This window comes from Mobula birostris, chromosome 2 (assembly GCF_030028105.1).
Source record: "Mobula birostris isolate sMobBir1 chromosome 2, sMobBir1.hap1, whole genome shotgun sequence".
NCBI lineage: Eukaryota > Metazoa > Chordata > Chondrichthyes > Myliobatiformes > Myliobatidae > Mobula > Mobula birostris.
In genome coordinates, this window is record NC_092371.1 from 118,072,377 (window position 1) to 118,144,465 (window position 72,089).

General features: G+C 44.0%; 1 protein-coding gene across 1 annotated transcript; it reads right to left on the reverse strand.

The window, feature by feature from the left end:
- Nucleotides 1-12,630: 12,630 nt before the first annotated feature.
- On the reverse strand, nucleotides 12,631-42,757 carry LOC140209082 (myelin and lymphocyte protein-like). Its single transcript, XM_072277622.1, has 4 exons — nucleotides 42,491-42,757; nucleotides 24,386-24,553; nucleotides 19,223-19,348; nucleotides 12,631-14,068 (listed from the first exon to the last, which is right to left on the reverse strand). Exons 1-4 carry the CDS (start codon nucleotides 42,578-42,580, stop codon nucleotides 13,991-13,993), a joined length of 462 nt encoding a protein of 153 aa, XP_072133723.1. The 5' UTR covers nucleotides 42,581-42,757; the 3' UTR covers nucleotides 12,631-13,990.
- Nucleotides 42,758-72,089: the final 29,332 nt, after the last annotated feature.

Genomic DNA, 72,089 nt, shown 5'->3' on the forward strand with positions numbered 1-72,089 from the left:
CCTCACGCGCGAAAACTCTGGCCTACTGCCTAGCCTCAAGCCCGAAGACTCCAGCCTTCTGCCTAGCCTCAAGCTCGAAGACTCCAGCCTCCTGCCTAGCCGCAATCCCAAAGACTCCAGCCTCCTGCCTAGCCTCAAGCCCGAAGACTGCAGCATCCTGCCTAGCCTCAAGCCCGAAGACTGCAGCCTCCTGCCTAGCCTCAAGCCCGAAGACTCCAGCCTTCTGCCTAGCCTCAAGCCCGAAGACTGCAGCCTCCTGCCTAGCCTCAAGCCTGAAGACTCCAGCCTCCTGCCTAGCCTCAAGCCTGAAGAGTCCAGCCTCCTGCCTAGCCTCAAGCCTGAATACTCCAGCCTCCTGCCTAGCCTCAAGCCCGAAGACTCCAGCCTCCTGCCTAGCCTCAAGCCCGAAGTCTCCAGCCTCCTGTCAAGCCTAAAGCCTGAAGACTCCAGCCTCCTGCCTAGCCTCAAGTATCCAGCCTCCTGCCTGGCCTCAAGCCCGAAGACTCCAGCCTCCTACCTAGTCTCAAGCCTGAAGACTCCAGCCTCCTGCCTAGCCTCAAGCGCGAAGACTCCAGCCTCCTGCCTAGCCTCAAGCCCGAAGACTCCAGCCTTCTGCCTAGCGTCAAGCTCGAAGTCCCCAGCCTCCTGCCTAGCCTCAAGCCCGAAGACTCCAGCCTACTGCCTAGCCTCAAGCCCGAAGACTCCAGCCTCCTGCCTTCCCTCAAGCCCGAAGACTCCAGCCTCCTGCCCAGCCTGAAGCTTGAAGACTCTAGACTCCTGCCAAGCCTGAGGCCCGAAGACTCCAGCCTCCTGCCTAGCCTCAAGCCTGAAGTCTCCAGCCTCCTGCCTGGCCTCTAGCCCGAAGTCTCCAGCCTCCTGCCTGGCCTCAAGCCCGAAGACTCCAGCCTCCTACCTAGTCTCAAGCCTGAAGACTCCAGCCTCCTGCCTAGCCTCAAGCGCGAAGACTCCAGCCTCCTGCCTGGCCTCAAGCCCGAAGACTCCAGCCTCCTACCTAGTCTCAAGCCTGAAGGTTCCAGCTTCCTCCCTAGCCTCAAGCCTGAAAACTCTAGCCTCCTGCCTAGCTTCAAGACTCCAGCCTCCTGCCTAGCCTCAAAACCGAAGACTCCAGCCTCCTGCCTAGCCTCAAGCCCGAAGACTCCAGCCTCCTGCCTAGCGTCAAGCTCGAAGACTCCAGCCTCCTGCCTGGCCTCAAGCCCGAAGACTCCCGCCTCCTACCTAGTCTCAATCCCGAAGACCCCAGCCTCCTACCTAGCCTCAATCCCGAAGACCCCAGCCTCCTGCCTAGCCTCAAGTCCGAAGACTCCAGCCTCCTGCCTAACCTCAAGCCCGAAGACTCCAGCCTCCTGCCAAGCCTTAAGCCCGAAGACTCCAGCCTCCTGCCAAGCCTCAAGCCTGAAGACTCCAGCCTCCTGCCTAGCCTCAAGCCTGAAGACTCCAGCCTCCTGCCTAGCCTCAAGCCTGAAGACTCCAGCCTCCTGCCTAGCCTCAAGCCCGAAGACTCCAGCCTCCTGCCTGGCCTCAAGCCCGAAGACTCCAGCCTCCTGCCTAGCCTCAAGCCCGAAGACTCCAGCCTCCTGCCAGGCCTCAAGCCCGAAGACTCCAGCCTCCTGCCTGGCCTCAAGCCCGAAGACTCCAGCCTCCTGCCTGGCCTCAAGCCCGAAGACTCCAGCCTCCTGCCTGGCCTCAAGCCCGAAGATTCCAGCCTCCTGCCTAGCGTCAAGCCTGAAGACTCCAGACTCCTGCCTAGCCTCAAGCCTGGACTCCAGCCTCCTGCCTAGCCTCAAGCCTGAAGATTCCAGCTTCCTGCCTAGCCTCAAGCCTGAAAACTCTAGCCTCCTGCCTAGCTTCAAGACTCCAGCCTCCTGCCTAGCCTCAAAACCGAAGACTCCAGCCTCCTGCCTAGCCTCAAGCCCGAAGACTCTAGCCTCCTGCCTAGCGTCAAGCTCGAAGACTCCAGCCTCCTGCCTAGCCTCATGCCCGAAGATTCCAGCCTCCTGCCTAGCCTCAAGCCCGAAGACTCCAGCCTCCTGCCTTCCCTCAAGCCCGAGGACTCCAGCCTCCTACCTAGCCTCAAGCCCGAAGACTCCAGCCTCCTGCCTAGCCTCAAGGCCGAAGACTCCAGCCCCCTGCCTAGCCTGAAGCTTGAAGACTCCTGACTCCTGCCAAGCCTCAGGCCCGAAGACTCCAGCCTCCTGCCTAGCCTCAAGCCCGAAGTCTCCAGCCTCCTGCCTAGCCTAAAGCCCGAAGACTCCAGCCTCCTGCCAAGCCTCAAGCCTGAAGACTCCAGCCTCCTGCCTGGCCTCAAGCCCGAAGACTCCAGCCTCCTGCCTGGCTTCAAGCTCGAAGACTCCAGCCTCCTGCCTGGCCTCATGCCTGAAGACTCCAGCCTCCTGCTTAACCTCAAGCCCGAAGACTCCAGCCTCCTGCCTAGCCTCAAGCCCGAAGACTGCAGCCTCCTGCCTAGCCTCAAGCCCGAAGCCTCCAGCCTCCTCCCTAGCCTCAAGCCCGAAGACTCCAGCCTCCTGCCAAGCCTCAAGCCCGAAGACTCCAGCCTTCTGCCAAACCTCAAGCCCGAAGTCTCCATCCTCCTGCCTAGCCTCAAGCCCGAGGACTCCAGCCTCCTGCCAAGCCTCAAGCCCGAAGACTCCAGCCTCCTACCAAGCCTCAAGCCCGAAGACTCCAGCCTCCTGCCAAGCCTCAAGCCCAAAGACTCCAGCCTCCTGCCATGCTTCGCCTCAAGTCTCTAGCCTCCTGCCTCCTGCCAACCCTCGCCTCAAGTCTCTAGCCTCCAACCTCCTACCAACCCTCGCCTCAAGTCTCTAGCCTCTAGCCTCAAGCCTGAAGACTCCAGCCTCCTGCCTCCTGCCAAGCCTCGCCTCTAGCCTCAAGCCTGAAGACTCCAGCCTCCTGCCTCCTGCCAAGCCTCGCCTCTGGCCTCAAGCCTGAAGACTCCAGCCTCCTGCCTCCTGCCAAACCTCACCTCAAGTCTCTAGCCTCCAACCTCCTACCAACCCTCGCCTCAAGTCTCTAGCCTCTAGCCTCAAGCCTGAAGACTCCAGCCTCCTGCCTCCTGCCAAGCCTCACCTCTAGCCTCAAGCCTGAAGACTCCAGCCTCGTCCTGCCTGCCTGCCTGCCAAGCCTCGTTCTTGCCTATTTCTTGGGTCCAAGCCAGAGGCAAGACCTAGATACTGGGTCCTTGTCCAGTCTCTGGCTCGAAGTCCAAGCCCGGGCTCCTAGCTCTCTTGTCCAGTCCTGTTCCAGGTTCCCAGTTTTCATGTCCATGTCCTTGCCCTCAGCCTGTATCCTAGTCCTGTCTCTAGTACTTCAGTGTCTGTGTCTGGCACTTGGGTCCGTTACTAGTCACTGCCGTATGACACTTTGGTATGTATACTGTATAACCTGTACGTTCTGAATTGCTTCCAGAAATTCCAGACTTTGCCGCTTTGCCATCATCCCTGCCAGTGTCTTTTTCCATTCAATTCTGGCCAACTCCTCCCTCAATTTCCATTACTCCACTGAAATACTGATACATCTGACCTTAGTTTCTCCTTCTCAAAATCCAGGGTGAACTCGATCATATTACGATCACCTTCCCCTTAGGGTTCTTTATCCTTAAGTTCTCTAATCAATTCTGGTTCATTGCATAACACCTAACACACAGAATAGCTAATGCTCTCATGGGATCAACCACGAAGTGCTCTAAAAAGCCATCTTGCAGGCATTCTAGAACACCCCCCCCCCCGCCCCCCGGGTTCAGCACCAACTTTATTTTCCCAGTCTACCTGCATATTAAAATTCCCCAGGACATTATCCTTCTGGCAAGCATTTTCTATCTCCTGTTTGTGGGTCAGTATGTCACCTCTTTTTAATGATTTGATTTCATTTTATACCAACAGAGCATCATGAGCCCTTCTGGCTTCCTGCCTGTCCTTTCGATACAATGTGTATCCTTGGACATTAAGCTCCCTGCTATAATCTTCTTTCAGCCATGATTCAGTGAAGCCTACAAGTGGATAAATGTGAGGTTATCCACTTTGGTGGTAAGAACGGGAAGGCAGATTACTATCTAAATGGAGTCAAGTTAGGGAAAGGGGAAGCACAACGAGATCTAGGTGTTCTTGTGCATCAGTCACTGAAAGCAAGCATGCAAGTACAGCAGGCAGTGAATAAAGCTAATGGCATGCTGGCCTTCATAACAAGGGGAATTGAGTATAAGAGCAAAGAGGTCCTTCTGCAGCTGTACAGGGTCCTGGTGAGACCACACCTGGAGTACTGTGTACAGTTTTGGTCTCCAAATTTGAGGAAGAACATTCTTGCTATTGAAGGAGTGCAGCGTAGGTTCACAAGGTTAATTCTCAGGATGGCGGGACTGTCATATGTCGAAAGATTGGAGCGACTGGGCTTGTATACAGTACTCTGGAATTTAGAAGGCTGAGAGGGGATCTTATTGAAACATATAAGATTATTAAGGGATTGGACATGCTGGAGGCAGGAAGCATGTTCCCACTGATGGGTGAGTCCAGAACCAGAGGTCACAGTTTAAGAATAAGGGGTAGGCCATTTAGAACGGAGTTGAGGAAAAACTTTTTTACCCAGAGAGTGGTGGATATATGGAATGCTCTGCCCCAGAAGGCTGTGGAGGCCAAGTCTCTGGATGCTTTCAAGAAAGAGATGGATAGAGCTCTTAAAGATAGCAGAATCAAAGGTTATGGGGATAAGGCAGGAACTGGATATTGATTGTGGATGATCGGCCATGATCACAGTGAATGGCGGTGCTGGCTTGAAGGGCCAAAGGGCCTACTCCTGCACCTATTCTCTATTGTCTATCATACATGCCAATCTGTAACTGTGCTGCAAGTTCATCTACTTTAGTCCGTATATTGCATGCATACAAATATAACACCTTCAGTTCTACGTTTGCCCTTTGTCCGATTTTAATGTTGCGACCCTACCAGTTGACTGTAATTTTGCCCTATCATCAGCCTCTCTTTGCTAGGAGGCTCACTACACATTTTTGTAAACGAACTACCTCACGTCCAGCACTATCACTCCAGTTCCCAGTTTCATACCAAGTTAGCATAAACCTGTCCGAACAACTCTAGCCAACCTCCCCGGAAGGATATTGGACCCCTTTGGGTTCAGATGTAACCTGTCCCTTTGTACAGGTTGTAACTTCCCCAAAACAGATTCCAATGATCCATAAATATGAACCTCTGCCCCCTGAACCAGTTCCTCAGCCACACATTCACCTAGCAAATTATCCTACTTTTACCCTCACTAGCTCTAGGCACAGACAGCAATCCACATTACTACCTTGGAGCTCCTGTTTCTTAACATTCTACATAGCTCCCTAAAATCTCTCTTCAGGACCTCCTCATCTTGTCTACCTAAGTAATTGGTGCCAATATGTACCAAGACTTCTGGCTGCTCACCCTGGGCCTTGAGAATGCCATGGACCCGATTCGAGATATCCCTTATCCTGACACCAAGGAGGCAACATACCATCTGGGTGTCTCTATTGCACCCACAGAACTTGTCTCTGTTCCTTTGACCAAGGAATCTCCTATCAACACTGCAGTTCTCTTCACCTCTCTGCTCTTCTGAGTCACAGCACCAGACTCAGTACAGAGACCCAGTCACTGTGACTCCCCCCGATAGGTCATCCTCTTCAACAGTATCTGAAGTTTGTATAATTATTATTGAGGGGAATGGCCAGAGGTGTACTCTGCACTGGCTGTGCATTTCCCCTCTTCTCCTGACAGTCACCCAGTTACCTGTCTCCTGCAATCAAGGGGTAACTACCTCCCGTCTATCACCTCCTCATTCTCCCGTAAGTTGGAGGTCATCGAGTTGCAGCTCCAGCTCCTTAATAAGTTCTCTCAGGAGTTACAACCTTGCACCTGATACAGGTGCATTTATCTGGGAGACTGGAGGTGTCCCGGACTTCCCACATCCACACAGAGTACAAAACATTGCCCCTGGAGCCATTCTCTCTAAACTACTATGCCCTAACAGATGAGGAATGAACAAGTAAGAACAGAGAGAAAGTAACTTACAAAATACTTTACTTTCCCCAAGCCTGATGAGCCAAAGCCACTCTGAAGACTGGAGCACTCAAAAGAATGGCCACTCTGCTTGCACCTGCATGGCCTGTATTCCTTGTACCTAGGTACATATTGGCACCAGTTACGTAGGTAATATTCATTACATAATTGCTGATTGGTCACTCCTCAACTCAGAAACAGCTGCAAAGTTCGGCCTTTACCATCTTGATCGCCGTCCTGATTAAAAGGCAGCTCTTTTTACACAGCCCTCACGCTGATTGTCCAACTCAGGGCAAACTGCTGCAAAGTTCTGCTTTTTAAATTTCAATCGCTTTCCTGATTAGAAGGTATCTCATTTTACGCAGACCTGACATGGATTGTCCAACAACTCAGTCCAACGACACAATTTGTGGATCATTGAGATGTCTTCTAGGGAAGATATGACCTGTACAAAAAGGCCAGAATGCACATGAACTTGAGGGAGACCAATACCTTATGGGCAGATTTGCGAGAGCTGTTGTGAAGGGTTTAAACTAGCTTGGCAGGAGGATGCAAGCCAGAGTAATAGGTCAGGAGATGGGGCAGTTGGTATTTTGGGCATGAAGAGAGACTGTAACAAATCTATTACAGATTGTCAGGTATAATTGTCAGGTGTCAGGCCATCACTGAATTATGGCTGAAGATTGGTTGTAGTTGGGAGCTGAATATCCAAGGTTACATGCTGTATTGGAGGGATAGGAAGGTAGGCCTTTACTGGTTTTTCACCTGGCACCTACCAGCCTTCTCCTTCCCACCCTCCCCCGACCTTCTTTATAGGGCCCCTGCCCCCTCCCTCTTCAGTCCTGACAAAGGGTCTCTGCCCGAAACGTTGACTGCTCGTCTCCACGGATGCTGCCCGACCTGCTGAGGATCGGATGATCACCTGCCTCCAGACTATGACCCCTGCCATCTCCAACTCGGACTTTGACCTTGGCCTCCTGCAAGCTGCGAATCCAGCTGCCTCCATCTCCAGTTCTAGCCTTGGCCCCAGTTGCTTCAAGTCCATGGATACCGCTGTCTCGGTCTCTGATTTAGCTCTGAGTCGGCTGCCACCACCTCCAGGCCAAGACCTCTCTCATCGCTGCTGGGTCCATTGGCTGCGCTTTGTTGTGTATTTAATGTTTCAGTAATATTTGAGTGATCTCATGAGTGTATATATAACCTCCTTTAAGTAATACATTATGGGTTAAATGTATAAATAAATGAATTGCACACATCATCACTCTACCATGTGTGCCACACTTAAAATAAACATGAAGTTCGACCTACATTTCAAACTCCCATATCTTCCTTTAAATCAGTTTAATATTTTGAAATTTAAAATATAATATTCTTCTTCCACCTTACTCCACACCAAGACCAGATTTCTTAGGGTCTTTCCTCATTTCCCTGAGACCCCATCTTCCTCCCACCCGAAACCCTCTCCTTTATCTGATCCCTCCAACCTGCTATCCTCCCTGACCCAAGCCCTAACCCCTGCTGTATCTTCACCGTCCCTTCCAACCTTCCTCTCTCTGAGGCAGAACATCTTGATCTCAGTAGGGGCCTTATTTTTGGCCTCCTGAGCCTGCGCCTCAGTGCTGCTGCGCTCTCCCTCCATCGTCTCCATCACCGAAGCTACAGCTTTGGCGAGGATCCCCCACCAATGACTCCTTGTCACTCCTTCAACCGTACTCCTCTTCTTGGACAGCCCGCTTTGGTCTTCTGCCTGCTCTGGATCCTTTCATCTCTAACTGCCAACAAGATAACAACCATCTCAAGTTCAGCACTCCTCTCTCCTATTTGAACCTTACCCCCCCTGAATTCATTGACCTCCACTCTCTCCACACCAATCCCAACTTCACCATCAAACCTGCAGAGAAGGGAGATACTGTGGTAGATAAATAGATAGATACTTTATTGATCCCAAAGGAATTACAGTGTCACAATAACATTACAGATGCACAGATAGACAAATATTAGAAGAGAAGTAGAAAGAATAAAAAAAGTTACCTCAAACAGTCTAACAGGAGGAGGTCGTCACTTCCCCAGCTATAGGTTGACTCACTATAATGGCCAAAGGAAAGATTGACCTTATATAGCGCTCTTTGGAGCAGCACAGTTGTCTTAGTCTATAACTAGGAGTGTTCCTCTGTTCAGCCAAAGTGACATGCAGAAGGTGAGAAACATTATCCAGAATTGCCAGGATTTTCCCTAGGGTCCTTTGTTCTACCACAGCCTCCAGCGTGCCCACTTTGACCTAGCCCAGAGCTAGCCATTCAGATCAATTTATTGAGCCTGTTGGCATCACCTGTCCTATTTCGACACCTTGGTTCGGTTTCTTCCTACCTACATCCATGAAAGTTCGCAGGCTCTTGATCACTTAAATCACTTTAAGTTTATATAATCCTGATCACTTTCACTGTGGATGTCCAGTCCCTGTACACTTCTATACCCCATCAGGAAAGTCCTAAAGTGCTCCAGTATTTTTCTGGACAACAGACCTAACCAGTTCTCCTGCACCACTACCCTCCTCTACTGATCCTCAGCCTCAACAAATCCTCTTTTCTTTTTGGCTCCTCTCCACTTACTCTAACCCCAAGGTGTAGCAAAGAATACCCACATGGGTCCTAGCTCTGCCTGCCCTTTCATCCATGTTCCAAACCTTCTCTGGGACTGCTCCCAAACTCTTTCTCCGATACACTGATGGCTGCATTACTGCTGCTTCCTGCCCTCATAATGAGCTCATTAATTTCATCAACTTTGCCTGCAACATCCACCTTGCCTTCAGATTGACTTGGTCCATCTCTGTTACCTCCGTCTCCTTTTTTGTTCTCTCTGCCTCCATCTCTGGAGACAGACTATCCAACCATATTGTGCTTTTTCAAGATTTCCAACACCTGCAGGTTTCTGCTTTTCATTTTCTCATCCATTCTTGCCTGTTGAAAAGTTTCATCTTTTATTAACTTACTGACACTACTTATACCTCTTCCCACCATGTCACTTATAAAAACACTCTTCCCTTTTCTCAGTTCCTCCATCCCCATCGCATCTGTTCTCAGAATGAGGGTTTCCATTCCAGAACATGTGAAATCTTCCCCTTCTTCAAAGAACTGGGGTTCCTTTCAACCACCATTGATGCTGCTCTCACCCATATCATCTCCATTTCCTGTACATCTGTACCCACCACACTCTCCTGCTCCTATAACAAGGATAGAGTTTCACTTGCCTTTACCAACCACCCCATGGATCTCCATATCCAGCAGGCCGCTCTCCATTACCTCCGCCTGACACTATGGGATCCCACCACTAAGCACATCTTTTCCTCAGCCCCACTCTCCACTTTCCAAAGGGAAAACTATTTCTAACTCCCCTCCCACTGTTCTCCCTCCTGGCATTTATCCCTGCAAGTAGGACAAGTGCTGCAGCCACCTCTACACCTTCTGCCTCACCAATATTCAGGGCCCAAAACTATCCATCCAGGCGAGGAACCTGTTGGGATCATCTACTGCATCCAGTGCTCCTAGTGCAGCTTTCTCTACCTCGGTGAATCACGATGTAGACCTGGGGACCACTCCGCTGAGCACTTCCACTTTGTCCACCAGAAAAGGCAGGATTTCCCGGTAGCTACCCGTTTCAGCTGGACCTCCCATTTCCATTCCAACATTTCGGTCCACAGTATTCTGTACTGGAACAATGAGGTCACACTCAGGATGGAGGAGCAACACCTCATAGTCCTTCTGGGCAGCCTTCAAATTGAAGTCACGAACATTGATTACTCAAAATTCTCCACCCTCCCCCTTCCCTATCTTTCCATTCCCCATTCTTAATCCCCTCTTACCCTTTCTCCTCACCTCACCTGCTCATCACCTCCTTCTGGCACCCCTTCACCTTGCCTTTCTTCCACGGTCCACTGTTCTTTCCTATCAGATTCCTTCTTCTTCAGCCTGTTGCCTCTTCCACCTATCATCCCTCCTCTCCCACCCACCCATCTACCCCTCACTTGGTTTCACCCATCACCTGATAGCTTATGCCCTTTCTCCCCCACCCCACCTACATATTCTAGATTCTTCCCCCTTCCTTTCCAGTGCTGATGAAGGCTCTTGGCCCAGAATTTTGACTGGTTATTCCCCTCCATAGTTGCTTCCTGACTTGCTGAATTCATCCAGCCCTTTGTGTGTGTTGCTCAAGATTTCCAGCATTTGCAGAACCTCTTCTATTTATAAGGTAGGCAATGTCAGCACTGCAGTTGGAACTCCCTCGCAAATTTGTGCTAATATTTCCTCCACCTAAACATTGTAAAGTTTTTGGAACTTCAAACATTCAGTAAACTTATAAATACAAATCCCTTCTTATCAATCATCTATAGACAGTCACGGACATTCATATCACAGAAGGAGGCTATTCAGCCCACAATGTCCATGACTGGCTCAAAAAAAAGCCGTATGCAGCTCAGTAGAATCCAGCTTTTCAGGTGCTGCTCAAGATATTGTTAAATATCATGAGAGTTTCTGTCTCTACTAACCTTTCTATCAGTGAACTCCAGAATATACTGAGGAATCTTAAGGTAAAAAGTAAATTCTCAGCTCCCATTGAATCGCTTTACCAATTATTTTAAAATTTATATCACCTACATTTGACCTTTCAGCAAAAGGAGTTTGGCATATCCTATTCACCTTACTCAGGTCTCTCATAATTTTGTGTAGCTCGCTGAAATCTTCTTGTCTGTTCTGCTCCAAAAAAACCCAATCTGCTCAGTCCTACCTTGTAACTGTTAATGGCCACCTCAGCAATATCCTCATGAAGTCCTTCCACACCCTTTCTAGTACTGTCACACATCTTTCAGTAACGTGGTGACCAGTCTCTTTTTGTGCCCTAAATAATGTCCTACACAGTGTGGCATGAAATCCTGCTCTTATGTTCAACACCTAAGCCGACGAGGGAAGAATTGATTATTCATCCTGAAATGCTTGATCTACCAATTATCCCACCTTGAGGGATCTGCAGACACGTATTCCAGTTCATTATTTTCTTCTACTTCACTTAGTATTCTTCCAGCTTTTGTATAATATCTTGTCTTTCTGTGCCTTCTTACTCAAAATTCTTTCAATTGGATTTCATTTGCCATTTTATTACTCTCAACTAACATTCCCATCAATATCTTGAGGCTGCGTAAAACTTTCTTCCTAACTATTAACCACACTACCAGTTTTGGTATCACCTGCAGACACCTTTATGATCAACCTTGCATTTAAGTCCAAGTCAATGATTTTTACCACAGGAAGCTCATCCACACCAACATCAATTTAAACATTATCATTTCTGTAAAATCAGCTTTCAATGGCTTCATTCGGAAGCGAGCACTGCAGAAACCCCACCTCAGTCACCATCTGACTTCATGATTGCTCCTCTATAGCACAGAATTTATTTTAGGTTCCATAAGACCAGACAACATGGGAGCAGAATTAGTCCATTTGGCCCATCGAGTTTGCTCTTCCATTTCATCATGGCTGATCCATTTTCCTCTCAGTTCCATTCTCCTGCCATCTCCCGTAAACTTTCATGCCCTGACTAATCAAGAACCAATCAATTTCCACCTTAAATACACCCAATGACCTGGCCTCGACAGATACCTGTGGCAGTGAATTCCACAGATTCACCACTCTCTGGCTAAAGAAATTCCTCCGGATCTACATTTTAAATCGACTTCCCTCTATTCTGAGGCTGTGCCCTCTGGTCCTAGACTCCCCACCAAAGGAAACATCCTCTCCACATCCACTCTATCTAGGTCTTTCAACATTCAATAGTTTTCAGTGAGGGTCCCCCTCCTCATATGATAAACCTTTCATTCCCAGAATCATTTTCATAAACCTCCTCAGAACCCTCTCCAACGTCAGCACATCCTTTCTTAAATAAGGGGCCCAAAGCTGCTCACAATACTCCAAGCTGGGCCTCACCAGTGCCTGATAAAGCCTTAGCATTACATCCTTCAATTTCACAATAATTAATCAGAATTTACTTTCATTATGTATAAAGGTTGTAATTGCACTTACAATCACAAGTTATCAAAAATTATATTAATGGGGGAAAAAACAGCCAGCTGTTTTGGAATCGAGGTTGAAAACCTCCTGATTGTTGCTCGTCTTAATGTTCTTGAAGTGTGTTTTCAATATTGTGTTATTTTCATTAATGATTTATGTATAAAAAATACACTGCATAAATAGTAAGAGGCATCCGTTAGTCTCATGAGACCATGGATTTGTGCCTTGGAAGGTTTCCAGGGCACAGGCCTGGGCAAGGTTGTATGGAAGACCGGCAGTTGCCCATGCTGCAAGTCTCCCCTCTCCACGCCACCGATGTTGTCATTAGGACCCATACAGCTTGGCACCGGTGTCATCGCAGAGCAATGTGTGGTTAAGTGCCTTGCTCAAGGACAGAACATGCTGCTCAGCCAAGGCTCAAACTAGCGGCCTTCAGATCACTAGGCGAATGCCTTAACCACTTGGCCACGCGCTAACACACTGGATAAATACAACAAACAAATCAATATGTTGGTAACAATATTTATTTGTTTTGTTAACGAGAAGTAGAAACCAAAAATAACAGAGGGCTATTCTTTCCAGCAAGAATATTACATGCAGGTTAACTAACCTTACAACCAAGACATCAATGTCACAATATAACAAATTCAATGTAAATCAGTTGAACAATATGAATAGTGATCAGGTCATAGAAAAACAAAATTAACAAAATAAGATTACTGTAAATGCAGCCATTAGGTTCTATAATGTAAAGACAGATTTGTCTCTTTTACTGTCTGGTCACAGAAAATTCAGAATGGACATCACTTCAGCTAATAAGCAGATCAGACAAGCCCCATTCCAGATTTGTGAATTATCTGCCTAATTTTCTCCAGTTGGACCTTATTCCAAAAACTTGGCCTTTCTGGGTTTCAGGAATGATCATGTGTGGAATTACTCAGGAGAAGCTCGTCCACACCAATATCATCTTAAACATCGTCATTTCTGTAAAATCAGCTTTCAAAGGCTTCATTCGGAAGCGTACATTGAACACGATCTAACCTATCGATAGGACATGCAATGTAGGAGTGAAAGGAATAAGTGACATGTAGTCAGCACTGTTGTCTCACAGCTCCAAAGACCCAGGTTCGATCATGAACTTAATTGCTGTCTGTGCGGGGTTTGCATGCTCCCCTGTGAACGCACAGGGCTTTTTTCCCCCACATGCTAAACACATTGGTTAATTAATTTTCTGCTGTAAATTGCCCCAGTGAGGCTGGGTAGCAGGAGAATTAGCATAATGGGAGAAGCTGATGTAGATGCAAGAAGGTAAATGCAATTAACATTGTTGGGTGTTTAATGCTTGGTGTAATTGGGTGCTTGATACATCAAGCTTCAAGTACCAAATTGCATTGATCCTATTTACATTAAGGCTCTGTACTGTATGATTGGGAGCCACTACCATTGAACTACATTTTGAATAATGTAAATTGTTTTCAGATTTTCAGTATCTGCAGTATTTTTTCATGAGTAATCAATATTGTGTTTCTGAACTCAACAATTTTGGTCCCATAACCTTTAATCTAACAATTTCAGTACTTACATTTGAAATTGCCTCAACTTTCTGGAGGAAAAAGATCCAGATTTCCCATACTCCATGGAAACCATAACACTCACAGCTTTCAACTGCTAGATATTCCTCATATCCAATTAGCTCCATTAGTAACATACAAGTCATAGAGTATAAATGATAGGATATAAATGCTGTAATTACGGTTGCAAACAAAAGTAATATAAAATAGTATTCAGAAAAGATCAAGCAACAGCTTTGGGAAGAAGGTAAATATCTTCTGGTATGAGTTTTGCATTTTCTTCTTCACTTGATGTTCATGAGGAGGATTTCCATCTCACTATAGACAGTATTGCGTGTATTGTGTACATTAAGGTGGCCACATATGCAAACACCTGAAAGAGCAAGATACAATAATGTTTCACAAAAAAATGTGCTAATAATCTCCCTCCAGTTCCCTTCATGACATCCTTCCCTTTATTTTATGGTCCACTGTCCTCTCTTATTAGATTCCATCTCCTTCAGCCTATCACTTCCACATTTCATCTCCCAGTTTTTACATCATTCCCACGATAATATCCCTTACTGGTCCACCATTTCCTCACCTGCATCCACCTATCATCTGCCAGCTCTTGCTCCACTCCTATTCCCCACCCTTTTATACTGTCTGTCTCGGGTATTTCCTTCCAGTCCTGATGAAGGATCTTGATTCAAACCATTGACTGACTATTTCCCTCAATAGATGCTGCTTGACCCACTGAGTTTTTCGAGCATTTTCCATCTTGCTCCAGACTACCAGCATCAGTAGTTATTCTTGCATCACAATAAAAAAGCTTTAGCCAGACAAATATGTACCACAGATTTGGTGTTACAGGAATGATTCTAGCATGGATAAAGCAGTGGATGATTAGCAGGAGGCAAAGAGCGGGAATAAAGGGAGTCTTTTCCGGTTGGCTGCTGGTGACTAGTGATGTTCCACAAGAGTCTGTGTTGGAACCCATTCTTATAACGCTATATGTCAATGATTTGGAAGATGGAATTGTTAGCTTTGTTTCAAAGTTTACAGACATACGAAGATAGGTGGAGGGACAAGTAGATTTGAAGAAATAGGGAGGCTAGAGAAGGACTTAGACAGATTAGGAGAATAAGCAAAGAAGTGGCAGATGGAATACAGTGTTGGGAAGTGGATGGTCATGCACTTTGATAGAATAAATTAAAGGGTTGACTATTTCCTAAATAGAGAAAAAATACAAAAATCTGAGGTGCAAAGGGACTTGGGAGACCTTACGGAGGATTCCCTAAAGGTTAATTTGCAGGTTGAGTCTGTGGTGTGAAAGGCAAATGCAATGTTAGCATTCATTTCAAGACTCGAATATAAAAGCTAGGGTGAAGTTTGGTGATATTAGGAGTTTGAAGCGTGAAGTTTGGTGATATTGATGATATTAAGTGTCTGAAAAGATTTGGCATGTCAACAAATACACCCAAAAACTTCTATAGTTGTACCATGGAGAGTATTCTGACAGGCTGCATCACTGTCTGGTATGGAGGGGCTACTGCACAGGACCGAAAGAAGCTGCAGAGGGTTATAAGTCTAGTCAGCTCCATCTTGGGCACTAGCCTACAAAGTACCCAGGACATCTTTAGGGAGCGGTGTATCAGAAAGGCAGTGTCCATTATTAAGGACCTCCAGCACCCAGGGCATGCCCTTTTCTCACTGTTACAATCAGGTAGAAGGTACAGAAGCCTGAAGGCACACACTCAGCAATTCAAGAACAGCTTCTTCCCCTCTGCCATCCAATTCCTAAATGGACATTGAGACTTTGGGCACTACCTCACTTTTTTTAATATACAGTATTTCTGTTTTTGCACATTTTTAAAAATCTATTCAATATATGTAATTTATTTACTTGTTTATTTATTACTGTTTTATTTTATTTATTATTATTATTATTATTATTTTTATTAGTTTTCTCTCTCTGCTAGATTATGTATTACATTGAACTGCTAATGCTAAATTAAAAAATTTCACCTCACATGCCGGTGATAATAAACCGGATTCTGATTCTGAAATGTTGCATGCAGTTCTGTGCCCTTATCTTAGAAAGGATGTGCTGAAACTGCAGAGAATTCAAAGGAGGCTCATGAAAATGATTCCAAGATTGAACAACTTGTCATATGAAGAGCATTTGATGGCTCTGGGCCTGTATTCACTGGAATCCAGAAGAATGAGGGGTGATCTCATTGAAAGCTATCAATAATGAAAGGCATTGATAGAGTGGATGTGGAGAGGATCTTTCCTATGGTGGGAATATCAAAGACAAAAGGACACAGCCTCAGAATAGAGGGGCGTCCTTTTAGAATGGAGATGAGGAGGAATTTCTTTAACCGGAGAGTGGTGAATCTGTGGAATTCATTGCCACATGCAGCTGTAGAGGCCAAGTCTTTATGTATATTTAAGGGAGATGTTGATAAATTCTTGATTGGTCAGGGCATGAAGGGATATGGGGGGAGAGAAGCGGGGGATTGGGTCGGAGAGGAAAATTGGATCAGCCATGATGAAATGGCGGAGCAGACTGGATGGGCCAAATAGCTTAATTCTGCTCCTATATCTTATGATTACACGCTGGAAATGAATGACAAATTCTTGAAGTGTAACCCAGGTAGTTCTTTGAGAAGCAGCCACACCTCATAAAACTCCCTGTACCAGCTGTGACCTGTACTCATTTATCTCACTTTATTTAGAATGACAATCGGCCTGAGGTAATAGTTCACCAAAGAGGATGAGCTTCAGTGCTCAATAACTCCGCTTCCACCACCCCAGCAACATCAGTAGATGTCAGGGAGATTCTCTCAGCACCATAATTACCTTTACTGTCTGCGCTAGGACTTCTAGCCACAGAAAAGGAAAAGAAGGGAGATATTTTCACCTGTTATTTTACAGAAAGGGAAATGAGTGCATATACATGTAATGGTGAACTACATTTGCTGTAATTTTAAAGAAGACATTTCTGCCACAGACATCGTGCATCACCTAATGCACTGCCAGGTTATTTACAGCACAGTCAGATGCAGAGTATAGGTCTCTCCGTTGGAGGATTTGCCTTGATCCAATCAGTTAAACACTTTTATACACGATTTCCACTTCTCAACATAAAAGGATCTGTTGTGGACCCAGCACGTAAGTGCCATTATGAAGAAAGCACGACAGCACCTCTACTTCCTTAGAAACTTGTGAACGTTTGGCATGACATCTAAAACTTTGACAAACTTCTATGAATGTGCCATGGACAGTATATTGAAAGGTTGCATCGTGACATGATATTGAAACACCAATGCCATCGAATGGAAAAACCTATAAAAAAAGTAGCGGATACCCAGTCCATCTTGAGTAAAGTTCTCCCCACTATTGAGTACATCTACACTGAGCCCTCTTGCAGAAAAACAGCATCCATTATCAAGACCCCATCACCCAGGTCAGGCTCTTCTTGGCTTGTATTGATAGTAAGGTATGGTTTCTTTTATGAGTTTGTATTTAAAGCAAGATTTTGGTGAATGATAATTGCCACTGTGTAAGTAATCAGATTGAGTTAAACTGCTGCAGCATTCAACTGTGTTGACTTGTTCCTGGTTTCTTTTGGTATTTTCTGCATTTTTCATCTTGAATTTGGTGGTTTTTTATTATGTGTCTTTTATCTGTGGTGGCCAGTGTGATCATGTTTGCTGTTGTGTGCTGCGGCAGCAGGCTGAGGGTAGCAGACACCACCAGAATCAACAAACTCATTCGTAAGGCCAGTGATGTTGTGGGGATGGAACTGGACTCTCTGACGGCGGTGTCTGAAAAGTGGATGCTGACTAAGTTGCATGCCATCTTGGACAATGTCTCCCATCCACTACATAATGTACTGGTTGGGCACAGGAGTACATTCAGCCAGAGACTCATTCCACCGAGATGCAACACAGAGCGTCATAGGAAGTCATTCCTGCCTGTGGCCATCAAACTTTACAACTCCTCCCTTGGCGGGTCAGACACCCTGAGCCAATAGGCTGGTCCTGGACTTATTTCCTGGCATAATTTACATATTACTATCTAATTATTTATGGTGCAACTGTAACAAAAACCAATTTCCCTCGGGTTCAATAAAGTATGACTATGACTATGACTATGTATTTTTGATCTTTTTTGCGTCAACTAACTGGTCCTGTATTGTCACAAGGAACCCTTCTGTTTCTGGGAAGAGGTCTCCAAATCCGAGCTAGATGTTCAACGCTTCCTTGTCGACATCTAGTCTGCTCAGATCGTGGGGGTGTCTTCCATGGAGAGTCATGCTCTTCCATTGGTTAACTTTCTCTTCAATAGTGATAATAACTTCATTTTTCTGGGCTGCACTCTCATATAAGTTCAGTGGTGTGTACTTCTTATCAAAATTGCATATGCTTGTGTGGAGTGCTGAATCCTGTTTTCGTTAATGAAAATATATCCTTCAAAGTTTTATCTGACTGTTGTGTAGATTTTTAAAGTCTGTTATTCCTCTTCCCCCTTCTGCCCTAGTTAGAGTTAATCTACACGCATTCAAATGTACATAATGTTTTCTGAAATTTGTCATTTCAGTTCATATTTTCTTTGTAAGTTTTCATCATTATTATTATTATTGTTTCTTCTCTCTTGTATTTGGACAGTGCATTGTCCTTTGCACATTGGTCATTTGTCTGTCCTGTTGGGTGTGGTCTTTCATTGATTCTATCATGTTTCTTGTATTTACAGAGTTTGCCCATGTGAAGACAAATCTCAGGGTTGTATATGGTGATATCTATTGTATGTACTTTGATAATAAATTTGGTTTGAACTTCAGATATTTCAGAATGAGACTGAGTCCATTAAAATAATCGGGTCAAACTTGTTTCCCATTGCTGGTTATATGTAGAAATTACATGCACAACTTTTGCAGCCCTTCACAGTGTCAATATACTGATCTGCTGGGTTTTGACCTAAAGTGACAAGATCCTGTGCGTAGAGTTACAGTGACATCAGCAGGAAGATTGAACCATTTTGTCCATCACATCCTTGCCAATCAGAGGGCACCCATCTGAACTGAACCCATCTTCCAACACCTGGCCCGCAGCCTTCTGTGCTGTAGCAGGGTCATTCCCAGCCTTACCTGCTGCTCATCCAGTTCCAAGATATTGAAAGAATGTGGAGTGGTAGAGACATTACAGTACTAAAGTGGTCATTCCAAACAATTCCTCAATATTTCAAATATTTATCTACTTCCACCTTAAATGTTTCTGATGAAGTGACTACCACCACCCCCTGGGAGGGAGAATTTCAGGGATTCACTGAAATTCTACAGATTTCAGTTTCAGTGAGTCCCTTATTTTGTATCTATGCCTTTTGGTTCAAGAATCTGTCATAAGTGAAAACATTTCAACATTCACTGTCAAGTCCTATTGTATTATATGTCTGATAAGGTCTTTCCTCATTCTTCTACAGTTCAAGAGATATAGACTAAAATTCTAGCCTTCTTTGACGTTACAAATGTACAAAGACTTACTGTGGCAGCAATGTTCAGATTATGAATCTTATTTTCTAAAAGTACTGTAATAAACCTTGTGTCACTGGTCTCCAAAATGGCAACACTTAAATAAAACATTGCTGATATGAAGTGGTAGAAAACATCCTGGAAGGGAAGAAGAAACAGACAATGAGAAACCAATCTACACAATCATTTTACAAACGGCTTCTTTGCTGAATTAATGTTCCACCTATTGAGAAAAATGAAGTGATTTCAGGAGTGAAAGACCCCGCCCCCCCCCAAAAAAAGCTGTAATTACCAAAAATACTTAGCAGGTCAGGCAGCATCTGTAGAAAAATAGAAGCAAGTTAGTGATTCATATTCACATTGGGTAGACTGGGAAAAGTTCGGGAAGCAGTGTGATTTGTATTGCGGAGGGGGAGAGGTGGAGAGAACAAGGCGATATCAATGGTTGAGTGAAATTAAATGGTAATGTAGCCTAGTTAATTGCAGCTGCTGTCTAGAAGAAGCTAGCACCAGTGAACATCCTCAGACAGTTCACAAAACTACTTCTTTTGTGTCTTCCTCTTCTTTTTCGGATGTGGCTCTGCTACTTTTGGAACCTGTGATCGATATTTTGGTGGTGTGTTTTCAGGCTGAATGAATGATCTGGTGCTTTGCTCTCTCCAAGGGCGTTCGAAGAGGTTTCAAGTGAATCGTGTGGTCTCAAGGCCAAGAAGCCTGGAGACGGGTGCCAGCCCATGATTGACTCTACTTCTTGCCGACCTTGCCGATTAAAGCGTTGAGGATGATTGAAATCATCGAGGTGAGAGTGGTAGGCAGGCAGGTGTTTAGCACCGTCTACCAGCCTTTCTCCCTCGCTGCTGCCAGAGGAAGGCACCTGCATGTGACGGTCTCTCGCCCTCTCACCCACTGCTCCCAGAGGAAGGTCTCTGTGTTCGAATGGTCTCTCTCTCTCTCTCTCTCTCTCCCCCTTGCTCAACACTGCCAGAGGATGGTGCCTGCATGCAGGGCCTTGGGTAAGGTTTAATCAAACAGTTTGTGGATTGGCCTCTGTAGATCACATTATGATGTGTTTGTGGTTTCTGGTCCCTCCTTTTACTTCTTGCTATTTTCTGCAATTTTGTTCAGGATGACCTGCAGATAACGCATGGCATAGTTTGAACTCAACTGAGCTGTGCTCCATATGCCTGGGCCCGTTTGATGACTCTGTGGGCCCACATTTTACATTCTGTGTTTCTGTGTTTTTCACTCTTTTTCTGCCATTTACGTGATGGGGATTTGATGTTTTTCTTTGAATGGGTTTCATGGTTTTCATTGTTTTGTGGCTGTCAATGGGAAGACGAACCTCAGGGTTGTATACTGAATACATACTTTGAGATATGTCAGGGATTGCTGAGCAGTTTTGCAATAACAACCCACACAAAATGCTGGGGGATCTCAGCAGGCCAGGCAGCATCTATGAAAACAAATAAACAGTTGACTTTTCAGGCCGAGACCCTTCATCAGGATTGGAAAAGGAGGGGGAAGATGCCAGAATAAGGTGGGGGGTGGATGTTAGAAGATGATAGATGAAGCTAGGCGAGTGGGGGAGGCAGGATGCAGTAAGAAGCCGGGAGATGTTAAGCGGAAAAAGCATAGGGCTGGAGAAGAAGGAATCTGATAAGAGATGAGATCCACTGGAAAAAGAGAAGGGGGGGCACCAGGGAGAAGTGAGGAGAAGGAGCAAGAGGCTAGAATGAGGAAATAAAGAATAGGGAAGAAGGAGGGGGAAATGTTACCGGCAGTTGGAGAAATCAATGTTCATGCCATCAGGTTGGAGGCTGCCTAGACAGAATATGAGGTGTTGATCCTCCAAGCAGAGAGGAGGCTACACTAGAATCAGAAGCAAAATGCAAGATGCTGAGAGAACTCAGCAAGTCAGGCAGCATCTTTAGATGTTTTGGGTCTGGACTCAATGGATTTCTTACATCAGTATTTACTCAGTAGATGGACACAGAGTCTACAGAAGTGAGGCAAAGGAGCAGTGAAGTCATGAGGTCATGGGCCCTACACAGATTACAGAGGAGGAGGTGTTTCCTGTCTTGAGGCAAATTAGAATGGATAAATCCTCAGGGCCTGACAAGGTACTCCTTTGAACCCTGTGGGAGGCTAGAATAGAAATTGCAGGGGCTCTAGCAGAGATATTTAAATCAATGGGAGGTACATGTGAAGGAGGATAGCTAATGTCATTCTGCTGTTTAACAAAGAACTTGGAAATTATAAGCTGGCCAGCCTGACATCAGAAGTGGGAAGGTTTTTGAAAGTTATTCTGAAGGACAGGATATATCAATATTTGGATAGACATGCACTGATTAAGGATTGTCAGCATGGCTTTGTGCGTGGTAGGTCATGTCTAATCAATCTTATAGAGTTTTTCAATGAAGTTGCTGGGAAAGTTCACGAAGGCAAGGCAGTGGATGTTGTCCATATGAACTTTAGCAAGGCCTTTGGCAAAGTCCCTCATGCAAAGCTGGTCAAGAAGGTTCAGTCGCTCAGCATTCAAAATGAGGTAGTTAATTGGATTAAACATCGGGTTTGTGGGAGAAGCCAGAGAGTGGTGGTAGATGGTTGCCTCTCTGACCAGAGGCCCACGAGTAGAGCAGTGCCACAAGGATCGGTACTGTGTCCATTGTTGTTTGTCATCTAGATCAATGATCTGAATGATACTGGTTAACTGTATCAGCACATTTGAGGATGACAGCAAGATTGGGTGTGTAGCACACAGCGAGGAAGACCGTCAAAGCTTGCCGTGGTATCCGGACCAGCTGGAAAAATGGCAGGTGGAAGTTAATGCGGACAACTGCGAGGTGTTGCACTTCGATAGGACCATCCTGGCTAGGTCTCACACAGTGAACAGTAAAGCACTGAAGAGTGTGATTGAACAAACGATCTGGGAATACAGGTCCATAAGTCATTTAAAGTGGCGTCACAGGTAGATAGGGTCGTACTTGGAGTATCGTTTGCAGTTTTGGTCACCTACCTACAGGAAAGATGTAAATAAGGTTGAAAGAGTACAGAGACAATTTACAAGGATGTTGCTGGGACTGAAGGACCTGAGTTATAGGGAAAGATTGAATAGGTTGTGACTGTATTCCTTGGATTGTAGAATATTGAGGGGAGATTTGATAGATTAGATGCAAAATTCTGAGGCATACAGACAGGCTAAATGCAAGTAGGCGTTTTCAATTCAATTTGGGTGGGACTACAACTAGAGATCATAGGTTAAGGGTGAAAGGTGAAAAGTTCAAGGGGAACACAAAGGGAAACTTCTCACTCAGGGCGTTGTGAGATTGTGGAGCAAGTTGCCAGCACAAGCGTGTGAGCTTGATTTCAACGTTTAAGAGAAATTTGGATAAGTACATGGTTGGTAAGAGTATGGAGGACTTTGGTCCACGTGCAGGTCAATGGAAGTATTCAGTTTAACTGGTTCAGCACAGACTAGATGGACTGAAGGGCCTGTTTCTGTGCTGTATTTTTCTATGACTTTATGACTCAGTGACTGGTCTGGACCCCAGATATCAACTCACAAAGAACAAGTTTTCTCACAATGTAGATATAGTTTGCAAACTGATAAGACAATCTCTTCTACTTGAAAGATTGTTTGTTAAATAATGTAAAATATACAAGCAGTGACACCAGCGTTTCAGGTATCTCCCTGAGTTTTCCCTATTGTAAACCGCACAGAGGAAGCAGTAGATAATTGCTTAAGGAGGCACACGTGATTGTGGATGCTGAAAATGTGAAGCAACATACAAAAGAGTTGGAGGAAATCGGTGAGTCAGGTGTTATGTTCGTTGCTGAGGGATGGTACAGAGCGCACACCAGCACGTCAGCTTGCAGGCTATTGAACTGAACCTTACTGATACTCTGCTAGTACAATATGTGAACTCCTCCTATGTGGGAGTGGCCAACTGAGTGAAATAGGAATAACTCTATTATCTAATACATCTCCCTTTCTTCAAAAAAAAAGAAAAACTATGTATGTACTTCTTGTCTATAGAACAGCACTGAAATTGTGGTCACTGAAATTGAACGATTCAGTTCACTTTACCCATAGCATGAAACTTATGCTCCTTACATAAGAAAAAAAAGAATTGCCAACACTATAACTGCCTTTCTCTTTGTTTTTAATGGTGTCTCATTCTCTTTATTTTCCTCTTTTTTACCAATTCCTTATTTTTAAGAACAGTCTCACTTTGTGAAATGTTTTCAACATTAAAACTCTTTTTAAAAAACACTGAATCTATTGGAGGTCAGGGTAGACTACCTGAACACTCTGGCAAAGTGAGAGGGTTATTCTGCCTCTTTGGTCACCTGCCCGAAGCTACCGGACTTGTTGTGCTCGAGATTGAGGGTGAATGCAGAGCACACACCAGCACGACAGCACACAGGCTGTTCAACTGAACTTTATTGATACTCTCCTTACACAATCTGTCAACTCCTCCCCTGTGGGAGCGGCTAACTGAGTGACATAGGGAATAACACTATTACCTACCACGAAGGTGGATAAGCGACATTTGGTGCTAAGACCCTTTGCTTGGACTGGAAAGAAGGTCGGGAGATAGCCAGTGATATGGGGGGGGGGGGGGGGAGAGAGCTGGAGCAAGAGCCGGTGGTGAGGAGATGACAGGCAGATGAGGAAGGGAGGAAAGTGGGAGTGAAGTTAGAAAGTGAAGAAGATTGAATCTGATAGGAGAAGATGGTGGATCACGGAATGAAGTGGGAAAGGAACCAGTGGGAGGAATGTGATGGGCAGATAGAGAAGGTGGGGAAGGGGTTGGAAACAGGATGATAGGGGCTCGGAGAAGTATAGGGATAGATCAGGAGAGGAAAGAAAAGAGACACAGGTGTGGGGCAGCTTTCCAGAAAAGGATAGGCATCAGTTGGATCAGGAGGAAAATAAAGGCTGGATGAAACAGGCAGCAGCAGTTACTAGAAATTAGCAAGTTCAAAGTTCACACTATCAGTTTGGATAATACCCATGTGGAATATGAGGCACTATTCCTCTAATTTGCACTTAGCTTTGGCCATTCTGCTCCGATGTCTTATGATCTTAGGTTCCAGGAGTTAGAATATTACAGCACATTTGCAATGGGAACAATGTGATAATACAGAGCCAATCAACAGACATAGACTTACCACCACAATCAATGCAGAGGACCTCTTCTGAACTCCAGCCAAGTACATTATGAGCAGCAATGTAGTTACAACAAAGCAGAAGACTGAGACAAACATCAGCCAGCCTTGATTTGAAGCGAAAGGAACTCGAGACGAAGCCACAAGGATCCAAACAAGGCCACCAAAAACCTAGAAACACAAGGCAAAAAAAAAGTTAGTGAATAAAATAGTCACTCTTTTTACTTGTAGTATGAAATGAAGAGAAATTTGGAACACAGAACACAGGGCAGTACAGCACAGGAACATGTTCTTCAGCCCATTATGCCCTGCTGAACTAATTAAGCCAATAACACCTAAACTATTCCCTTCTTGCCTGAACATGAAACGTATCTCTCCATTCTCTGTATGTGCTTAATGCAGATCCTCTTGATACCACTTTAATGCCTGCCTCCATCACCACCCCAATTAGTGCATTCCAGGCACCCAGCACACTGTGTAATAAACTTGTCTTGCAAGTTTTGAACTTCCTCCCTTTTGCCTTAAATACATTTCATCTAGTATTAGGTATTTCAAACCAGGAAAAGAAGATACTGGCTGTATATTCTATGTCTGTCATGATTTTATAAACTTCTATCAGGTCTCCTTTCAGCACTCATTGATGAGATAGAAAACTAGTCTTTAACTTGTTGAATGCCAGAGCAGGCTTAAGGGGCCAAATGACCTATTCTTGCTCCTTATTTTTATGTTCTTGCAGACATTTTGGTTTATTCATAATTCCTTTGGCATTGCCCAAAATACTTGTCAAAATCCCTTAAATTGGAGCACCAAAATACTTGTCAAAATTCCTTAAATTGGAAGACCCTTAACTTGGTGTTCCATCCAGCAGCACATTCACTTGGCCCACCACAGCCTGCACTTGAAAGGCAGGATTATTCAGTAACAAAAACAGCAACAATGATCACTCTGTGGAATGGACTCCTTTGGGAAATAGTGGAGGGAACTAATACCGATTCATTTCGGGATAATATACAGAGTAATTGTGAACTGACATATAGTAAGTGCAGCACATTGGGAGGGAACTGATGATAACGGTGGACCTGTGATGCCCAAATCTTTCACCTTTGAGGCTTGTGTCTTTTTTGGTGTCTGTATGGACTATCCAGAAGCTGTTGTTATAATTTGACAATATCTGTGCAAAATGAAGGAGTTGGAGAGGTGAATGAGGCAGAATTCCTCCTGCATTAATGACTACAGATCTGTGCAAAATGTCTCAAGACTGTACCTGACAGGAATACTATACCTTCTAGACAGATTGGCCCTCCGAGGGTGACAGTTGTAGTTTTCAATGAATAGCTGAGGTGACTAGAACCAATGAATACGTGTCCCTCAGAGTCCCAGAATTCATCAGTGCGGAACCAAGTGCTTTGGCCTGCCAAGTCTGCGCTGACCATCAAACACCCTTTGATATAAATCTGATCATTCTCATCCAGATTCTAATACTCATCCAAAAACTGGGGGAATAAAACCAGAGAACCTGATGTACTGGAGACCAGGATTGAACCTTGGTCACTAGTGCTGTGAGGCCGTAGCTCTACCAGCTGTGCTGAGAAGTAGAGAGGGGATCATTATAGTGAAGAGTCTTCAGCCTTGAATTTGTTTCACAAGTTAACCATGAACATGGTTCATTCCTAGTGTCTGCTTCACATTAGTTTTAGCTATTATCCATTGTTATATCTGACCTTAGCTTTCAGTACGACCTCTGCGTCATCTTTAGGTTTCAGGCCTAGTTTCCACCTCACTTTTACTTCTGTCCTTCCTTCATTTTAACTCCACTCTGAACGAGAACCTTGAATTCCTCCTTAGCTCCAGCTGTCCGGAGAAGGGTTGGAACCCTGAGCATTTTACCAACCACCTGCTACACGAACAGACAGGGAATAGAGGGATATGGACCATAGGCAGGCAGATGGGATTAATTAGACTGGGACCAGGGTCAGGCATGGTAGGCACTGTTCTATATCCTATATTTCTTCGAGGCAGGTAGGGAAGCAAAATCCATCAACAGGGACCCCCACCACCCAGGCCATGCTCTCTTCTCACTGCTGCCATCAGGAAGAAGGCACACGAGCCTCAGGGCTCACTCCAAACAGCTCCAGGAATTGTTATCACCCCTCAACCATCAGGCTCTTGAGCCAAAGGGGATAACTTCACTTAATTTCACTTGCCTCATCATTGAAATATTCCCACAACCAATGGACTCACTTTCAAGGACTCATCTTCTCATTGTATCAATATTTATTACTTATTTATTTATTATTATTGTTTTATTATATTTGCTCAGTTTATTGTGCACTCTGGTTAAATGCCTTAGTTGGGCAATCTTTCATTGATTCTGTTATAGTTATTATTCTATAGATTTGCTGAGTATGCCCACAAGAAAATGAATCTCAGGGTTGTATATGATGATATATATGTACTTTGATAATAACCTTACTTTGAACTTTGAATTGAACAAAGTAAGATTCTTTATCCATCCTTCTTACATTTTCTTCTTCAGCAGTCTTTTAGGATTGAGGATGACTATATTCTACTCCAGATTTGTGGATCCTGAGGTGGCAAGTGAGGTCAATGTAGACTCTCCCACCAAGACAGCAGGATGCTTCTCATGGGACTGCATATTTTGTAAGGTGATGCACTCATTTTCTGACACTTATCCATGGTCTCTAGGTTCTCTCAATGCTGGAACTAGATACGTTCAATGCCACTCAATAAGCCCTGCTTTGATTCAACTTTAACTTGGAGACAGAGGCAAGTTGTAGATAGTTGTTTTTTCTGACCAGAATCCTGTGACCAGTGATGCTTTGCAAGAATCAGTGATACACTTAAGTTATTCCGATGAGATTGAGAGCCTAGTGACATGGTGTCAAGACAACAACCTTTCCCTCAATATCAGCAAAACAAAAGAGCTGGTCTTTGACTTTAGGAAGTGGTGCAGAGTGGATGCCCTTGAATGCATCAATGATGCTGAGGTGGAGATTGTTCAGAATTTCAAGTTCCCATGTGTAAACATCACCAATTGTTTGTCCTGGTCCAGCCACAGAGATGCTATGGCCAATAAAGTACACCAGCATCTCTGCTTCCTCAGAAGCCTAATAAAATCCAGCATGGCCTAATGGACCCTCATCAATGTTTACAAATGCACCATGGAAAGCACCCAATCCGGATACGTCACAGCTTGGTATGGCAACTGCTCAGTCAGGACTGCAAGAAACTACAGAGAGTTACAGACAGAGCTCAGGACATCATGGGAACCAGCCTTGCCTCCACTGACCCCATCTACACTTTTGGCTGCCTCAGGAAACCAGCCAACAAAATAAGACTCTCCCACATGGGGCGTTCTCCCTTCTCCCGTCTTCCATAGGGTGCAGGAGTCAAAAGTTTGTAAACACACGCCATCAGGCTCAAGGACAACTTCTATCCCGTTGATCTAAGACTCTTGAATAGACCTCTCAAAAGATGAACTCTTGATTTCTCTTAATGTACCTCCTGGTTTTTGCCCCTTCCTTTCTACCTGCACTACCCTTGCTCACTAAGTATAACTCTAACACAATATTTTGCTTCCTGGTATTGCTTTTCACTGTTTATCAACTTGACATACTTATGTTTTGGGATTCTATGAACAGATGACATATAAGACTATTTTTTTCACTATATCTTGGTACATGTGGCAATAAGAAATCAAGGTCAAAATGTCGGTGGTCTGATTAGTAACCCTGCAGATGACACAAAAATTGGCAAAGTTGTGAAGCCTGTCAAAGGATTCAGTGGGATATAGGCCAGTTAGAAATGTGTGCAGCGAAATGGCAGATGGAGGTTAATCTGGAGAAATGTGAGATGTAATATTTTGGAAGGTCAAGTGCAAGAGGATTGTATACAGTAAATGGCAGGGCATTTAGGAGCAAGTCTGCAGATCCCTGAAAGTGGAAACGCAAGTAGATAGGATTGCCTTCATTGATTAGGGAATTGATTATAAATATAGGTCTTTATATTTATAAATATAGAACAAGTTAGGTCTTTATTCTTTATTCTTTGGAGCATAGAAGGTTGAGGGGGGACTTGATAGAGGTGTTTAAAATTATGAGGGGTATTGATAGAGTTGACGTGGATAGGCTTTTTCCATTAAGAGTGGGGGAGATTCAGACAAGAGGACATGAGTTGAGAGTTAAAGGGCAAAAGTTTAGGGGTAACATGAGGGGGAACTTCTTTACTCAGATAGTGGTAGCTGTGTGGAACGAGCTTCCAGCAGAAGTGGTTGAGGCAGGTTCAACGTTGTCATTTAAAGTTAAATTGGATAGATATATGGACAGGAAAGGAATGGAGGGTTATGGGCTGAGTGCAGGTTGTTGGGACTAGGTGACAGTAAGAATTTGGCACGGACTAGAAGGGCCGAGATGGCCTGTTTCCATGCTGTAATTGTTGTATGTTATATGGTTATATAGGAAAATCATATTGCAACTGAATAAAGCTTCAATGCGGCCATGTTCGGAAGTCTCCAACCAGGATTTTATGCGCTACCACTGAAACCCCCATGTCCCCTTCCCCCACCAACACTCTGCAATCCCGTGTCTCTCAGGTCCCACTGCCAGCTCTTGGGTCCTTGGAGACTCCATCTTCCTCTCACTCCATCGTCCCTTAACATCCCAACCCTCCCCTCTCCTTTGATACTACCAAGACCCCCTCCCCCAACCCCGATCACTGCTCTCATCCGTGCCGGGCCCTCACCATCCTCTCCGAGCTTCCCCTCTCCGAAGCAGAATGTTCTGTCCTCACTAAGAGCCTCAGTTTTATGGCCCTGCGCCCACACCTCAGTGAGTTCCGGGCCCGCCATGGCACTGAGCTCCTCTTCTGCCACCTCCGTCTTTGTGCCTACTTCTTTTGCACCGATGACCCCTTCTCCCGCCTTCAACCCTCCTCCTCTTTCTGGACACCCAGCTCTGGTCTTCCGCCTGCTCTGGATCTTTTCATTGCCAACTGCTGATGGGACATCAATCGTCTCGACTTCACCATTCTCCCCTCCAGTTCCAAACTCACTGATTCCGAACGCACTGCTCTCCACTCTCTCTGCAGTAATCATAACCACACCATCTAACCTGCAGATAAGAGGGGTGGGGGTTCTGTAGTAGTCTGGCAGACTGACCTCTACCATGCTGAGGCCAGACAACAACTCTCAAACACATCCTCTTACTTACTCCCCACTAAGGAGCACCAGGCCATTGTCACCAACAGCATCGTTGACCTTAACAACTCTGGGGATCTCCTAACAACTGCCAGCAACCTCATAGTTTCCACACCCCACACCTGCCGTTTCTATCCCCTATCCTAGAACCACAAACTTGGCTGTCCAGGGAGGCCTATTGTTTCTGCTTTTTCCTGCCCACTGAACTTACACCTGCATACCTCTACTCAGTTTTATCCCTCTGCTTCAGTCCCTACTTACTTACATCCGTGACACTTCACACGCTCTTGATCTTTTTCAATGATTTCAAGTTCCCTGGCCCCGATCATTTTATTTTCACTATGGATGTCCAGTCCCTATACACCTCCATCCCCTATAAGGAAGGCCTCAAACCTTTCCGTTTCTTTCTGGATACCAGACCCAACCAGTTCCCCTCCACCACCACTCTCCTCCAGCTGGCGCAGATGGTCCTCACTCTCAATAATTTCTCCTTTGGCTCCTCTCACTTCCTTCAAACAAAAGGTGTAGCCATGGGCACTTGCGTAAGTCCCAGCTGTGCCTGCCTGTTTTGTTGGCTACGTGGAACAGTATATGTTCCAAGCCTACACTGGTATCACTCCCCCAACTTTTCCTATGCCACATTAACGACTGCATTGGTGCTGCTTCCTACACCAATGCCGAGCTCTTTGACTTCATCAACTTTGCCTCCAACTTCCACCCTTTCCCCAAATTTACCTGGTCCATTTCCAACACCTCCCTCCCCTTTCTTGATTTCTCTGTCTCTGTCTCTGGAGACAGTTTATCTACTGATGTCTTTTATAAACCCACGGATTCTCATAGTTACCTGGACTATACCTCTTCCCACCCTGTTAGTTGTGAAAATGCCATCCGCTTCTCTCAGTTCCTCCTTCGGCCACATCTGATCTCAGGATGAAGTTTTTCAGTCCAGAACTAAAGAGATCTCCTCTTTCTTCAAAGAAAGGAGCTTCCCTTCCTCTACCATCAATGCTGCCCTCAATCACAACTCTTCCATTTCACACACGTCTACCCTCACTGCATCCTCCCACCACCCCACCAGGGATAGAGTTCCTCTTTTTCTCATCTACCACTCCACCAGCTTTCACGTCCAGTACATAATTCTCCATAACTTCCACCATCTCCAATGGGATCCCACCACCAAGCACATCTTTCTCTGCCCCCCACTTTCTGCTTTCCACAGGGATCACTTCCTAAGCGACTCCCTTGTCAAGTCGTTTCTCCCCACTGACCTCCCTCCCGGCACTTATCCTTGCAAGCTGAACAAATGCTTCACCTGCCCCTACACCTCCACCCTCATTGCCACTCAGGGCCCCAAAAAGTTCTTCCAGGTGAGGTGACACTTCACCTGCAAGTCTGTTGGGGTCATCTACAGTATCCGATGATCCCAATTTGACCTCTTGTATATCGGTGAGACCCGACGTGGATTGGGAGATCGCATTGCCGAGCACTTACGCTCTGTTCACCAGAAAAATCAGGATTTCCCAGTGGTCACACATTTTAATTCCACTTCCCGTTCCCATCTGGACATGCCAGTTCACGGCCTCCTCTACTGCCGCAATGAAGCCACGTTCAGGTTGGAGGAACAACACCTTATATTTCATCTGGGTAGCCTCCAACCTGATGATATGAACATTGATTTCTCAAACTTCTGGTAGTGCCACCCCCCCCACCTTCACCATTCCCCATTCCCATCTCTCACCCTATCTCCTTAACTGCCATCACCTCCCTCCAGTGCTCTCTTCCTTCCTATTCTTACATGGCCTTCTGTCCCCTCTTATCAGATTCCCCTTCTCCAGCCTTTTATCTCTTTCACCAATTGACTCCCCAGCCCTTTACTTCACCACTCCCCCCTCTCCCGGTTTCACCCATCACCTATTGCCTTCTATTTCTTCCTCTCCTTCTCACTCTGACTTCTCATCTTTTGTTCTCCAGTTCTGATGAAGCATCTCAGCCCAAAACATCAACTGTTTACTCTTTTCCATAGATGCTGCCTGGCCTGCTGAATTCCTCCAGCATTTTGTGTGTGTCGTTTGGAATATTATTTACAGTTCACAAGAAGGATGTGGAGGCTTCGGAGAAGATACAGAAGAGGTTCAAAGTCAAAGCCAAAGTAAGTTTATTGTCAAAGTACGTAGATGTCACCTTGGGATTCACTTTCTTGCAGACATTCACTGTAGAACAAAGAAATACAATGGAATAAATAAAAATCTACACCCAAAAATTGACAAGCAACCAAACTGTGCAAATGCAAAAAGGATAATTAATAAATAATACTGAGTTGTAGAGTACTTGAAAGTGAGTCCAGAGATTGTGTTCAGTGATGAGTTCAGGGTTGAAGTGAGTGAAGTTATCCACACTGGTTCAGGAGCCTGATGGTTGAATAACTTTTCCTGAACCTGGTAGTATGTGACCCAAGAATCCTGTACCACATTCCTAACGGCAGCAGTGAGAAGAGAGCATGGCCTGGATAGTGGGGCTCCTTGATGATAGACGCTGCTTTCTTGTGGCAGCGCTCCTTGTCGATGTGCTCAACGGTGAGGAGGGCATTTCCTCTGATGGACTAGGCTGTATCCACCACAGTTTTTAGGCTTTCCTTGTCTTGATCATTCCATACCAGACCATGATACAACCAGTCAGAATATTCTCCACTATGCATCTATAGAAGTTTGTCAAGAATTTAGATGTCGCGCTGAATCTGTGCAAACTTCTAAGAAAGTTGAGGTGCTGTCGTGTCTTCTTTGAAATCCATCAGGATTTTGCTGGGCTTAAAGAATATTAGCTATAAGGAGAGGCTGGACAAACTTAGATTGTTTTCTCCTGAACATCAGAGATGGGGGAGTAATCTAACTGAAGTATAGAAAACTAGGAGGCTTATTCAGGGTAGATAGAGTCTTTTTCGCAGAGTGGAAATGTCAAAACTAGAGGGCATAATTTTAAGATGAAATGAAGGAATTTTAAAGGGTACTTATGAGTTTTTTGTTTACAGGATATTAAGTGCCAGAGGAGACATTTAGGAACATCAAGATGGAACTGTACTAAATCCAAGATTGTTCTGCTGATACACACTAATGTTTTGCTGTCAGTTCACAAAACCACGTCTTCTGAGCTGTTACCACTGCAATCTGCAGCCTGTAACTTCCCTTTAAGAAAACATACTTTTGAACCGTCTAAATGCACCAGTGATTTTACGATCTTCTGAAGGACTCAGCGAACTTGACTCTCAGGGATTGCGGGTACAGCACCTGAAAGCCGCAGGATATCTGCCATTGCCAGAAAAGAGAAAGCTGGGAGTGTCTTCAGACCGGACTGAAGCAGCTGGGAGCATGACTTTCCTCCTTAGCATTCTGCTGGCCAATGGAAGCAAGAGAGAACGTAAGGGCAAGATCGCTGCATCAGAGAGAAATGAGAGATTTCTGCATTCCCTGCTTCACTGAGCATATCTCATCCCCCACACTTCCAGATGTGTCCTCAAAGAGGTTCTCATCCAGAGGACATGAAAAAATACACCACAATTCTCATGGACCTTATATGACACTCATGAGCAATTGTGTTCCCATAAAATCATTCAGAGGCACCACCTGACCTCAAGGCCAGGATGAACCAAGAGATTCACAATCAGCCAAGGGCTAGTTTGGTGGCATTCAGGACTGGCCTTCCAGGAAAGTACAAGAGGTCCAGGTGTGGCCTCCAGAAAGCCATTGCACACGCCGAGTGGGAATTATGCACTAACCCTGAATTTAATTTAGGTTCATGAACCCCCTGAGGCTGATGTCAGAGCATCCTTCGGGGGGTGGGGGGGGGGTACGAACCAGCAGAAATTATTTGACTTGATATTGTACCTGGAAGTCCTGTGCTAATCAGCTGGATGGGCATTCATTTATATCTTTATCCTTTTGCTTCAGCAGTCTGAGATACCCACCTGTTTCAATTATACCAGTGCCCAAGATGAACAAGGTAACTTGCTTTAGGACATCATATCATAACACTTACAGTCAGCGGCTATTTTATTATGTAGCTCTGGTGCCTAATAGAGTAACCACTGCAATGAGTGTACATTTGTGGTCTTCTGCTGCTGTAGCCCATCCACTTCACGGTTTGATATGTTGTACGTTCAAAGATGCCTTTCTGCACACCACTGTTGTAGCGTGTGGTTATTTGAGTTACTGTCGCCTTCTTGCCAGCTTGAACCAGTCTGGCCATTCTCCTCTGACCTCTCTCATTAACAAGGCATTTTTGCCCACAGAACTGCTGCTCACTGGACTTTTTTTTTGCTTATTTTTCACACTAGTGTCTACAAGTTACAAGTTCTAGAGACTATTGTGTGTGAAAATTGCAGGAGATGAGCTGTTTCTGAGATACTCAAACCACCCTGCCTGGCACCAATCATTCCATGGTCAGAGTCACTTATATCATATTTCTTTCCCCTTGGGATGTTTTGTCTGAACAACAACTGAACCTCTTGACGATGTCTGCATGCTCTTATGCATTGAGTTGCTGCCACATGATTGGCTAATTAGATATTTGCATCAACAAACAGGTGTATAGGTGTACCTAATAAGGTGGCCACCAAGTGTACATCCACTATGCTGAAGTGCTGTGAGAGGTTGGCCATGAAGTAGAGGAGTGACTTGGATCCGCTCCAATTTGTCTACCATCACAATAGCTCAACAGCAGATGCCATTTCATTGGGTCTCAGCTCTGGAACATCTGGACAATGAAGGTGCATACAGTACATTAGGCGAGCTTCTTTGGCTATAGCTCAGCATTCAGCATTATCATTCCCTCAGAACTAATCACTAAGCTCCAAGATCTAGGCCTCGGTACATCCTTGTACAAATGGATCCTCGATTTCCTCACTTGCAGATACCTGTCAGTATGGATTGGACACAACATCTCCTCCACAATCTCCATCAGCACAGGTGCATCACAAGTCTGTGTGCTTATCTCCCAGTCTACTCACTTTATACCTATGATTGTGTGGCTAAGTACAGCTCCAATGCTATACTTAGCTTTGCTGACGACACCACTGCAGGTGGCCGAATCAAAGATAGTGACGGATCATCATGTAGGAAGGAGATTGAAAATCTGTTTGAGTGGTGCCACCACAACAGCACCTCTCTCGATGACAACAAAACTAAAGAGCTGAATATTGACTACAGGAGGAAGAATCCAGAGGTCCATAAGCCAGAGCTCATTAGGGGAATCGAAGGTGAAGAGGGTCAGTAACTTTATATTCCTTGGTGTTATCATATCAGAAAATCTGTCCTGGGACCAGCATGTACGTGCCATTACAAAGAAGGCATGACAGGGCCTCTAATTTCTTAGAGTTTTGCAGAAATTCAGCATGCCTCTAAAACTTTGATGAATTTCTATAGATGCACAATGGAGTGTATCCTGACTGCTTGCATCATAGCCTGGTACAGAAACACTAAAGCCCAGGAACAGAAAAGACTACAAAAAGTGGTGGATACAGCTCAGTCCATCTCTGGCAAAGACCTCCCCATCACTGAGCACATCTATAAGGAGCACTGCCGCAAGAAAGCAACATCCATCATCAAGGAACCCCACATTCCAGGTCACGCTCCCTTCTCACCACTGCCAGTGAACAGGAGGTACAGGAGCTTTGGGTCCCACACCACCAGGTCAGGAACAGTTATGACCTGAACTTACATGGAAAATTTCACTCACCTCAACTGAACAATAGACTCACTTTCAAGGGCTCTGCAGTTCATGTTCTCAGTATTTTTTTAAAATTTGTACACTTTGTCTTCTTGTGTATATAGGTTGTTTGTCAGTCTTTGTTTATGCATAGTTTTTTGCATAAATTCTATTGTATTTGTTTGCCTGTAAATGCCTGAAATAAAATGAATCTCAAGGTAGTATATGGTGACACACTTTGATAATAAATTTACTTTGACTTTGATGTGAACATAATGTGAACAGACAGGGAATGGAAGGATAGAGACTATGTGCAGGCAGACATGGAATTTATATTGGCATTCTGGCTTACAGTGCAGAAGAACTGGCCTGTTCCTGCGTTCCACTGCTCTATGTTCTAAGTTCTACATGGAAAATTGCCCACTATTTCCGGGACCTTGCCAAAATCCTATATTTTAGAGGACAGTGCTATGCAGAGGGGACTGATCAGTAAAGGAACTTGGTCCTGGGGATGTTAGGTGGAAGTGTCACCTTCTCATACACTTCAATGAATATCTAGGACAGCTAGGAGACTAGAGAACTTACATGGGAAAGCAAAGTCCCCAATTCCTGTTGAATGATGACATCAAAGGCATTAGTAAGGTCAGATGGGGACTCTCAAAGAGGGAGACATGGTAGCAAAATTAGGAGGCAGGCATTCAAAGCTGGCGTGAGAAGAAACTACTTCTCACAGAGGGTGGTGAATCTATGGAATTCTCAGCGCTAGAAGATTGCGGCAGCTTGATCAAAATAAAGTAGACCTTTGTTTGGAAAACTGGAGAATTGAAGGGAACTGGCGCAAAAGAGAACTATGACCCCTAAGGCAGATCAGCTCTGATCATGTTGAATGGCAACGCAGGTTTGAGGATCCAAATAGCCTATTAATGTTCTCATGTCACCGTACGTCTGGAGAGATGGAATCCAGTCTGTGATTCAGAGAACAGTCCAGTTCAGGACAGGCTTTTCAGTCCATGATATTGTGCCAAACTAATTAACTAATGATACCTAATCCATTCTACTTGCACGTGGTCCATATCCTTCCATTCTCTGCATATTTTCATGCCTATCCGAGAGCCTCTGAAATGTCTCCATCATATCTGCCTCTACTACCACCCCTAGCAGTGCACTTCAGGCACCCACCCCTCTCTGTGTGGAAAACCTGCCCTGGGTATCATCTTTGAACTTTTCCCCATCATCTTAAATGCATGTCCTCTAGTATTAGACATCTCGACCCTGGAAAAGATACCAGCTATCTACTCTATATATGCCTCTCATTAGCTTGTGAACTTATGGCAGGCTTTCACTTAGCCTCCGCAACTCCAGAGAAAACAACGCTAATTTGTCCAATGTCCATTTATAAGATACACCCTCTAATTCAGGCAGCATCCTGGCAAACCTTTACTGTACCCTCTCCGAGGTCTCTGCATACTTTCGATACACCAAATGTGGTCGAACTGGAGTCTTATAAAGTGACGGTATAACTTCCTGACTCTTGAACTCAATGCATTGACTAGACCTTGAGCAGGAGTTCAGTTCTTATGGAGTTATCCATAACTATGCCTTTCATCAACTCTTATGGTCTTATCAGAGGGCACAGCCTCCGAATTCAGGAGCAGCCCTTGAAGGAGAGGGTGCATGTGGCATTCTCTTCAAGCCTCAAATGTTATGCCCTTCTCCATTCCTGATTCCATTAATTCCAGCAGGGTTACAAATGCCCTGAGGTATCTTGAGCAAGAGATCTGTTCTTCCAGTCTTTTACTAAACAATCAGAATGTTAAATTAAGTTAAATCTGGGAGTGCAATACTCAGCTGGCATCACTACATAAATGTAAAAAAATCATTGTATTTCAGCCAGAAGGGTGAATCTATGGAACAGTTGTAGTGAGAATTTAAAAATATGCACCACACTTAAGTTTAAAAAATTATTTAAAAATAATTTAATGAATATATAAAATACATGATTTAAAATGAATGGGAGGAATGTAAATAAATGATACTTTGAATTGGATTTTGTGTTAAAAGATTGTGAAATTTTTTGTTTTGATATGATGATTGATGCCAAATATGTTGTTGTACAAGTAAGAGGGGTAGACGTAATAAGTTGTATCTTCAGCCTACGCCCTTTCGGTCTGTTTTAAAGAATATCTATGTTTTTTTTGTTGTAATTTTGTCTTATGAAATCATCGTTGAAAATGACGCTTTTTGTTATGTTTGTACTGACCGGAATAAATTTCATTCATTCATTCATATTCATGTTTCCAATGGAGGAGACCAGAAGGATAGCAGGAGCTATTGATCTCCAGATCAATAGTCTAGAATTCTGCAGGTGCATTAGCTTAACTGCAATACCCATGCCCATTTGGTAAAGTGGTTAAGGTCAGTGAGCCTACTGAAGGAAGTTCAAGAATCAAACTTGAGGGCCTTTAATTGAAATAATTCTGTTGTGTCTTTTCTTAACTGATCTATTGACTGAGAAGAGAAGAAATAAAGCAGGATTAATCCATTCAGGCCCCTCTAATGATACTATTATTCAATATGATCACAGCTGATCTTTTACACTGATAGCCATTTTCCTGCAGTAATCATATATCCTTCAACCATAAGATCAAGGGGTCCCTGTAGATATTTTTTGAATGTTGTTTACCATCAACACATTGGTAATTATTATTGTCACATGTACCAAAAACATAGTGAAAAATAATTACATCCCAAAGATTGAAGTTCAAAGTAAATTTACTATCGAAGTACATATATTGTACATCACCATATACAACCCAGAGATTCGTTTTGCTGTGGGGATTTCAGCAAATCTATAGAACAGTAACTATAACAAGATCAATGAAGATCAACCAGAGTGCAGAAGACAACAAACTGTGCAAATGCAAATACAAATAAATAGCAATAAATTATGAGAACATGAAATAACAAGATAAAAGAGTCCTTAAAATGAGATCACCTCATTTGTTGGGGAAACACCTCACTGGATGTAGTTAACTCCTTTGTTCAAGAGCCTGATGGTTGAGAGACTGTAAATATTCTTGAACCTGGAGGTGCAAGTCCTGATGCGCCTGTACCTTCTACCTGATGGCAGCAGCGAGAAAAGAGCATGGCCTGGGGGTGGGGTGAGAGTGAGGATTTTTCAGATCATTCCAAAATACTAGCTCACCGAGGGCAGCGTTGTGGCATAGTGGTTAGTGCAGCAGTTTACAGCACCACTCCAAGGATGTAGTGCCTAGGGTTAGTAAGTTGTAGGCATGCTACGGTGGAACAGGAAGTTTGATGACACTTGCAATGCAAACAACACTTATGTTTCGATGTACATGTAACAAGTAAAGCTAACCTTTATCTTTACAAAGGGAAAGGCAATAGCAGAATGCGGATTATTCTAGACATCAGAGTTGTTTAACGTCATTTCCTGTTCAAGTGTAAAGGAGAATGAAATGAATGTTACTCCAGATCCGACCGCAGGATAAATAGTCCTTAGACCCAATAGTGTACCTTTTCAAGCTTTTATAACTGCGACCTAATGGGAAGGGGAAGGAGAAGGTATGACGAGGGTGGGAGAGGTCTTTGACCATGTTGGTTACTTTCCTGAGGAAGCAGGAACGATCTCATTTGTATACCTCTATGGATCACAGGTGTGTTTGACAGGACGATAGTCTAGCATGAGCAATATCAATTTGACTGCCCATATTTTTCGATTTTATTGAATCCTGAGATTCAGTAATTATGTTTGGTTCAGTGATGGTACAGTAGCGTAGTGGTTAGCAGAGTGCTTTGCAGTACCATCAACCCGGGTCCAATTCCCAACACTGTCTGTAAGGAGTTTGCACATTTTCCCTGTGACCGTGTGGGTTTCCTCTGGAAGCTCTTGTTTCCTCCCACAGTCCAAAGACGTACCGGTTGCTAGGCTAACTGGTCATTGTAAATTGTCCCGTGATTAGGCCAGGATTAAATCAGGGGATCATTGGGCAGCAGGGCTTGAAGGGTCTTACTCTGTGCAATGTCAAAAAAAATTCATCTTTATACTGGCCAAATGCAAGTATACGTCAGGGCAGATGGGCAGCGTATAAAGTTAGTTTCCTGAAAATATAAAACAGTGCCTTTGAAGCAAGAAAAGCTGATCATAAAAGAACAGCTTTGCACCAGCATTGACTGTTCAGTTGCTGTACATATTAAGCCTCCATACTGTTGTAGTGTGGGAAATCACCGGAGAGACAGAGTCACTGGTAGGTACAAAGCAACTTCTTTATTCGGCACAATGAGGTACAGCAGGCATCATATGGATGGAGACGCTTTCCGTAGAAAGGTCTGCTAGTCCAATGTGGGCTCGATATTTATATGCTGAACACAAAGGCAATCGCTACTTAAAAAGTTATAGACAATGCATAGACAATGCTTCCTATTGAAGCTACATACAAAATATCACACCATCCTTTCCTTCCGACGCCAACATGTCGGGGTTGGTATCCACAGCCTTTAGGAATGTCAGTTAAGTCTACAATACATTTATTTGGCATTTCCCATGCTAACATAGAAGACAATTAATATTTATAAAGTATAGATAATACTGTCTTCGAAACTACAGCATCAGGTCAAACTACAGCGCCAGAAGCATCTGGTATTCACACCTTTTTAGGAAGCGCATTGTTGTGGACTCAACTCAATCCACAGTACTTTGTCAAATGGAAGTCTGGTGGCCAAAGTATTTAAGTGTAAACAAATCATCTACCCAAAAAAATCCACTCTAACACTTACTCCCTCAGTTTAAATTTATGGCTCTGTAATTCACCTGCCCTACAGGTAAATAGGTGACTTATGTTGCAGCCTCTGACCAATCCCAAAACTTAAATAAATCCTTGCAAAGCTATAAACCCATATTAGCAGTAAGAACTGAAGGACGAAATAACCTTTAGGTTGTCTCGCGTCTTTTTTACCTTATACTACATTTTTCCCCCACTGTTTGTTTGCCCAATTAATGAGTGGTTGCGAAACTGAGACATGTCCGTGACTGCAAAAACTAATACCAGTTAAGGGCAGTTTCTCTCTAGCTTGCAAGCATGTACTCAGTTCCCACAGACTCACTGAGAGAGTATGGGCTTCCTCTCCCAACATTTATCATCCATTATTTTACTTTTGTTTATGCAATACAGAATAAGTTGCCTTCTCATGCTTTACCCAAAACAATTGCAATTATTTATTTCAGTCTCCACTTTTCCAATCTTTTCTTCCTATTTTCGTTTATTCCATTCTCTCCCTACATTTTCTCTCTCTCATGGCCCCATCCCTTTCCTTTTCTCTTCTTTATCAATCCTTGTCTCTCTTTTGTACTCCATCCTTTCCATTTTCCTCTCTTTCCCTGACCCTGCTACTCTCACTTCTTTCATTCCTTCTCTTTCCTCTCCATCAATGCCCCCCCTCTCGTGGGGCAGCACGGTAATGTAGTGGTTAGCACAACGCTTTACAGTACTGGCAGCCCAGGTTCTAATCCCACACTGCCTGGAAGGAGTCTGTACATTCTCCCCATGACCGTGTGGGTTTCCTCCGGGTGCTCCGGTTTCCACCCACAGTCCAAAGACATACTGGTTGGTAGGTTAATTGGTCATTGTAAATTGTCCCGTGCTTCGACTCAGATTAAATCAGGGATTGCTGGGCAACACAGCTTGAAGGACCTATTCCAGTCTGTATCTCAATAGTAAATAATAATCCAAACATGAGGAAATCTGCAGATGCTGGAATTTCAAGCAACACACATAAAAATTGCTGGTGAATGCAGCGGGCCAGGCAGCATCTATAGGAAGAGGTACAGTTGACATTTCAGGCTGAGACCTTTCACCAGGACTAACTGAAAAAAGAGATAGTAAGAGATTTGAAAGTGGGAGGGGGAGGGGAAGATCCAAAATGATAGGAAAAGACAGGAGGGGGAGGGATGAAGCCAAGAGCTGGAAAGTTGATTGGCAAAAGGGATATGAGAAGATAAATTGTGTGGCCACCGGGAGATGGTTTCACTGAACACCTACACTCTGTCCGCCAGAGAAAGCAGGATCTCCCAGTGGCCACACATTTTAATTCCACATCCCATTCCCATTCTGATATGTCTATCCACGGCCTCCTCTACTGTCAAGATGAAAGCACACTCAGGTTGGAGGAACAACACCTTATATTTCTTCTGGGTAGCCTCCAACCTGATGGCATGAACATTGACTTCTCTAATTTCCGTTAATGCCCCACCTCCCCTTCGCAACCCATCTGTTATTTATTTTTTTAATTATTTTTTCCTCTCTCTCTCCCTTTTCTCCCTCTGTCCCTTGCCCATCCTCTGGTTCCCCCCCCCCTTGTCTTTCTTCCCGGACCTCCTGTCCCATGATCCTCTCGTATCCCCTTTTGCCTATCACCTGTCCAGCTCTTGGCTCCATCCCTCCCCCTCCTGTCTTCTCCTATCATTTTGGATCTCCCCTCCCCCTCCAACTTTCAAATCTCGTACTATCTCTTGTTCACCAGCAATTTTTATGTGTGTTGCAGTAAATAATAATTAATTGATTCGATTGTCCTTGTTCTGAATATTTCGTACTCACATTAGTCTCTTCTATTTACTTTACTTTACTTTATACTTTATTGTCGCCAAACAATTGATACTAGAACGTACAATCATCACAGTGATATTTGATTCTGCGCTTCCTGCTCCCTGGATTACAAATATTAAATATTAAAAATAATAAAAATTAGTAAGTATTAAAAATTTAAATTATAAACCATAAATAGAAAATAGAAAAATGGAAAGTAAGATAGTGCAAAAAACCAAGAGGCAGGTCCGGATAGTTGGAGGGTACGGCCCAGATTCGGGTCAGGATCTGTTCAGCAGTCTTATCACAGTTGGAAAGAAGCTGTTCCCAAATCTGGCCCTACGAGTCTTCAAGCTCCTGAACCTTCTCCCGGAGGTTTTTTTGTCTTACTCCTTCCTTGTCAGTCTTTCTCTCAGCCTCTATTGCTATGCTTGATTCCTCACATATATCCGCGTTCTTTACTGCAGTTACACCATTTACCAATTATCTTTTTCTTTCCATGGGGTATCAAAGAGCCTGGCAGAATCTTACTGCAATTCTCAGGATCAATGCAAAACAACACATCTACTAGAAGAACAACAAAATAATACTCACAAATTCAGCTATCATGAGGAGTTCTGGAAATGACGTACAAACTTTCATCCCAGATGGTATGGGACTACCTGAATCAGCTGGAGTCGACATGATGCACAGAGCAAGTCTCAAGAAAGGTGGCTTGGTGAGCGTGAGTGTAGCCCCAGTTACCCTACACTCTGCAGTTGTGCTTTAATGAGCTTCAGGATTATACTCATAGCTAGCTAAGGCATGCCTGTCAATTTAACCTTCCATCCCTTAGCTCCTCCCCTTTCCAAGTGAGAATTTAAACGAGAAGGCAGGGGAAAGGGGAGTTCTGCAAGATGTTTCTGACTCCAGTGTTAGTGTATATACTGTAACTTATGTTTATGGTCCAGTGAAAGATTTCTTCACTTGGTTAGTTCACAGTGGAAGTCAAAAGGTGCTGAACTGAAACACTCAAGTGGCAGGAACAGGACTTTTGTTTTACAAGCAACACACTCAAAACGCAGGCGGAACTCAGCAGGCCAGACAGCATCTATGGAAAAGAGTATTGTCAACTATGTTCCCTCTAAGCTGTGAGCGTGTACGCGCGCACACGTTTTTCAACCAGCGCACAAAGGAAATTAATGTGCACACAAAAGGTTAATTACCTAAACTAATGTAGTAATTAATAATTATACTTATTGAAAATAATCGTTTAGCTAAATATTTCTGTTAACTAGTTAGTCTGTTTTTCAAATACCACAATGCACGTCACTGATTTACGTCACCTCACCTTTCCTGTTCCGGTTTGTACAGCTGCATCACGGTGGCAGCCGTCTTTGGCGGACAGTGTTCATATCATAAAGTTTACAAAGATCTGTTTCAAATCCTGTAGATAGCTTACTAATGCAAACACGAGGAAATTTGAAGATGCTGGAATTTCAAGCAACACATATAAAAGTTGCCGGTGAACACAGCAGGCCAGGCAGCATCTCTAGGAAGAGGTACATTTTCGGCCCAAAACATCGACTGTACCTCTTCCTAGGAATGCTGCCTGGCCTGCTGCGTTCACCAGCAACTTTGATGTGTGTTGCTTGATAGCTTACTAAGTTTTTATTGAAAAAGATCAGTCAAATAACCCCGTGGCTAAATACTGTCACAGGAAATTGATAAACATCACATACAAAGTAGTTTTACAGGTTTTAAGTGATATCTTTGATGAACTGGCTGCACTGTGCAAGATTCTGCAAAAGAGTGGCCTGACACCGATTGATTCACTTCATTTTGCGCGAGGCAAAATTAACAAGATAAGAAAGTAGTATCTGGGAGACAATGTTTCATGGAGTGACAAAGTTGAAGTTTTGCCAAGCCAACAACGTGAAGAAAACATCACAGTAGATACAAGTCCGCTGTTGACTTCTATAAGTAGTCTTTGTATTCATTTAGAAGAAAGGTTTCCTGAAGATTAGGTACAAGAATGGTCAGCTTTTGATTTCTCTGCAATTGCAGATTGTGACTTCACATTTGGTGATGAACAAGTTAATGCCTTATGTCTAAAATATCATGATTTTCTAGCTGGAAATACAGTAATAGTTAGACAGTTTAATGATATTAAATTTTCTGTGCAAGAAAAAATTAAATCCAAACTGATTTCAAACTTTGGTCAAATGGTGGCATTTGTACTTCAAAATAAACAGCTTTGCAACCTTGCACAGTTGATGGACATTGGGGGAACCTTTCTTGTGTCTAGTGTGGACTGTGAACGAGGTTTTAGCCTAATGAATCAACTCAAAAACAAGCTGAGAAACCATTTAGGTGAATGTCATTTAGATATGTTAATGAGAATCAAAAGCTATCAATTGGATGGAAGTTCCATTAGTCTAGATAGAGTTTACAAAGAATGGGTAAATGCCAAAGACAGGAGAGAGAAAAAATAACTGAGTGACTTAAATATGTATGTTATTTTGTTGTTATTCTGTGCAGTTTTATGTCAAATATTTTGTAAACCTGTATAAACTGTTCCATGTGTGCATTCAGTGCGCACATACTTTTGTCACAGGAAAAAAAATTGCACAGCATAAGACTTTTGCGCACACTGACTACTAAAAATTAGAGGGAACATTGGTTGTCGACATTTCTTTTCCATAGCTGCTGCCTGGCCTGCCGTGTTCCTCCAGCATTTTGAGGGTGATGCTTGGATTTCCAGCATCTGCAGATTTTCTCTTGTTTGTTTTTGTTTTACAAGATATTTTTTCTATGTAAGATAAAAAAAACAACTTGTAAGTAGCTTAAATTGAATTAAGGGCATCCATTAGTCTTACGAGACCATGGATCTGCACCTGGAAAGTCTTCACTCTCCAGGGCACAGGCCTGGGCAAGGTTGCATGGAAGACTGGCAGTTGCCCATGCTGCAAGTCTCCACTCTCCACGATACTGATGTTGTCCAAGGGAAGGGCATTAGGACCCATACAGCTTGGCACCAGTGTCGTCGCAGAGCACTGTGTGATTAAGTGCCTTGCTCAAGGACACAACACGCTGCCTCAGCTGGGGCTCCAACTCACGAACTTCAGATCGCTAGTCGAACACCTTAACCATTTGTCCACGTTCCCACATGCCTATTTTTAAGTAGCTTAAAGATTACTCAAAGAGTAAAACAGCATTGAAACAGGCCCTTCAGCTCAACTAACCCAAGCTAGCCAATTTGCCCACGTTTGGCCTACATCTCTCTAAATCTGTCTAAAACCAGTTTGGAAATCTTACCCCTCAGATCTCTTTTCAATTTCTTCCCTCTCATCTTAAACCTGTTCCCTCTAGGTCTGAATTCCCTTACCCTGGGAGAAAGTTAATATCTTTCATCATCGCCATGTTGAATGACGTAGGCAATCATGGTCATGTAGACCATGATTATTCTTGGCAAATTTTTCTACAGAAGTGATTTGCCATTACCTTCTTCTGGGTAGTATCTGGGTAGTATGGACGGGTGACCCCAGCCACTATCAATATTCTTCAGAGATTACAAACGAGAACTCTGTAGATGCTGGAAATCCAAGCAATCCACACAAAATGCTGGAGGAACTCGGGCCAACTCGGGTCTTTCGAGCCAAGACCCATCGGCAGTACTGTTGAATGGTCTCGGCCCGAAACATCAACTGTACTCTCCTCCATAGATGCTGCCTGGCCTGCAGAGTTTGTCCAGCATTTTGCGTGTGTTGCTCTTCACAGACTGTCTGCCTGGTGTCAGGGGTCGCATAGCCAGGACTAGTGATATGTATCAGCTGCTCATACGACCATCCACCACCTGGTCCTGTGGTTTCACGTGACCCCGACTGGGGTGCTAAGCAGGTGCTGCACCTTGCCCACGGGTGACCTGCAGGCTAGCAGGGGGAAAGAGAACCTTGAACCTCCTTCGGTAGATACGCAGCCGCACCTGGCCACCCAATCCACCACAATTATCCTGTACATTGAAGCCTCACGAGGCTGCCTCCTCAGACCCTATACAGTCACAACAGTGCAAAGCAGTAAAGGCAATTAGTGCAATCAAGAACCCCTCCCATCCTAGACACTCTCTTTTCTCTACTTCCCCCTCCATCAGACAGAAGATACAAATGCTTCAAAACATGTACCACCGACTTTAAAGATAGCTTCTGTCTCGCTGTTATTGGACTCCTGAACAGAACTACAACAAAAATAAACTCCATCTCTCAACCTTCTTTGTCATGGACCTTCCACCTGATCACCTGCCTGCACTGCACTTTCTCGGTAATTGTAGCACTCTGTTCTTCGTGCCTCCGTGTCTTTGTGCATGGACGATCTGTCTGCAATGCAGGCAAGCAAAAGCTTTGCACTTTACTTCAGTGCATAAGGCAATATTAAACCAAGTACCAAATACCAGGAAGTTCAAAGCTGGAAATTACTAGAATTTTAATTACATTAAACACTGCTGAAACTTACAGCCTGTTTCACAAAGTTTTTTTCCAGTTAGGTGTGTCAGTACATTGCGCAACAAGTGAAATCTCTTAATGAGTTAGGACGCAATATAAGCGACCTCATTGCAGCTTTTAAGGAGGCTTCACTGCAGTATCAGGAGCTGCATTGATGCAAGTGAAATCTGAAAAAGAGAAGCCGAAATGCGATGTGTCGGTATTTCAGTGGAGCAAAGGAAATTACAGTGGCATGAGAGAGGAACTGGCCAAAGTTGACTGGAAAGAGACACTGGCGGGAAGGACGGCAGAGCAGCAGTGGCTGGAGTTTATGCGAGAAGTGAGGAAGGTGCAAGACAGGTATATTCCAAAAAAGAAGAAATTTTCGAATGGAAAAAGGATGCAACCGTGGCTGACAAGAGAAGTCAAAGCCAAAGTTAAAGCAAAGGAGAGGGCATACAAGGAAGCAAAAATTAGTGGGAAGACAGAGGATTGGGAAGTTTTTAAAAAGCTTACAAAAGGAAACTAAGAAGATGATTAAGAGGGAAAGGATTAACTATGAAAGGAAGCTAGCAAATAATATCAAAGAGGATACTAAAAGCTTTTTCAAGTGTATAAAGAGTAAAAGCCAGGTGAGAGTAGATATAGGACCGATAGAAAATGATGCTGGAGAAATTGTAATGGGAGATAAGGAGATGGCGGAGAAACTGAACGAGTATTTTGCATCAGTCTTCACTGAGGAAGACATCAGCAGTATACTGGACACTCAAGGGGTGGCAGGGAATAGAAATGTGCGCAGTCACAATTACGACAGAGAAAGTACTCAGGAGGCTGAGTAGTCTAAAGGTAGATAAATCTCCCGGACCAGATGGAATGCACCCTCGTGTTCTGAAGGAAGTAGCTATGGAGATTGCAGAGGCATTAGCAATGATCTTTCAAAAGTCGATAGATTCTGGCATGGTTCCGGAGGACTGGAAGATTGCAAATGTCACTCTACTATTTAAGAAGGGGGCAAGGAAGCAAAAAGTTAGCTTGACATCGGTGGTTGGGAAGTTGTTGTAGTCGATTGTCAAGGATGAGGTTACAGAGTACCTGGAGGCATATGACAAGATAGGCAGAACTCAGCATGGATTCCTTAAAGGAAAATCCTGCCTGACAAACCTATTACAATTTTTTGAGGAAATTACAAGTAGGCTAGACAAGCGAGATGCAGTGGATGTTGTATATTTGGATTTTCAGAAGGCCTTTGACAAGGTGCCACACATGAGGCTACTTAACAAGATAAGAGCCCATGGAATTACGGGAAAGTTACATACGTGGATAGAGCATTGGCTGATTGGCAGGAAACAGAGAGTGGGAATAAAGGGATTCTATTTTGGTTGGCTGACGGTTACCAGTGGTGTTCCACAGGGGTCCGTGTTGAGGCTGCTTCTTTTTACATTGTACATCAACGATTTAGATTATGGAATAGATGGCTTTGTGGCTAAGTTTGTTGATGATACAAAGATAGGTGGAGGGGCCGGTAGTGCTGAGGAAACAGAGAGTCTGCAGAGAGACTTGGATAGATTGGAAGAATGGGCAAAGAAATGGCAAATGAAATACAATGTTGGAAAGTGTATGGATATGCACTTTGGCAGAAGAAATAAACGGGCAGACTATTATTTAAATGGGGAGAGAATTCAAAGTTCTGAGATGCAATGGGACTTGGGAGTCCTCGTACAGGATACCCTTAAGGTTAACCTCCAGGTTGAGTCAGTAGTGAAGAAGGCGAATGCAATGTTGGCATTCATTTCTAGAGGAATAGAGTATAGGAGCAGGGATGTGATGTTGAGGCTCTATAAGGCACTGGTGAGACCTCACTTGGAGTATTGTGGGCAGTTTTGGTCTCCTCATTTAAGAAAGGATGTGCTGACATTGGAGAGGGTACAGAGAAGATTCACTAGAATGATTCCGGGAATGAGAGGGTTAACATATGAGGACCCTTTGTCCGCTCTTGGACTGTATTCCTTGGAGTTTAGAATAATGAGGGGAGACCTCATAGAAACATTTCGAATGTTGAAAGGCATGGACAGAGTGGATGTGGCAAAGTTGTTTCCCATGATGAGGGAGTCTAGTACGAGAGGATTGAAGGGCGCCCATTCAGAACAGAGATGCGAGGAAATTTTTTTAGCCAGAGGGTGGTGAATCTATGGAATTTGTTGCCACGGGCAGCAGTGGAGGCCAAGTCATTGGGTGTATTTAAGGCCGAGATTGATAGGTATCTGAGTAGCCAGGGCATCAAAGGTTATGGTGAGAAGGTGGGGGAGTGGGACTAAATGGGAGAATGGATCAGCTCATGATAAAATGGTGGAGCAGACTCGATGGGCCGAATGGCTGATTTCTGCTCCTTTGTCTTATGGTCTTATGGTCTAAGAGGGAGATAGGAGGTTTCCTCAAGTCTCCCTAAGGGTTTGGGTTCAATCTGTTAATGCCTGCATTTTGTGCAGGCCTCCAAAGGAGCCAGATTCCTGTGTCTAGCGGGCCGAGGGAAGTGGATGAAGACTTCCCCTCTGGAATACAGAGCTTAGACAAGCTCCTTCCTTCATCCACAATCCCTCAGAAGGACAAGTCATGACCACTCTACTTCTGTTCTGAGATGGCTGAACAGCAGAAAGTGGGACCTGCGCTTTGCCATATACATTTGGCATGCCCACTGTTACCCCACCGATTTCTGCAGATGCACCATTGAAGGCAACACAAGGATGATTCCAGGAATGAAAAGGTGCAATATTTGTTTTTACTTCTCACGTCTATCAGGATCTGGATATGACCGCGGAGAGCAGCATTTATTGGCCGCTCTCACTTGCCCTCAAGAAGTTGGTGGTGAGTCACTTTAGAACAGAGAGCATAAAATAGTACAGCCCTTGATGTTGTGCTGTCCTACATAAACATACTTCACAATCAATTTAACCCTTCCCTCCTACGCAGCCCATAACCCTCCATTTTATTTACACCTATATGCCTATTGAAGAGTCTCTTTTGCATCAGTCTCGACCACCACACCCTGCAGTGTGTTTCAGGAACTCACAACTCTGTGTAAAAATACATTCCTCTGATATCTCCACTAAGTATTCCACCACTCTCCTTAAACTATATCCTCTGGTTTAACCATTGCCGCTCTGGGAAAAAAGGACGCTGACTGTCCACTTGATCTATGCCTCCCATAATCGTATTATATCTAACACACCTCTATCAAGTTACCACTCATCCCTCTTTGCTCCAAAGGGAAAAGCCTTAACACACTCAACCTTTCCTCGTAAGTCATCCTCTCTAATCCAGCAGCATCCTGACAAATCTTCTCTGCATCCTCTCTAAAGCTTCCATATCCTTCCGGTAATGAAGTGAGCCGATGTGAACACATCACTCCAAGTGTGGTCTATCTGGAGTTTTCTTTCTTGAACTGTTGCAGTCTTTCTGGCAATGGCCTCCCCACAGTGCTGTCTGTAGCAAGTTCAGGGTTTAGACCAGGTGTTGATGAAGGGCCAGCGATAGAATCCTAAGCCTTCATTCTATGAATTCAGGAAGGGAACCTACAGGTGGTGATATTCCTCTGCACTTACTGCCTTTGCTCTTCTTGCCGGTGGTTTTGAGAATTGTTGTCATATTGCTAATCTGCTAATTAAATTTGCCGATGACATTACATTGATAGGCCTAATCTCAAACAATAACTAGGTGGCCTACAAGGAAGAAGCTATCTCTCTGACACAGTGTGTCAAGAAAACTTCGCCCTCAATGTGACAAAAACAAAGGAGCTGGTTGTGGATTACAGGAGGAATGGAGATGTACTAACCCCTATTGACATCAGTGGATCTGGGGTTGAGAGGGTAAACAGCTTCAAGTTCCTCGGCATCCACATCACCGAGAATCTCACTTGGTCTGTGCACACCGGCTGCGTGGTGAAAAGGCACAGTAGTGCATCTTTCACCTCAGACCATTGAGGAAGTTTAGTATGGGCGCACAAGTCTTAAGAACTTTCTACAGGAGCACAACTGAGAGCATCCTGACTGGCTGCATCACTGCCTGGTATGGGAACTATACCTCCCTTAATCACAGGACTCTGCAGAGAGTGGTGCGGACAGCCCAGCACATCTGTAGTTGTGAACTACCCATGATTCAGGACACTTACAAAGACAGGTGTGTAAAAAGGGCCCAAAGGATCATTGGGGACCTGAGTCAACCCAACCACGATCTATTCCAGCTGTTACCATTCGGGAAACGGTACAACAGCATAAAAGCCAGGACCAACAGGCTCCAGGACAGCTTCTTCCACCAGGCCATCAGATTGATTAACTCACGCTGATTTGAGTGTATCTCTATGATACATTGACTGTTCTATTTATTATAAATTACTATGATTGCACATTGCACATTTAGACAGAGACATAACGTAAAGATTTTTACTCCTCATGTATGTGAAGGATGTAGAAATAAAGTCAATTCAATTCAATTAGAGTCTCTGGAGGCCAGAAAGGTGGTATTTTATGTTTATCTCTGACTCAAACAATGATAACAAGAAGTATTTGTCCTCAGCTGTCACTTGTCAAATCTGAACATTGTTCACAAATTCTCCATCAAGGACATATCAATGAAAATTGTACTGCCGTGATGCATTGTCACTTCAGAAACCCAGCTACAACTTCAGTGTGACTGCGAGCCAAACACTCTCAAGTAGAAGGGGATTAAGAGACAAGGATAGAGAACATATTCAATAAAATTCAACTTACGAAAAATTATGTGAAGATTTAAATGCAGCACAGTCAGGGATTGGGAGGTCAGAAAAATCCATGACAAAGCGAAGTAACAGTGAATATAAACTCTTGTTTACATAACCTGGAGCAGAAGTGGAATTGTTCACATAACTACGTAGGTGATTAGGTAATTTTCCAGTGCAGGGAGCTAGACTCTGAATTAAACTGTCCAGGTTCTTCGGGTTGCTTGTCCTCAGAATTCAAAGTTCAAGTTCAAAGTTCAAAATACATGTATTATCAAAGAATGTGTAAGTTATACAACCTTGATACTTGCCTGCTGACAGGCAGCCACAAAGCAAGAAACTCGAAAGAACCCAATTTTAAAAAAAGAAAGACCAGCGTCCAATACACAGTGAAAGAGAAAAAAAAACACAAATCACACAAACTATAGAAGTGAGCAACAGAATTCCAAACCAAATTGAGATCTTAGACCCGAACCCCCAGAGCAGCTTGAGTAGGCCCAAAGCCTCAGTCTCAAGTTCATCAAACAGTGGGGCAAGCCACCACAAAGGTCGGAGACATGAAGCACACTGCAGCGGGAGCAGACTCACAGTCTCAGCGCCATGGAGAGAGGAGTGGACGTTGCTGGAGAACTGATTGCAGGAGCGATTATTTCCCAATGGCATCACGCCTATCACAATGTGATGTGAGTACATGTAGCTCCCATTTATGGTGTTGTATCTAAACACTCTCCCTTTGTCGGGCTCACACCACACAGTTTTTCAGTCTATGACCATCTCCAGTCACAGCAAGCGAAAGCTGTGCTCCAAGTCTCAATGTATTCCATCATGAAACTGTCATGGTACAACTAGGAAGTGAGTACTCCACACTCACTTGTTGCTTTCGGTACTTGACAGCCAACTCAACCGTCAGTGAGAGTCCAGATTACAGAGCCTCATGACCTACTGAAAGCTGCTCAGAAACGTTCTGAAGTCCACACTGTACGCCACAACTAACAGTGAGTATTTTCTCCAGCATTTAGCTGCTGAAACTCTCATATCTGAGCAGAAACATTGCTGACAGAACTGTCATTATGGCTCTAATTGGCCACTGAGGTAGGGAACTTGCGACAGAAGGAAAATAAATTACCCCCCAGTGTAGAATTTGCTCCCATAGAGCAGCGGTCCCCAACCAGCGGGCCGCGGACCGGTACCAGGCCGCAAAGCATGTGCTACCGGGCCGTGAGCAAACGATATGATTTGGCGATAGGAGTTAGCAGCACCTTTCCTCATTCCCTGTCACGGCCACTGTTGAGCTTGAACGCACGTGAGGTCATTACCCACGCATCATCCATGTCAGTGTGGGAAGGAGATCAACTCCTCGAGCTTGCAGATGACGGCGGGCTGAAAAGTATGTTTGACATAACATCTCTGCCGGCATTCTGGATCAAAGTCAAGGCTAAATATCCTGAGATAGCCATGAAAGCACTGAAAACATTGCTTCCATTTCCAACATATCTCTGTAATGAATGCAACGAAAACTGGACATAAAGAACCCCCTTCGAGTATCGCTGTCTCCCATCACCCCTCGACGGGACCATCTTGTTGCAGGGAAACAAGTATTCAGCCCAGGGCGCCCACTGACTCAGCGATACTGGTGTGTTGCAATGATTCTATATGTTCATACAGGGAAAATATGTGCTGTGTGTTTAATATCCAAACGTTACTTAAAATGTTATGATGCTATTGACTTATAAGTGACTCATATAACCATATAAAAATCACAACACAGAAACAGGCCATCTCGTGCTTCTAGTCCGTGCCGAATGCTACTCTCACCTAGTCCCACCGACCTGCACTCAGTCCATAACCCTCCATTCCTTTCCTGTCCATATACCTATCCAATTTTTCTTTAAGTGATAATATGGAACCTCCCTCTACCACTTCTACTGGAAGTTCGTTCAACACGTACTTCAAGCTCCCTTGTCCTTCCCTGATAATTGACTTATCACTATATTCATGCGAGGGAAATATGCGCTGTGTGTTTAATATTAAATTCGTTAGATAAACCCTTCTGGAAATGACGTTGAGTGCATTAGCCACTTATCACCTATATTCCGATCGTGATTAACACTCCCACCCCCCCGAACAGAATCGTCAAAAACGATTTGTAGAAAAAAATCGGCACGTACATGCATGCGCACACAGGTGCCCGCGCAAGGCTTCATAGTCAAGGTAGTCTTTCTCGAGGTAAACACAGCGTATTTGACTGATACTCTTGGCCGTTGGCAACCCTACCCCCCCACCCCGGGGTCGGCCGGTCCGTAAGAATATTGTCAATAATAAACCAGTCTGCAGTGCAAAAAAGGTTGAGGACCCCTGCCACAGAGTCTACAGAGCTTCCACCTGCACCTCTTGGTGCACAGTGCATTCATTGACACATACTTTCCAAGGCTGGCATTGCTATGATATGAAACACTTTTCGGGAAGAACGTTGGCGTTACCCCTATCTTGACTCTTCAAACACTTGAAAATGTCTACAGATGTACCACGGAGAGCATTCTAACTGGCTGCATCACCATCCAGTATGGTGGGGTGGTGGGGGGGGGGGGCTACTGCACAGGATCGAAGTAAGCTGCAGAAAGTAAGTTATAAACTTAGTCAGCTCCATCATGAGCACTACCCTCCATAGTATCCAGGACATCTTCAAGGAGCCATGCCTCAAAAAGGTGGTGTCCGTCATTAAGGATCCCCATCACCCAGGTCATGCCTTGTTCTCATTGCTACCATCAGGAGGCACAGAAGCCGGAGAGCACTCACTCAACAATTCTGACACAGCTTCTTCCCCTCTGCCATCCATTTTCTGAATGGACATTGAACCCATGAACGCTACATTCAGTTTTTTTTTCTATAGTTATCATTTTACTGCTGCCACAAAGTCAGCAAGTTTCCCAACATATGGCAGTGATATTAAACCCCTAGTTCTGATTCTGATTCAGTGTGCTCTCCAGTAACTCCAACTGAGGACAAATACAACAAGAACCACCCACCCATGTGAATGCAAACATACAAATAGGAACAGGAGTAAACTACTCATCAGCATCTGCTGCCCTGCTACTCAGTGAGACCTTGGCTGACCTGACTGCCATTTCAGCTCTGCATTCCCATCTCTCTCGATAGCCTTTCACCACTTCATTATCTAAGAATCTGACCACCTCCGCCTTCAGTTCCGACACTTTCACTGAGCACTGGAAAATGCCAAGGCTTCCATTTCCCTACTTTATCAGCATTGTCTGTTTTTATCTTGGATTTCCAGCACTGCTGATCGTTGTTTCTGACTTTCATGCACTGGCCAAAACATTAACCCTGCCTCTCTGGCCACAGGCGTTCCCAGCCTACTGAGTGTTATAGATTTATGTCTCTCCTGTTGGTGATGGTCATTACTTGCACTTGCATGAGCTTCTCAGTCCTATCCTCAACATGGCCAGCTGTTACGACCTGCAGACACAGCCGCTTCATTATCTGTCCAGTGCCACACCAACTCTCCATTGCTGACAGTAGTGGTTGGAGGCACTAACCTTCAGGACAGCCACTGATTCCCTGTGCAAAGGATTACCACCAAATCACTGATATGGAATTTTTTTTGCCTTGTTTCTGCTCCCTAGATACATGACTAGTACATGACCAGAACCTGCTGGAATAGTCTTCAGACTGCAGCTACTCTTGGGACTTCAAACATCTTAGTCTACTATTTGTCTGAGTCATCACCAGCTGGCTTGTGAGTGATTTTGGTGAAGGAAGTTACCTACTATGGGAATTAACATCCTTGTTGCCCATAACACATGACTTCATCCATGTGGCTCTTCAGGTCAAGATGGCTCCCATGTAGAACACCTCTGGATAGATCATGCAACCATACACTTCACTTCTTTTATGCCTTTTGCATTTATTTTCCATTTTCGATGTGATTCTGGAACTGTTGAAGCCTGTGATTTGCAGTTCGGAGATCGTTTGGGTGTTTCAGTGTTTTGCGGTCTCCAGGGGGATTCCGGGAGGCAGAGGCAGTATACAGGAACCTCGTGGTGAGAAGGCTGTGGGATGGGACGTGAGCCGGCGTTTGACTCCATTAGAAAGTGAATTGGTGAATGTCATTTCTAGCACCTTTGTCCTGTGCAAAATATACTCCACATTTTACTCCCATCAGACCAGCAGGTTTCAATGCAACGCACCAGAGGTTCAATTTGGCCATGTGGTGGTCATCTTCCAAGTGCTAAGCATTCTTTCTCAATCATGAAATGGCAGTAAAGAAGCATGCATGGATTTATGTCTGATATCTAGGGAGAAATGGACAAGTAGCCCCCCTCCCCCCACCCACTCTACTGAATGCTGCTCTAAAACAGTTTGAGGGCAATTCCAGCAGGACTAACAAACTAAAGTTATGATAATACACTGTGTAAGTTTTCTTAGGTGCTTTTAAATTGCTCGGTGTCCTCAGGTGATCGTCTACTCCGTTAATGAATCACCACACAGTGACGGAGACAAAAAAGAAACAGTAAATGTATGCCTACATGCTTGGTCCGTGCCACACCCATTCTACAGCTCAATCAAGGTTCGTAATAAAATCAGTAATGTAGAGAGGATGGAATTCATAACGTGATTGAATTCACACTGCAGTTTGAGAGGGAGGAGCACAAGTCACATGTATCAGTATTACATTGGAATAACGTCACGAGAGAGGAGCTTGTGCGGGTGGGTTGGAGGAGGATTCTGGTGGAGATGAAGGCTGAGTTGAGATGGCTAAAGTTTCTGGGAGTAGTTCTCAAGGCAGAGGATAGATATAGCCCTCAGAAGAAGTTCTCAAATGGCAAGGGTAGGCAACCCAGGCTGACAAGGGAAGTTAAGGACTGCATAAGAGCCAAGGAAAGGGCCTATAGGGTAGCAAAAGTGAGTGGGAAGTTTGATGATTGGGATGCTTTTAAAATCCAACAAAAGGCAACTAAAAAAGCTATAAGAGGGGAAAAGATTATATATGAGGGCAAACTAGCCGATAATATAAAGCAGGATACTAAAAGCTTTTTCAGTTATATAAAGAGTAAAAGGGAGGTGAAAGTTGATATCGGACCACTGGAAAATAATACTGGTGAGGTAGTAATGGGGGACAAAGTAATGGCAGATGAACTTAATAAGTATTTTGCATCTATCTTGACTGTGGAAGGCATGAGCAGTGTGTATTTGGAGACTAATGGTAAAACAAGTCATTTCAGCATGGTTTCTGTAAAGGGAAATCTTGCCTGACAAATCTGTTAGAGTTCTTCAAGGAAGTACCAAGCAGGGTGGACAAAGGAGAGGCAGTGGATGTCATTTACTTGGATTTTCAGAAGGCATTTCATAAGGTGCCACACATGAAGCTGCTTAATAAGATAAGATCCTATGGGAGTACAGGAAAGATACTGGCATGGATAGAGGAATAACTGACAGCCCAGAGGCAGTGAATAAAGGGAGCCTTTTCTGGTTGCCTGCCAGTGACTAGTGGTGTTCCTCAGGGGTCAGTACTGGGACCATTACTTTTCACACTGTTTGTCGGTGATTTGGATAGTGGAATTGATGGCTTTGAGGCAAATTTTGTGATGATACAAAAATAGGTTGCAGGGTTGGAGGTGTTGACGAAGCAATGCGATTGCAGCAGGACTTAGACAAATTGGAAGAATGGGCAAAAAAGTGGCAGGTGGAATACAGTGTTCGGAAATGTATGATAATGCATTTTGGTAAAAGGAACATTAGAGTGAACTAATATCTAAATGGGGAGAAGGTTTAAACATCAGAGATCCAGAGGGACTTAAGAGTCCTTGTGTGGGACTCCCAGAAGATTAATTTATAGGTTGAGTTTGTGGTAAAGAATACAAATGCAATGTTGGCATTTATTTCAAGGGGAATAGAATATAAAAACAAGGAGATAATACTGAGGCTCTATAAGACATTAGTCAGGCTGCACTTGGAGTATTGTCAACAGTTTTGGGCCCCAGATCTCACAAAGGATGAGCTTTCAGTGGCAAGAGTCTAGAGGAGGTTCAAGAAGATTATTCTGGGAATGAAAGGGTTAACATCTGTGGAGCATTTGGCAGCTTTGGGCCAGTACTCACTGGACTTTAGATGAATGCATGAGGATCTAATTGAAACCTGCTGAATGTTGAAAGGACTAGATAGGGTGAATGTAGAGAGAATGTTTCCTGTGGTGGCGGTATCCAGAACTAGAGGGCACAGCCTCAAAATTGAGGGGTGACCTTTTAAAACAGAGGTGAGAAAGAATTTTTTTTTTAGTCAGAGTAGAGAATCTGTGCAATGCCCTGCTACAGGCTACAGTGGAGGCCAAGTCCATGGGTACATTTAAGGTGGAAGTTGATAGTTTCCTGATTGGCCAGGGCATCAAGGATATGGCGAGAAGCCAGGTGTATGGGGTTGAGTGGGATCCGGGATCAGCCATGATGAAATGGCAAAACAGATTCAATGCACTGTATGGCCTAAGACTGCTCCTCTGTCTTATGGTCTTTTGATGGTGGATTATGAGATGTGGAGATCTAGCAACAGTCAAATCATCTGTGATCTTACTGAATGTCAGGGCAGGATTATGGATCCAGATGATCCATGTGAGCTGCTAGTTTCTCTGAGCATAATGGGAAAAATGGAATTAGCAAGTTTCTTTCTTTCTCTTTTTCTCCCTTTCCCTTTCCTCTTCCCTCTCTCCCTCTCTTCCCCTCTCTCCCTCTCACCTTTCCTTCCTCTTCCTCTCTCCACTCCTCCCCCCTCTCTCCTTCCCTCTTCCTCTGAACTCTTTTTCTCTACTTCATGGCCCACACCACACCTTAGGACAGAGAATGACTCACTTCCACTCCAGTTTTGTGAGTTCTGCCTCAACTGAAGAGACTCATGTGGGAGCTACAGCACATGAGCCAGAATGTGACTGCTGGGCAGCTGAGTAGGTAGTTTTTGAGATGGTGCATTCCTCCTGACGCTGAACAAAGGGACATTCTGCTCCCAGTCAATGTCCTGAAGATTTTCAATACCCTGCCAAAAGTTCCTCCTCCATTTTCAGCCATCACCGTCCAGAGGTTCCCAGGAGTTAGTGGAGATTTTGCAGTTACTTGAATCATTCCCTCTGTCTGCTTAGTAGTCTCTTCTCACAGCAGGGCTCAGAATAAAGTGCCTGATTTGGGAATGGTATCAGGCATGTGAAAAATGAGGTCTGCCACTCAGGCTGATTGAGAACTGGTTCACCTGCGGCTCGTGAGCATGACTTGTCATCTTGTAGGAATTGTACCTCTGTTTTGGAAATCTGTTATAAGATAGAAATCCTCTGTGAATCTTAAGTGTGTTTAAGAATGTTGTTTGAATTTAAACATGTGTCACTGAAAATCAATTAACTGTGTTTAAACTACTTCAGTAGGTGGAAGTATCTTCTCCTTGGTAGAGAGAGGGGCCCTACCACTCAGATAGTGGGTATTGGCAGCTGAACTCGCCATGAAGTGAACTCATCTTTGAAGATTGGGTAGTTATAGAATAACCTCACTTTAGTGAAGGTACTGTGGCTATTTAAATCGGATAGGGCTTAAGGTCTTTGTTTGAGTTAAGAACTTCATGGTCATAAAGCCATACAATCACACTCTCAGTCCTCTTTGCTCCAAAGAGAAAAGCCATAGCTCCTTCAACCTTTCCTCATAAGACATGCTCTCCAGTACAGGCAGCATTGAAGCAAATCTCTACACCCTCTCTAAACCTTCCCCATCCTTCCATGAAGCAACCAGAATTGAACTCAATAGTTCAAGTGTGGTCTAACCAGGCTTTTATGGAGCTGCATCTTAGCTCACAGCTCTTGAACTTAATTTCCCCAAACAAACCATATGCCTTCTTAACCACCCTATCACCTTCTATAGCAACTTTGAGGGACCTATGGACTTGAACCCTAAGTTCTTTACCTGTTTCTTCACAATACTAAGAATCCTACCATTATCCCTGTATCCTGCTTTCAAATTTGACCTCCTAAAGTGAATCACTTCACACTTTTCTGAGTCGAACTCCATTTGCCACTTCTCAACCCAGCTCTAGATCCTATGAATGTCCCGTTGCAACCTATGACAACATTCTACACTATCTACAACACCACCAACCTTTTTGTGATCTGCAAAATAGAAACACACACATCCACTTTCTCACATAAACCATTTACAACATCACAAAAACAGGGGTCCCAGAAGAGATCCCTGTGAAACACCACTAGTCACAGACTCCAGGCAGAATACATTCCATTTATTACCACCTCCTGCCTTCTGTGGGCAAGCCAATTCTAAATCTGAGCAATCAGCTTTCCCTGGATACTACTGCCTCCTGAATGAGCTTACCATGGAGAACCTTGTCAAATGCCTTACAAAAATCCATACACACCTATACACCACACCTACTGCTCTATTTTCATCAATTTGTTTTGGCATTTCCTCAAATAAATCTATGAGGCTCGTGAGGTATGAGCTGCCCTCACAAGGTCATGCTCTAATCAAACTATTATCCCTAATCAAACTATTCTTCTGCAAATGTTTGTAAATCCTGACTCGAAGAAATCTCTCCACTTGTTTACCCACCACTGATGTAAGACTGACTGGTCTGTTATTTCCCAGGATTACCCCGGCACCTCTCTTGAACAAAGCAATCACATGTGCCACCCTCCAATCTTCTGATACTATTCCTATGGCCGATGATGACACACAGATAATTGCCAAAGGCACAGAAATCTCCTCCCTCGCTTCCCATAGTAATTTGGGCCATATTCCATCTGGACTTGGAGATTTATCTATCCCAATGTTTTTCAAGTGTTCCACCACACCCTTCTTCTTAACCTTCATGTGTTCCATTGTATTAGTTGGTTCAACGCTGACCTCAGATTCATCAAGTTCCCTCTCACTAATCAATACTAAAGCAAAGTATTTGTTAGGGACCTCCCCTACCTCCTCTTTCCTCTTTTATGCTTGAGCAGTCCTACCTTTACACTACTCATTTTCCTGTTCTTCACATACATTTAGAATATTTTGGGTTTTCCTTAATCATACTTGCCAAGACCTTCTTGTGTCCCTTTCTAACCTTCTTTAACTCATTCCTGGCTACCTTATAACTATCAAAAACCTTAATCCTGTCAGACCTTTGCTTCCTAAACATTAACTATGCTTCCTTCTATCTCTTCTCTTGTCCACTTCTCTTGTCAACCACTGTTCCTTTACCCTACCATCCTTTCCCTGCCTCAGTAGGAAAAATCTATCCAAAACCCCATGCAATTGCTCCCTAAACAACCTCCACAGCTCTGTTGTACATTTCCCTGAGAACATCAGTTCCCAATTTACTCTCCCAAGTTCCTGACTAATAGCCCTCCCCCAATTAAATACTTTCCCATATAGTCTGCTCCTACCCCTGTCCAAGTCTGTGGTAAAGGTCAGGGAGTTGTTACTGGCTCTAAATGCTCACTCACTGAGAGATCTGACACCTGACAAAGTTCATTGCCTAGTACTAGATCCAACAAGGCCTTTCCTCCAGTCAGTCTGTCCCCATATTGTGTCAGGAATCCTTCCTGGACTTACCTAACAAATTCTTTCCCACCTAACCCTCTTGCACTAAGGAAGTGCCAATTAATATCAGAGAAGTTGAAGTCACCCATAGCAACAACCCTGTTATTTTCGAAACTTTCCAAAATCTATCTACTGATCTGCTCCTCCATGTCCCTGTTACTATGGGGGGGAGGGGGGGCTATAGAATGCTCCCAGTAGAGTGATTGATTGTTCCCTTTCTGTTTCTGACTACTGTCATGTTTTGTAACTCCAGAATTAATTGAGAGAAAAACATGGGGGACCTGGGATAACTTGCCTACTTCATTTTATCTTTGCGAGGCACTCACATATGATAACATACGTCATTCACTTACTTCTGACATGTATGTATGCGGTGTCGGAGGGGTAGCACCTCTGGTGGGGGAAAATGTCGTGTCCTTTTCAAAGCAGTTAGTCCACCTTTGGTCCCCACCCGACACTCAGCTCTCACCTGTGGCTCCCCGTAGCTGTTTGCATGCGACAGCGGCCACACCCCGGGCAACGGCTTTGACAAGCCGGCTAAACCAGGTGAGGGTAGCCGACAGGTCTCAAACCCTCAGTGAGATAGGAAGTTGCCTATCCCAACATGTGAAGACAGACTCTGGCGGATTGAGCGGACGAGACCAATGGAAGGTCCAACGGTCAAGAAGGCAGTCTCTGTAAGCATCATGGAACATGTAGAGCAGGACAAGACACAGAAGATGTCCTGGTCATCCACTGCGCCTAGTCCCATCTCCAGCCATCTCAACTCTGTCTTGCCACTGGATCCAGATGGGAATTGGGAAGAGAGTGTGAGGCTGATGCTGCACAACTCTCCCTCACTTAAATCCAAATCATGTGCTAGTCTCAACACCATCAAATGGTGTCGAGGTCCTCATCAATATCAACGATGGACGAACACATATAACCCACAATGAATTATGTAAACAACAAAGAATGTTCAAACAATATTGCTCAAATATTACTGAAATTGTTAAATATGTTATGCACCTTCCTGCTTAGCTATAAGCTCTAACTCAATATAGGATGCATCTCAACTCAAATATAGAATGTATTGCTCTCTAGTCATCTTGCAAACACAGTGTAATATATTGTACAATATCCACAGCATAGTAAATTTTAAATTGTCCCATTCAGGCCTTAAGGTTTAATCGCTGTGGAGAATTTTTTACTCTTGTGGGATAACATCTTTTCTGAGAAGGGCGGGGTGGGAGGGGATGGGTGACAGGTTCTCTCTGCTTGGCAGGTGAGATTTTTGGCTGTGAAACAATCTCAGGCTCTAGGGCCTCTGTAGTAGTGGTTGTAGCTGAATCTGGGACCTCAGGAAGTAGTTCTGACAGCTCTGGACACCTTTCTTCTCTAACAATTGACTCTGTTCTCCTCAACTGACTGATGTGTCATCTCCAGATGACATGAGATGCAATCATTCACTGTGTAGGAGGGTGTTTCAGTTCTGTCCTTGAACTTTCTATGTACTCACTTTTGAGGTACTCACCCCTTGCTGGGACTGCTTGTCCAGGAGTGAAACATCGAACCTCCTTATTTGTCTCAGCAGTTTTGTCCTGCATACTCCTCCAGTGATTGGGTTTGAGGAGGTCCAAGTGTGAGGGCAAGGAACAACCCAAGAACAGTACAGCTGGTGAGTTGTCGATTGTGGAGTGTGCTGCACTGCGATATGCAAGGAGGTGCTCTAGAGGTGTTGGCATCCCGAACAGTGTGTGGGGAGCTGCTCTATCTGCTCCTCTATCCCAGGCCACCAGACAAAGCTTCGAGCCAACACTTTAGTTTTGATCATGCCTAGGTGACTGACATATAACTCCCCAACACTTTAGCTCACATCTTGGATTGCACGACATCTCTCAATCCCCATATAAGGCAAACTCCATCAAAGACAAGTTCATCTCAGCACTGATAAAACTGGGGGAGCAGGATTTTCTGCTGCACATTCCAGCCATTTTGGGATGGCCATGTAGACCTGAAACAACGTGGGCTCTTTTCTGCTTTCACTTTGGATCATCCTTGTCATAATAAGGAGACTTTTGATTTGCATAGGGGAGAATATGTCAAAATTTTGTAAATTTTTCAGGTATTTCCTTCTCATGAGTAAGCAGGACAATCCGTCAGCATTTCTATGATCAGTTGTCCTCTTGCATTTGATCTTCTAACTGTGTCCCCCAAGAAACTGAGCACACCTCTGCATTTATATTGCTACGGTTAGTGGAATACCATGCTGTGAATTGAAAATTGATAGCTGTGGTTGATGATCAGTAACGAGGGTAAGCTTTCTCCCATACAGGAACTGGTTGTAATGTTTTACACCCAAACCAGACTCAAGGCCCCTCTGTCAATCTGTGCATAATTTTTCTCTGCAGCGGTCAGGGAATGTGATGCAAAGGCTATGTGACATGACTGCACCTATACCATAAGGCAATTCATCACAGGCGGCTTCACTGGATGATATGGGTCAGAATCTGTAAATACAGTGTCTGACCACTTCCTTTGTCTTTTGGAAAGCCAACCCGCACTGCTTTGACCATTGCCATTTCTTCCCGATCCATAGTAATGAGTTCAAGGGGTGGAGCACCATAGCCAGGCTCGGCAGGAACCTGTTACAGTAGTTAACAAATCCTAAAATGGACCACAACTGTGACATGCCCTTTGGCCTTGGGGCAGCCACCACTGCTTAAATTTTGACAGCTCACTTGTGTCATCCTTATGCATCAATGGTGTGACCACAGTAAGTGATGCATGGTTTAAAGAATTCACACTTGTCGCATCGTGCTCTGAGCCCATTGCCTTCCAATCATTTATAATTTATACTTTATACTTCATTGTCACCAAACAATTGGTACTAGAATGTACAATCATCACAGCGATATTTGATTCTGTGCTTCACACTCCCTGGATTACAAATATTAAATATTAAAAATAGTAAAAATTAGTAAATATTAAAAGTTTAAATTATAAATCATAAATAGAAAAATGGGAAGTAAGGTAGTGCAAAAAAACCGAGCGGCAGGTCCGGATATTTGGAGGGTACGGCCCAGATTCGGGTCAGGATCCATTCAGCAGTCTTATCACAGTTGGAAAGAAGCTGTTCCCAAATCTGGCCGTACAAGTCTTCAAGCTCCTGAGCCTTCTCCCGGAGGGAAGAGGGTCGAAAAATGTTTTGGCTGGGTGGGTCGTGTCCTTACATGTATAACACTGTCTTACAGTTTGGGAGAGGTTCCTTGTCATCCTCATTGATAACAATGCTGTCATCCAGGCAACACTGAGTGCCTGGCAGCCCCTGGGCCATAGCTTTCTGCCAGAGTGCAGGTGCAGGTGCTACTCCAAAAATAAGCCTATTATAGCAATAAAGCCCTTTGTGAGTGTTTATGGTGAGCAGCAATTTGAACTCTTCTTCCATCTCCACTTGTAGGTAGGCCTCAGCTAAGTCCACAGACACATCCCTCTTGGATACTGGGGCCACTAGCCTTGCCCATGGGCTCCATACAACTTTGGAAAGAATTCCTTCAGCCTCCATGCAATCTAGCTCACCGGCTACTTTATCACAGATGGTATAAGGAACTGGATGGGCTTTGTAAAACTTGGGTGTGGCATTTTTAGTTAACACCATTCTACCCTTGATATGATTGGGTTTTCCAATGTTATCCTTGAACACAGTTGTGGCATCATCCAGTATCTTTCCTAATTCACTTTCAGTTGACTCTATACTGCAGGGGATGTAGCATGCAAAGGGTAGATGGATCAACGATCAAGTTGTAGTTGTCTCAACCAATCATGTCCACACAATGCTGGCCCTTCTGTTTGTACCATATACAAGCCCAATGTGACTTGTTGGTTGCTGTATTTCACTGTTATGAGTTCCATTCCCACAGGAATGATCTTTTCTCGAGTACAAGTTCTTTGTTAGATATCTGCAGGCTTCAGTTCAGTGTCTGAAATGCTGTTCAAACTCATTTTGTGGAACGGCTGAAACAGCCAAGCCAGTGTCCAATCTCATTTTAATTAATTTGCCGTTCACTTCTGGTGTACACCATATTGCTTGTCTCTTGTTAACTTTCACATTGTGGATCCGAAGGCTACACAGTCCTGTCTCACTCACATCATCATCAGATTTTTCAACAGCATGTGGATTAGTGCTCTCTTTGAAACTGCAACTTTGGATGATATGTTTTGAAATCAGCACAGACCTGTTGTACATATCAGTATTCGGATACTAAATGCTTGGGCCAGTTGGCATTAGCTTTGCTGTTTTTGAGGTATTTTCAAGGAGCGATGCCTCAAAAATGCAGCATTCATCATTAAGGTCCCCCATCGCCCAGGGCATGCTTTGTTCTCGTTGCTACCATCAGGGAGGAGGTACAGGAGCCTGAAAGCATACACTCAATGATTCAGGAAGAGCTTCTGCCCCTCTGGCGTCAGATTTCTGAATGGTCTTTGAACCCATGAACACCACCTCACTACTTTTTTTTCTCTTTTTGCACTAGTTATTTAATTTAACTTTCTTATTGTAATTTACAGTTTCTATATCCACATAACAACAAATTTCATGACATATGCCGGTGATATTAAACCTGATTCTGATTATATTTTTTCTTTTGTCATTTGTGAGTGAACACTGGACAACAATGGTAAATGCTGTATTTAGTTTATTTACCTCTTCCATTAATATTATGTTTTCATTCACTGATGAAGACTAATCCCAACAAGTACAAGCTGAGACATTTTGTGTAGCAAAAGCCAATACATGTCACGAGAGGCAGGAGATTGGTAAAAAGCAGAGCTTCTTGGAACTTTCTGCTCAGTTTCAAATGGATTAGCTAATTAGACAATTGACAAGGGCCAACAAAAAGAATTTAGGATTAAGCAGAGTGGCCATTGTCAGAACAGACAGGGTTAGAGTGGGAAACTGAGGCTTTGGCTCAAGAGACTTCAGCAAGAAGAGGGAGGGGGCTAGGTTGAGGTTTCCATCAATTTTTTTTCTTTATTATTGCATAGGTAGAGCAACAAGAATGGATCTCAGGACAGATTGGTGCGCTCCTCTTCCATGATGTGGGAAGTTTCGGAGACAATATTGAATCATTTGATTAAAACATTGATATGTTTTAAAAGTACGATTGAAACCTAACATCAACGTAAAAACCATCTGTAAACACACAACTTTCCATAACATATCAGGAAAACAAATCAAGATCTGTGATCCTTTTATTAATGAATCATACTTTTTAAGCTCACAAGCTTAATGGTAAGGCCACATTTGGAGTATTGTGTACAGATCTGGGCACCGAATTATAGGAAAGATGTCAACAAAATTGAGAGAGTACAGAGAAGACTTACTAGAATGTTACCTGGGTTTCAGCACCTAAGTTACAGAGAAAGGTTGAACAAGTTGGGTCTTTATTCTTTAAAAACACAAACACAAGGAAATCTGCAGATGCTGGAATTTCAAGCAACACAAATAAAAGTTGCTGGTGAATGCTACAGGCCAGGCAGCATCTCTAGGAAGAGATACAGTCGGTGTTTCGGTCCTGACGAAGGGTCTCAGCCCAAAACGTCGACTGTACCTCTTCCTAGAGATGCTGCCTGGCCTGCTGCGTTCACCAGCAACTTTTATGTGTGTTGCTTTTTATTCTTTGGAGCGTAGAAGGTTGAAGGGGGCTTGATGGAGGTATTTAAAATTATGAGGGGGATAGATAGCGTTGACGTGGATAGGCTTTTTCCATTGAGAATAGGGGAGATTCAAACAAGAGGACATGAGTTGAGAGTTAGGGGGCAAAAATTTAGGGGTAACACGAGGGGGAACTTCTTTACTCAGGGAGTGGTAACTGTGTGGAACGAGCTTCCAGTAGAAGTGGTAGAGGCAGGCTCGATATTGTCATTTAAAGTAAAATTGGTTAACTATATGGACAGGAAAGGAATGGAGGGTTATGGGCTGAGTGCAGGTCGGTGGGACTAGGTGAGAGTAAGAAGGGGCGAGATGGCCTATTTCCATGCTGTAATTGTTATATGGTTAAGCTCAGGTAACATGAGAAGATCTGAGATGCTGGTTAGTAACGCTGTCCCTGAATAGATAATTGAACCTGACGGAGACTCAACATTACTAGTCTCTGGTGATACCACGGTACTTTATACCATAACACCCCCCCTCACCTCACCCTCAAAAACTTGTAATAAACCTTTATGTTTTGTTTTCGCCTACAAGGCAGCAACCATGGCCCTGAAAAACAAGCACAGATCTGCACATAAAACCTGCTGGAGTAGCATCAGTGGAAGGAAAGAAATGTCAGTGTTTCAGGTCTAAATCCCAAAGTACTGACGTAGGCTTTCAACACAAAATGGCAACAATTCTTCCTTCCATAGAAGCTGCTCAACCCACCGAGTCCATCAAACAGATTGCTTGTTACTCCTCCTTCCAGCAGCTGTGGTCCTTTGAGTTTCCATTTAACTGGCACACTGCTCTTCTGACTTCTTCACTTGAAAAACTGGTTTTGCTGTTTAATACCTCGCACTTCCAAAAATGTCACTACTTTGCATTTGTTTACTTGTTCTCTTAGTAACTAAATGTAAAAAAAACTAAAAATCAAGTCATTTGAAGCTGAATAGCAAAAAGCCAACTCTAACTGCCGGATCATAAGAACTATCCACTGGTGCACATGGAAAAACCCGGCTGCACGTAGGCAGCTGGTCTGGGCTAATATTGTAGTAGTGCACCACCCCATGTGTGGCTACAGTGCTAATGATTTTTAATACATGTAATAGAATACTCACGTGGCAACATGGAGATACGTCTCTACCAAAGGTCAAGGGAAGCATGGGAGTAGGTGGTGAACTGTCTTATGAGCAACTGGTGACTATCATAAGTCCTGATTATGGACCACTGATGCCAGGCAGCCAATCTCTGAAGAGTATTAATAAAGACACTGTCCAGAAGAAGGCAATGGCAAACCATTTCTGTAGAGAAATTTTCCAAAAACAATCATGCTCTAAAGACCATGATCAGCCAGGTCACACAGCACGGGCGTAATGATGATGATGATGATGAATAGAATGCTACTTAATATTTTGACTATGAATGTAAGAATGAAAATACATTGCATAGTTTATTCTTGTAAATATTTTTATTATGAATACAATTTATTTTGATACAAGGAAGCCAGTCTATGTTCCTGTGGTTCTGTTCCTTTCCTGCATCTGTGGGTTAAGTGCAATGTGAAGTCTTAGATTGACTTTTATTCCTAACCTGTTCACACCCAAATATTTACACCACCATAAGCATGTTTGGCAGCCAAGGACCAGTTTGACAGAAACAAGCAAATGATGCTTATCATTCTGGCATGCGATTTCTACACGCCTGTGCCACTGCAGTCTCATTCAGAAACCTCAATCTGAAACCAGATATAATGCTGAGTTAAATTAATCCCCTTCTACCTGTACATGATGCAAGTCCCATCATTCTTCATATGTGCTTCCACGACTCCCTCTGGTAGCCCATTCCAGGCACCTAAAATTATCTGTGTAAAAAAAAATTTGCTCTGCATATCTCCATTAAATTTCCCCTCTCTCACCTTAAATTCATATCCTTTATACTTGACAGTTCTACCCTGAGGAAATATGTTCTGACTGTCTAGCCCATCCTGATAAACCTTTTCTGTGCTCTCCTAAGCCTTCATATCCTTCCTGTAATGGAGCAACTGGAACTGCAGATAACACTCCGAGTGCATTCTAACCAGTTTCATGTAGCTGCAACAAGACTTCCTTCCTCTTGTACTCAATGAAGATAAGCATGCCATATGCCCTCTTTATCACCCTATCTACTTGTCTGGCCACTTTCAGTGAACTATGTACTTGGACCCCGAGAAATCTCTAAACATCAAAGGGCTGCCATTAACTGTACACTTCCCCCTACATTGGACCTTGCTCACATTTGTTCAGATTAATCTCCATCTGGAGGCAGACTTTAATTAATCAATGTGCCTCCTTCTAAGAATGCACAGTTAATCATCAAAAGTTCTAGAAGTATTGATGCAGCATCAGTTTAAAGTCTCAGGTTGACAGGTTTTTTGTATGACTGGAAAAGCTTGGAGACAAAGAGTTGATAGGGAAAAGAGAGCAAGAAGGCTAGGTCTGTGTGACGGATGGAAGGCAGAGGATTGAATGATAAATAGGAAGAGGGTGCAAGGAAAAAGGAAATGTATTGGGACAAGCAAAAGGACTAGAGAAAATACCAATGTCTCTGGCTGAACCAGCTACCCATTAAAAAAATAGAGCATTTGTTACAATCTGTATGTTGAGCTTAATGGTTAGCCCCAAAGGATATAAACTATCTAATTGGTTAGAGATCTGAAATAAACACAATTGCTGGAAGTAAGCAATGTATTAGGTAGTCTCTGAAATAAATTAAACGGTGTGCAGCCTTCTGGCAAATTGTTATTAGTCTGTAGAATGCTGTCGTCAAACCTGACCATGCCTACTGTTCTCTGAGATACAAGAGAAGCAATTGAACAAGGACCAGGAGCTTCAGCACTAAGGGCCTAAGCTATGAGTCAAAAAATGGACAATATACCTCAGACTAGTAAAAGGATGTTATCTGAGAGGCAAAAGTAAAAAGATGGAAAAGGCAAAACTAGAATATTAATTAAACTGTGGATTAGGATAAAAACATATTTAAACTAATGAAAGGTACATGTTTGAGAGCTCTTTTTTACATAGTGGCTCTACAGATGGAAGAAACTCTCATACAGAGCTACTGAGATGATAAACACTAATTAACTTTGAAAACAGTTGAAATGAAAAAAGAAGTGAAAACAGAAAAAGCTGGAAAGCGGGTTGGACAGTATTTGTGGAAAGAAAAGCAGAATTACAAATGTAGGTCAGAGAATATCAGACCACGGAAAGAGAGAAAACATGTTAATTTTAAGTGATTGTGTTGAAGTATATGGAAATGAACTTACCTCTGGAAAAATTAATTAAGTTTGCCAGACTTTCTCCAGGCTAGATGCAGGAAGATTGTTCCCGATGTTGGGGAAGTCCAGAACGAGGGGTCACAGTTTGAGGATAAAGGGGAAACCTTTTAGGATCGAGATTAGAAAAAACTTCTTCACACAGAGAGTGGTGAATCTGTGGAATTCTCTGTCACAGGAAACAGTTGAGGCCAGTTCATTGGCTATATTTAAGAGGGAGTTAGATATGGCCCCTGTGGCTAAAGGGATTGGGGGCATAGGGGGAAGGCGGGTACAGGGTTCTGAGTTGGGTGATCAGCCATGATCATACTGAATGGCGGTGCCGGCTCGAAGGGTCAAATGGCCTACTCATAGAACATAGAACATAGAATAGTACAGCACAGTATAGGCCCTTCGGCCCACAATGTTGTGCCGACCCTCAGACCCTGCCTCCCATATAAGCACCCACCTTAAATTCCTCCATATACCTGTCTAGTAGTCTCTTAAACTTCACTAATGTATCTGCCTCCACCACTGACTCAGGCAGTGCATTCCACGCACCAACCACTCTCTGAGTAAAAAAACCTTCCTCTAATATCCCCCTTGAACTTCCCACACCTTACCTTAAAGCCATGTCCTCTTGTATTGAGCAGTGGTGCCTTGGGGAAGAGGCGCTGGCTATCCACTCTATCTATTCCTCTTATTATCTTGTACACCTCTATCATGTCTCCTCTCATCCTCCTTCTCTCCAAAGAGTAAAGCCCTAGCTCCCTTAATCTCTGATCATAATGCTTACTTTCTAAACCAGGCAGCATCCTGGTAAATCTCCTCTGTACCCTTCCCAATGCTTCCACATCCTTCCTATAGTGAGGTGACCAGAACTGGACACAATACTCCAAGTGTGGCCTAACCAGAGTTTTATAGAGCTGCATCATTACATCACAACTCTTAAACTCTATCCCTCGACTTATGAAAGCTAACACCCCATAAGCTTTCTTAACTACCCTATCCACCTGTGAGGCAACTTTCAGGGATCTGTGGACAATAGACAATAGGTGCAGGAGTAGGCCATTCGGCCCTTCGAGCCAGCACCGCCATTCACTGTGATCATGGCTGATCAACCACTATCAGTATCCAGTTCCTGCCTTATCCCCAAAACCTTTGATTCCACTATCTTTAAGAGCTCTATCCATCTCTTTCTTGAAAGCATCCAGAGACTTGGCCTCCACTGCCTTCTAGGGCAGAGCATTCCATATATCCACCACTCTCTGGGTGAAAAAGTTTTTCCTCAACTCCGTTCTAAATGGCCTACCCCTAATTCTTAAACTGTGGCCTCTGGTTCTGGACTCACCCATCAGCGGGAACATGCTTCCTGCCTCCAGTGTGTCCAATCCCTTAATAATCTTATATGTTTCAATAAGATCCCCTCTCAGCCTTCTAAATTCCAGAGTACTGTATACAAGCCCAGTCGCTCCAATCTTTCGACATATGACAGTCCCGCCATCCCGGGAATTAACCTTGTGAACCTATGCTGCACTCCCTCAATAGCAAGAATGTCCTTCCTCAAATTTGGAGACCAAAACTGCACACAGTACTCCAGGTGTGGTCTCACCAGTGCCCTGTACAGCTGCAGAAGGACCTCTTTGCTCTTATACTCAATTCCCCTTGTTATGAAGGCCAGCATGCCATTAGCTTTTTTCACTGCCTGCTGTACTTGCATGCTTGCTTTCAGTGACTGATGCACAAGAACACCTAGATCTCGTTGTGCTTCCCCTTTTCCTAACTTGACTCCATTTAGATAATAATCTGCCTTCCCATTCTTACTACCAAAGTGGGTAACCTCACATTTATCCACATTAATCTGCATCTGTCATGCATCTGCCCACTCACCCAGCCTGTCCAAGTCACCCTGCATTCTCATAACATCCTCCTCACATTTCACACTGCCTCCCAGCTTTGTGTTATCAGCAAATTTGCTAATGTAACTTTTAATTCCCTCATCTAAATCATTAATATATATTGTAAACAGCTGCGGTCCCAGCACTGAACCCTGTGGTACCCCACTGGTCACCGCCTGCCATTCCGAAAGGGAGCCATTAATCGCTACTCTTTGTTTTCTGTCAGCCAGCCAATTTTCAATCCATGTCAGTATTCTGCCACCAATACCATGTGCCCTAATTTTTCTCACTAATCTCCTATGTGGGACTTTATCAAAGGCTTTCTGAAAGTCCAGGTACACTACATCCACTGGCTCTCCCTTGTCCATTTTCATAGTTACATCCTCAAATAATTCCAGAAGATTCCAGAAGACGTGTACCCCAAGATCCCTCTGCTCCTCCACACTACCAAGTATCCTGCCATTTATTTTGTACTCTGCCTTGGAATTTGTCCTTCCAAAGTGTACCACCTCACACTTCTCTGTGTTGAACTCCATCTGCCACT

Bases quoted from the DNA above. Each gene is read 5' to 3' on its own strand.
- LOC140209082 (XM_072277622.1), bottom strand. From the start codon at position 42,580: ATGTCGACTCCAGCTGATTCAGGTAGTCCCATACCATCTGGGATGAAA. The intron at 19,349-24,385 runs GTAAGTCTATGT...CTTCCCTTCCAG, and splicing joins CCTCTGCATTGATTGTGGTG to GATGTTTTCTACCACTTCAT. The intron at 14,069-19,222 runs GTAAGTCTTTGT...TTGCTCTTTCAG, and splicing joins ATCTGAACATTGCTGCCACA to GTGTTTGCATATGTGGCCAC.